Consider the following 71640-nt stretch of genomic DNA (forward strand, 5'->3'; position numbering starts at 1 on the left):
CTATATATTGATTCATTTGTCATCGTCTTCATTGATGACATCTTGATCTACTCACGTAGTAAGGAGGAGCATGAGCAGCATATGAAAGCAGTGCTTCAGACATTGCGAGAATAAAAGCTATATGCCAAGTTCTCTAAATATGAGTTCTGGCTTGATTCTGTAGCATTTTTGGGACATATTGTATCGGGCGAGGGTATTAAAGTTAATCCCAAAAAGATTGAGGCAGTTCAGAATTGGCATTATCCTACTTCGGCGACTGAGATCAGGAGTTTTCTGGGTTTGGCAGGTTATTATCGTCGGTTCATGGAAGGTTTTTCATCTATTGTAGCACCTTTGACCAAATTAACCCAGAAGGGTGCTCCGTTCTGATGGTCCGATGATTGTAAGGTGAGCTTTCAGAAGCTCAAGACAGCATTGACTACGGCACCAGTGTTAGTGTTGCCTTCCGGTTCGGGGATGTATACAGTGTATTGTGACACTTCACGCGTCGGCTTGGGTTGTATATTGATGCAGGAAGGGCAAGTTATTGCATATGCTTTACGTCAGTTGAAGCCCCACAAAAGGAATTATCCGATACATGATTTGGAGTTAGCTGCGATTGTTCACTCTCTTAAGATTTGGAGGCATTATCTTTATGGGGTATCTTGTGAAGTTTACACTGATCATCGCAGTTTGCAGCATTTGTTCAAGCAGAGGGACCTAAATTTGAGGCAGCGCAAATGGCTGGAGTTACTAAAAGATTATGATATTACTATCCTGTATCATCCGGGCAAAGCAAATGTGGTTGCAGATGACTTGAGCAGAAAGGCGGAGAGTATGGGTAGTTTGGCTTTCATTTTAGCAGAGGAAAGGCCATTAGCCTCGAATATTCAGTCCTTGGCTAACAGACTTGTGAGGCTGGATATTTCAGAGCCCAGCCGAGTTCTTGCATGTGTTGTGGCCTAATCTTCACTATTTGAGCAGATTAAGGCTCGCCAGTATGATGACCCACACTTGATGGTTCTTCTTAAAATGGTACTACGAGGTGGTGCCAAGGAAGTTACTATTGGTGCGAATGGTGTTCTGCGACTCCAGGGTCGTCTATGTGTTCCTAATGTGGATGGACTGAGGAAAAAGATCCTAGATGAGGCACACAATTCTCGGTACTCTATTCATCCAGGTGCTATGAAGATGTATCGTGACCTGAGGCAGCATTATTGGTGGCGACGAATGAAAAAGGACATTGTTGAGCATTTATCTAGGTGTCTAAATTGTCAGCAAGTTAAATAAGAGCACCAGAGGCCAGGTGGCCTACTTCAGCAGATGACTATACCAGAGTGGAAATGGGAACACATCACTATGGACTTTGTAGTTGGGTTGCCGCGGACCTTGCGGAAGTTTGATGCAGTTTGGGTCATTGTCGACAGCTTGACCAAGTCAGCACATTTCATTCCGGTTGTGACTACGTATACTTCAGAGAGGTTGGCCTAAATTTATATTCAGGAGATAGTTCGGTTGCACGGTGTTCCAATTTCCATCATATCAGATAGAGGTCCTCAGTTTACTTCATATTTCTAGAGAGCAGTACAGAGTGAGTTGGGGACCCGTGTAGAGCTCAGCACAACTTTTCATTCGCAGACCGACGGGCAGTCAGAGCGGACAATTCAGATTTTGGAGGATATGCTCAGAGCATGTGTGATTGACTTTGGAGGTTAGTGGGATCGTTTCTTGCCTTTGGCCGAGTTTGCTTATAATAACAGTTACCAATCCAGCATCGAGATGGCTCCATTTGAGGCTTTGTATGGTTGACAAAATCGTTCGCCCATCGCGTGGTTTGAGCCCGGTGAGTCTAAGTTATATGGTATTGATTTGGTGAAAGATGCCTTGGAAAAGGTAAAGTTGATTCAGGAGCAACTTCGTACAGCACAATCCAGACAGAAGAGTTACGCGGATAAGAAAGCACGTGATTTATCCTTTATGATGGGTGAAAAGTTCTCTTGAAAGTTTCGCCGATGAAGGGAATCATGAGATTTGGGAAAATTGAGCCCAAGGTTTATAGGCCCATTTGAGGTGTTGAAACGAGTTAGGGAGGTTACTTATAAGCATGCATTGCCTCCCAGCCTATCGGGAGTTCATCCGATTTCCATGTATCTATGCTCCGGAAGTATCATGTCGACCTATCACATGTGTTAGACTTCAGCACAGTTCAGCTAGATAATAGCTTGGGTTATGAAGAGGATCCAGTTGCCATTATTGATAAACAGGTTCGCCAGTTGAGGTCCAAGAGGATTTCTGCAGTTAAAGTCTGGTGGAGGGGCTAACCAGTCGAGGAAGCGACTTGGGAGGCCGAGGAAAACATACGGAGCAGATATCCACACTTATTCAGCACTTCAGTTATAATTCTAAACCCGTTCGAGGACGAACGTTTGTTTTAGAGGTGGAGAATATGATGACCCAAAATGTCATCTTTAAATTTAATAATTAATTATGTATTCTAAGACCTCAAAAAGCACTATTTATCATTCCTCGACTTGCGTGCGCAGTCCGTAAAATTTTTCGAAAAGTTTTTATGTGAAAAATGGATTAAAATATGAATTAGAGCTTTAAAACTCAACAGAGTTGACTTTGGTCAACATTTTAAGCAAATAGACTCAGATCAGTGTTTTATAGTTCCGGTAGGTCCGTATCGTGATTTGGGACTTGGGCGTATGCCCGGAATCAAATTCTGAGGTCCCTAGCCCGAGATATGGAATTTTGAAGAAAAACTAAAAGTTTAAGTTCAAATAGTGACTGGATGTCGAATTATGTACAAACAACCCCGGAATAGAATTTTGATAATTCCAACAGCTCTATATGATGATTTTGGACTTAGAAGCGTGATCGGATCTTTATTTGGAAGTCTGTAATAAAATTAGACTTGAAATGGCTAAAATAGGAATTTAAAGTTTGAAAGTTTGACCGGGAGTTGACTTTTTGATACCGGGGTCGGAATTCAGTTCTGAAAATTTTCACAGCTCCGTTATGTCATTTATGACTTGTGTGCAAAATTTGAGGTCAATCGGACTTGATTTGATAGGTTCCGGCATCGAATGTAGAAGTTGAAAATCCTTAGTTTTATTAAGCTTGAATTGGGGTATGATTCGTGGTTTTTGCGTTGTTTGATGTGATTTAGAGGTTCGACTAAGTTCGTATGATGTTTTAGAACTTGTTGGTATATTTGGTTGAGGTCCCGAAGGTCGCGGGTGAGTTTCAAATGGTTAACGGGTCAAAATTGGACTTAAACAACTGCTGCAATTTTTCTCTTCTGCGGGAAATTCTGGGCTGTGATCGAGCCCAAGATCGAGGCCCAAAATCGAGGCCCAAAATCAAGCTCCCAAGATCGAGCTCCCTGATCGGACTCCCTGATCGAGATCCCTGATCGAGCTGGACAGATCTGTAAGTTATAAAAACAGAGACATTCAACCCATTTGCCATTTTGGACAAACTTGAGCTTGAGCAGAGGCAACTTTTGACAGATTTTTAAGGAAAGATATTTGGGGTAAGTGATTCCAACTCGGATTTGGTCTATATACACAAATATATCATTGTTTTCACCATTTAATTAGTGTTTTGAGATTAAAATTTGAAATTTTTTTAGAAATCTCATAGAAACGAATTTTCGAGATTTCGGTATCGTTTCGGAATCGGACTTGAGTGAAACTGGTATGGTTGGACTCGTAATTGAATGGGTTGTCGGATTTCATAACTTTCGCTGGATTTCGAGATGTGGCCCCTACGGACGAATTTTTATTGAAAATGTAGTATTTCTTATAGAATTGATTCCTATAAATTTTAGTGATTGTATCGAATTATTTATGGTTAGATTCGAGCCAATCAAAGTTGGATAATCGAGGAAAGGGCCTTCTAGTGGATTAAATTGGAGCAAATTGAGGTAAGTCTCTTGTCTAATTTTGTGAGGGGGAAATTTACCCATAGGTGATTAAATTAAATAATTATTGCTAATTGCAGGGGCTACGTACGCATGAGGTGACGAAAGTCCGTACGTAGCTACTATTAATGCTAAAGTCCGGGTAGTTTAGGACTCAAAGCATGAATTACTTTGTAAATTATATTCTTTATTAATTAAAATATTTGATGTATATATTGTGAATTGTTATGAAAGGTAGGGAAAAAAATGAAATTTTCATATGCTTAATTGTTGTTTAGATTAATTAATTGTTGAAATAAATCGTTATCCTCTCGAATAAATTTTACAATAAATACTCGTATTCCGTAGGTACATAAGAAAATGTCCTCCTTTCTTGTGGATCGGGCCGAACGTCTCGGCAGGATAGATGCATCTATAGATCGTGCCGCACGTTCCTCGACAGTGTACACAATATTCTGGATCGGGCCGAACGACCTCGGCAGAAATCGTGCTTAATAATAATAATCACACGATACTTTGATAGTTTATATTAGCTTGTGAAGCTAATTGATAAATTTGAAAATCTTTGGAATTTAAGGATTATTATCCCTGTTAGCTAAGGAATTATTGTTATTCCTGTAAATGAGATTAATTGATGAACTAGAAATTTATTGGAATTGAAGAAATTTAGTTAGTATACTGAGAATTGTTGCATTTGAAGGAATTTAATTATTTCTGCTGGTTAAATAAATTATTGTTATATTCTGTGAATCATGCAGAATTATATATTCTAGTTTTATTTTAATTATTATTATTGACCCATAGTGAGTGTCAAAGTCGGCCATCTCGTCTCTACCACTTCGAGATTAGGCTTGATACTTACTGGGTACACGTTGTTTACGTACTCATACTACACTTGGTGCACTTTTTGTGCAGGACTTGAGGCAAGTACTAGTGGGGACCTACCGTCTTACACCCATGTTATCCAGGGGCATAGTGGCGAGCTACCTTTCTGAGTCGTTCTGCAGCTACCAGTGTCTCTCCTTGTATTTTGTTTCATTCTGTCTATTTTTATTTCAGACAGTATTTGAAGTTTTGTATAATCTACTAGATGCTTATACACTTGTGACACCAGGTCTTGGCACACACATTGGTAGAATTTGGTATTTTATTATTTTTTTGAATTAAAAGTTTAATCAATATACGTTTAATTTATTAGTTGGCTTGCCTAGCTGTAGTGTTGGGCGCCATCACGATCTATAAGTGAAATTGGGTCGTGACATTATGTCATTTGGGAGTTGTTATGCGTGATTTGAGGCCTCGAGTAGGTCCGTATTATATCATGGAACTTGTTGATATATAGTAGGGCAAATGTCCAAATATGCCCTTGTACTATACGAAATTGAGCACATTTGCCCTTCGTTAATACTTTAGCTCAAATATGCCCTTACCATCACATAGTTGGTCCATATATACCCTTAGAGTTACACAGTTGGCTCATATATGCCCTTTTCGAAACGAAATTCACCCAAACTAATTAGCTCTTTCGTTAATTGTATTAAAGTGTATTACAAACACTATTTCCTTGTTATTAGTAATTTTTTTCTAACCTTTCTTTTTTCTTTCTTCTTTTTTCTTTTCTTCTCTTTTTTTTTCCTTTTTCTTTCTCCCTTATCCATTTCCTCCATTACTGATATATTCTTCATTTTCGTCACCAATTTCATTTGACAAAATTCATGAATTTCAATTACTAAGAAAATATTCCCATAAGGTAATCAAGTTTCAATTTCACTGGCCCTCTAAATAAATGAAATTAAATTGTTCCAAAAATTATAGTTTAAACTTTAAAATAATAAAAATATCTCAATTTTTAACAATACTCAAAAGACCAAAATATTTAAATTGTTTCCAGAAAGATAATTTAATGATTAAAAGCCTAGAGTTCAAGTTGTAGTGTTATAAATTTGAGTTGTTAGTCTTTTTTCATCTTTTTTCAGCTGGACATTTTCTATTTTTTTTTATTAACTATGTAAATTAGGGGTGTACATGGAACGAGTTGGTTCGGTTTTTATCAAAACCGAACCAAACCAGCTATATCGGTTTGGATTGTTCGGTTTTGTTGGATTGTTCGGGGGCTTTGTTACATAAATATTATTTCAATCTTACTTTGTTAAAAATTTTAGAACTAAATATATGTTCAGTAAAAATTAAAAAATTGACAAACATATAATCTATAAAAAAATTATTATGGGAGAAATTTCTTAGTAATTGAAATTCATGAGTTTTGTCAAGTGAAATTGGTGACAAAAATGGAGAAGGCATCAGTAATGGAGGAAATCGGATAAGAGAAAAAGAAAAAGGAAAAAAAAAAGAAGAAAAGAAAAAAGAAGAAAAAAGGAGAAAGGTAAAGAAAAAAAGTGCTAATAAAAAGAAAATAGTGTTTGTAATACACTTTAATACAATTAACGAAAGAGCTAATTAGTTTGGGTGGATTTCGTTTCGAAAAGGGCATATATGGACCAACTATGTGACAGTAAGGGCATATTTGAGCTAAAGTATTAACGAAGAGCAAACGTGCTCAATTTCGTATAGTAAAAGGGCATATTTGGACCTTTTCCATATATAGTATAAAAATCTCTTTACAATGTTACTGTATAACTTAAACTCTTGATAAAATACTTGATAATACTATAAAAATAAATTTTTAACATAATTTATAAACAAAATTTATGTAAAATAATTTACTACTACATTATTTACCAATATGCCATTTTGTAAAGTGGCTTCTCAATGTGCCATAATTTCTTCCTTTTTCATAGAAAATTTAAAAAGGGCACATAAGCACGATTATGTATTTTTCGTTTTTTCTAAGGCGTCACGTGCTCTACATGTGACGTCACCGGCGCCACTGCCCGGCGGGAGAATGGAAGACGAGAAAATACAATGAAATGAGTGTTAGAAGCCTCGTATCACTATTATCTCCTCAGTCTCTGCGAAATTCATGAAAAAGAAGGAAATTTCAGAAGCCCCAATTGGTTTCTTCGATAGGTCAGTTACTTCCTCATTTTTCCTGTTTAATTGTGCGAAATGTACATTAAGCTTTGGATTTTGCTTCTTCTTTTCGTCCAGTCTATATGCATTCAACAAACTACACATTATTGCGTTCGGCCCGCTTTATTACACCTGTTTACTCGCATATGTATAAAATTGTTTAAGCGAGGTTTTACTGCAGGTTATTTAGCTAGCATTCAAAGATTAAGGGCTCAACAAAAACTACTACTAGTATATTTTTTAGTTTAAAGTCCTCTATATTCATTCTGTTTTGTATACTCGGATTTCAATCAAAATAAATAATTTGCTTTTAACACAAATTAGAGATTGTTTAAAACTAGAGAATCTCTAGATATTGCAGTTGTGCCTATACTGACATACAAGTCTATGACCAGACAAAAAAGGGCTAAAAGAGTACTCACAAATATTGGAAAGAAGAACAAGCCTTAATTCCGAAGTGGAACATATGCTTGTGATAATTTATCCTGTAATATGGTTACAAGGCATTTGTGCGAAAGTAGTTAAAAAGTGTGAGAAGCAAATCTTTTTGATTCAAATTGGGAATGGAAGTTGATTTGAGAACTCGTGACCAAATTATGGCTAGACATTGCAGAAGAATCTTTAGAGAGCCGGGTTTATATTATTAGATCAATTCATTAAGTTTAATGAGTGGCTGTATATGAAGATGAAAAAACAAGCTGAACTAACTTTGATGTTGGAATATAGAACCTAGAAAAAATGCAGCGAGCAGTCTTCAAGAAAAATGTGTGAAGAAGTTGAACCTTAGAATAAAGAGATAAGCGGCATGATGCTCGTATATCCACTTTGAGATATTCTGTGGGTCTTAGTCAAATATAGCCAAGGGAATAGAATGAATCATCTCCTTCATGCGGTTAACACGGGACCAAAAGGATTGACGCAAGCTCGTACTTTTGCCTAAAATACTTTGGACCACCTAACTCCACGAAGTTCAGCGGGTTTATCTTGTTTGATTCATCAAACAGAAAACGAAATTCTTTCAGCATTTCAGCACGTTTGGTTTGAATGAAGATGATGCAAAAGATATCTCAATAGATGTTGTGTCTCTAGGATTTGAATATCCTGTGGATATGGACGGAGTAGACTTTTCTGATACTGACTAAGAACCCTCCTTGGTCAAGTCAGCTGAATTTTAACATTCCTATCAACTCATCCTGGGCTTGATCTGGCCAAGATGAAAGAAATGAGAATGCTGATGTTTCTGGCGGAAGAATGGAGTAGGAATGATGGAATGCCTTTAGATAGAAAAGGACAATTCGGTAAAGAATCCTTAGGAGCACTTTTGCAGCATAAAATGCAGAAAGCTAACCCTTCCCACCCTCACCACCCTTAATTAGAGAGACTTAGGGTGTTCAAAACCGAATCGTAATCGTTAACCGAATCGAAAAAATGGCTTATTGCCTTATTGGTATCGGTTTATCGGGGTAACGGTTGGTGAACGGATTAAGATTTTATAATTAACGGCTTAACGGTTTGGGGGTGGATTACTCAATTTTTTTATCGGATAAACCGTTAACCCGTTAAAAATTTTTATATTTATACTTTTACCCCTATGTATATAAAGTAAGTAATTTTTGAAACCCTAAGGTACTCTTGGGAACTTGAAAGTACTCTTTCTTGAATTCCCAACTATTGTTTCCCCTTTCTTTTGCAGTCAAAACATGTTATGTTTACAGTATATTGAAAAGCATGTACTCAAATGATGTATGTTAAGAAGTTACGTGCATCTCTTCTTTCTTTTTCTGTTGTTGGTATATATATTCCTTGATTGTACGGTTGTCCTGAAGAGTAAGGGATAAAAGGCACTTTCTTTTAGTGCTTTTTAATATAGCAGTAGTAATGAAATCTGACAACTTACAGGAAAATATTTTTAGCTATGCAACCAAAAGAACTAGGGTTCAAAAAATTTCTATTTTATTTAGCTGATAAACTGCGCGATAATCGTTAATCCGATACCAATCCGCTCGTTGTCTTATTGGATGGTTAGCGGATTACTACATTTATAATCCGATATCCGATAAGCCGAACCGTTAAACGTAATAATCCGTCCAATCCGCCCGATAAGCACCCGAGACAGAGACTCCTTCAGTTTTTATCGGATATGAACATGGTAGTTTCGGCTTAGCCACACACGGGTCCATTTTGATGAACCAAGAGAATAAAAGTCTGCTTATGGAGACAAAAGAAAAGGCTGAAGATTTTGAGCTGGAATCTGGATATCAAGCAACAAATACCTATAAGTGGAAGCCACTCTAGTGAGTAATGCAGCATTGTTCATGGGTAGACTTAGAGTTGGTTGGCTCGCTAATGGCATCCCATACATTCTGGTGTCAGTTGGAGGACTTTGCCAACTAAGTTGCTCTGACACAGGTGTGGATCTAGAGGTCGGATCCTTTGAAATGTAAATTTTAAGATTCGGGGATACGGATCCTAGAATTGATACGGGTGCGGGGATCTGGCTAAAAAAAATTCAAAAAAATAAAAATTTAAAAATATCTCTAAATTATGAGAAATTTTGTGGAATACTTATCTATAACTTGTAAAGCGTGGATTACTTTTTTATTCTCAAGTTGTAGGCGTGATTTCTTGATTTTCTTCCATTCTCGGATTCTCCTACAAGTTACACAAAGTATATTAAAACATAATAGATATCACATAACTACATAAGTAAAAGAGTTAGACATATAAAGATAAAGAAAACATACCTTTTAGGCTTTTACTGGTTTTGTCGAAGAACTTGACATGAACATAGAGAATAAAAGACGTAATTATCATTTAGCATTCCTCTCACAAGTCACAAATTATAAAGAGTTAGCCATTCTCATTAAGTCAATCAAATAAGCATGAGCACCAAAAAGGCCAAAATAAACTACAATTGCAATCACCATTCCCCATACAAAGTTACATTAACATTGAACTATATAAACTAATAAAAAGTAGGAAAGTATAACTATTAAGTTTTAGCATTTGAACAATAATATTTAGCATTCTTCCTCAATATTTTCAAGATCAATTTCTTACACATCTTCAACCTCTTCTTCAAAGATGACTCCTTCTAAGTGAGGCTCATCTATTGATAAGTCAACTAGATCACTGGTGGCTTCATCAACATCAAAACGATCTCCACCTAAAGCAAAATTAAAATAAAAATGATTTAAAATATTAAAAAATATATAAAATCAAGAAAACATAGATTATAGACATACCCACATCCCAATACTTGCTTGGGCCACTTGTATATTTTTTGTTTTTGACGAGAAAGCAAGCGAAGATTGTAGTGCACAAAAACTAGATCTTCGGCTCTTGAAGTCTCTGACTTGTTTCTTTTGATGTTATGGATCAACAAATAGGTGCTCCAATTCCTTTCGCAACAAGAAGAAGAAGCCGATTGTGAAAGCAATTTGTAAGCCAAGCTTTGCAAAAGTGGAGCGTTTACACCATGGTTAGCCCACCAAGATACATGCTCCTCATACATCATAGCCTCAACCACATGAGGCTCACTAAAAGAACCACTCCCACTTGCGAATGCTCCGTACTCCAAAGACGCTTGTTTTAGATCATTTGAATATTTAAAGTATCTTTGGAAGCATTTAACCCTATTTAAAGAAATCTCTTTATCCTCATTGGGAGCAAGCTTTCGAACCCCATTGCCTTTTTTAAGCCATGATTCGTGGTAATTTTTGGTACCAATGAATGTGTCATACAATGTAAAAGAGTGTTACTCTTATTCCACCTAGCAACAAGAATTTCTTGAATTGTATCAAAAAAGTCTGATTGCCCGATAATAAGATCTTCTCCTCCTTCTCAAAGATAATTGCCTTCACATTTTCGATCATTATATCCCACATATTATAAACAAGACGCAACTTTAGAGCATTAAGATTGGCACTTCTAAACATAGACACAATTGATTACGTAAACTTTAAAAAGTACTCAATCTTATCCCACCATCCGTCATACATTACAAAGGATTTTATTTCACGCATTTTAGCTTCAATCACTTTATCTCCCTTATAATTTCTCCGATCATCATCCATCACCATTCTTTCCAATGATGCTTTTACTTGATGAACACGACTAGTCATGACAACATGAGATGCAAATCTCGTTTCGGCAACTTTCAACAAAGACAACGCCGAATGCTTTTGAAAAAGAGCATGAGCCGTATCATAATTCAACACAAAAATTTTCAAGCTACTAACTTCAATAATCAAATCTAAAATCCATTTGCAATTCACAAATTGAGTTGATTTTTTGGAAGTTTGCACATACTTTTTAGTGCAAGGTTCAAACAATGAACAACACATGGTGTCCAAAATATATGTGGAAAAGTTTGCTCAGAACCGGCAAGCTTCATATTACTTGCATTATCGATGATAACTTGAACAACATTACTTGCATCGATTACTTGAACAACATTAAATCAATTGAAGAGGTTGGTGCAAGTAATGATATGGCTCATGCTCTTTTTCAAAAGTATTCGACTTTGTCTTTGTTGAAAGTTGTCGAAACGAGATTTGCATCTCATATTGTCATCACTAGTCGTGTTCATCAAGTGAAAGCATCATTGGAAAGAATGGTGATGGATGATGATTGGAGAAATTATAAGGGAGATAAAGTGATTGAAGCTAAAACGCGCCAAATAAAATCCCTTGTAATGAATGACGGATGGTGGGATAAGATTGCGTACTTTTTAAAGCTTTCGGAACTAATTGTGTCTATGCTTAGAAGTGCCGATCTTGATGCTCCAACGTTGCATCTTGTTTATGATATGTAGGATACAATGATCGAAAAGGTGAAGGCAATTATCTTTGAGCAAGAGGGGAAGGATCATATTATCGGGCAATCAGACCTTTTTGATACAATTCAAGAAATTTTTTTTGCTAGGTGGAATAAGAGTAACATTCCTTTACATTATATGACACATTCATTGGTACCCAAATACTACCACGAATCATGGCTTAAAAAAGGCAATGGGGTTCGAAGGCTTGCTCCCAATGAGGATAGAGAGATTTCCTTAAATAGGGTTAAATGCTTCCAAAGATACTTTAAATAGATCTAAAACAAGCGTTTTTGGAGTATGGAGCATTCGCAAGTGGGAGTGATTTTTTTAGTGAGCCTCATGTGGTTGAGGCTATGATGTATGAGGTGTCTCTATCTTGGTGGGCTAACCATGGTGTAAACGCTCCACTTTTGCAAAGCTTTGCTTTCACAACCGGCTTCTTCTTCTTATTGCGAAACGAATTGGAGAACCTATTTGTCGATCCATAGCATCAAAAGAAACTAGTTAGAGACTTCAAGAGTCGAAGATCTAGTTTTTGTGCACTACAATCTTCGCTTGCTTTCTCGTCAAAAAGAAAAAATATATAAGTGGCCTAAGCAAGTATTGGGATGTCGGTATGTCTATAATCTATGTTTTCTTGATTTTATATTTTAAATCATTTATATTTTAATTTTGCTTTAGGTAAAGATCGTTTTGATGTTGATGAAGCCACCGGTGATCTAGTTGACTTATCAATAGATGAACCTCAACCAGTGTTTTAAAAAGCGACGAAGCAATTGCTTTAATCGAGAAGCGACGCGAAGCAATGGCTGCTCGCTTTTCCATGCCTGAGGCGAATCGACCACACGAAGCGCTCGCTTCAGTCGAAAAAGAGCAAAGCGACCTTGAAGCGCAGAATCGCTCGCTTCTGTTCAGAGGGGTCAGTTTTTTTTTAAAAAAAAAAATTGAGTCTGTTTTTTTATTATACAAAACAGACCCCTAAGACCAAAGTGAAGACCATTTTTCTCTTCTTCCCTATTCAATTGTTGTTGAGTGCTGCTAGGGTTCAAGTCGCCAGAGACCTCCAATCCTCCAGGTAATTTTTCTTCTTTCTTCTTCTTCTCCTTTTTTTTCTTTCTGCTTTCTTCTTCTTGTTCCCGTCCAGGCGTCTGCTCACAGCTAGGGCAGGCGCAATTTTTGTTTTTCCTTTTGTTCTTCTTATTTAGTATTTTAGCCTTTATATATTAATTTGTATGTGTATTTCAATTTATAAAGTTAATTATTTTATATATATATATATATATATATTATTTTCAGTTTATTTGATTAGTATTTTAGCCTTTATTTATTAATTTTTATGTGTATTTCAGTTTATAAAGTTAATTTTTTATATATATATATATATATATATATATATATTTTATTCTTCTTATTTAGTATTTTAGCCTTTATTTATTAATTTGTATGTGTATTTCAATTTATAAAGTTAATTTTATATATATATATTATATTTTCAGTTTATTTGATTATGTTTTTTTCTTATATATAAATTGAACTTTTTGATTATTTATATTGTGTCTTTGCAAGGTTTACATTATGGTTTTTAAGAATTGCGCTTCACTTCAATGAAGCGTGCGCTTCGTTTTTAAAGCGAGGCGAGCCCCTGTCGCTTTTTTGCGCTTCTTGCTCTCAAAAACACTGACCTCAACTAGAAGGAGTCATCTTTGAAGAAGAGGTTGAAGATGTGCAAGAAATTGATTGTGAAAATATTGAGGAAGAATGATGCTAAAACTTAATAGTTATACTTCCCTACTTTTTATTAGTTTACGTAGTTCAATGTAAATGTAACTTTGTATAGGAAATGGTGATTGCAATTGTAGTTTATTTTTTCCTTTTTGGTGCTCATGCTTATTTGATTGACTTAATGAGAATGGCTAATTCTTTATAATTTGTGACTTGTGAGAGGAATGCTAAATGATAATTACTGACTTTTATTCTTTATGTTCATGTCAAGTTCTTCGACAAAACCAGTAAAAGCCTAAAAGGTATGTTTTCTTTATCTTTATATATCTAACTCTTTTACTTATAGAGTTATGTGATATCTATTATCTTTTAATATACTTTGTGTAACTTGTAGGAGAATATGGAAGAAAAACAAAAAATCACGCCTACAACTTAGAATAAAAAAGAAATCCACACTTTACAAGCTATAGGTAAGTATTCTACAAAATTTCTTATAATTTAGAGATATTTTTATTTTTAGGCGGATCCCTGCACCCGTGTCGGTTCTAGGATCCGAATCTTAAAATTTACATCTCAAATGATCCGTACCCATGTCATAGCAACTTATGTGAAGAGTATATTTTGAGAATGTAGAATACATCCTTGTACAAATGCTCTTTTGTGTTTCTGACTTAAGATATGGGAAGCCCATGTTACTGGATGGTAGAAAAACTGAATGGAAATAGAAGCCAGCAGCACTGCTAGGTCAATGTTATCAAGTTGTTAATGTACCATCGGAAGGCAGGATACTGGTAAGTGACATCTTCCATCATATTTGGAACAAAGCCTGTTTAGCTGGATCCCCTATCGGTATGGTTGCTCAACAATGCTGATCAATACTTTTCTTGTCACCTGGGGTTTTGAATATCTTCATATTCTTGCATAGCGCAGAAGTGAATTGGATACCTCTTTGAAATTATTCATTGAAATTGATAAAGCATATTTTTACTGGCAGGAGACTCCTGCAAATATACGATACCATATTTGAGTCAAAAAATGAGGTTTAGCTAAGCTGGTATGATACCATATTTAAGTCAGCTAACCTGCTATGGGTTCTTATTTAAGTTACCGGTCCTTGAACAGGTCAGTGTATGCTATTTGGCGGATGCTCTCTCTTTTTACATTTTCATCTTTCTGTGCTAGTGTCATTGCTCCCTATATATTCATCAAGCTTCATCCATTCTAACTTTTGCACTTGTACATTTAATGAAAATTTGAGTTGATCTAGTCACCTTCTCCAGGGTTTTCTGGTTCATCATCGCCTGTTTATTGTAATTAGAAAACTCCCCCCTCCACGCTCTTCCCTTTGAGTGCTAGTCATTTACTTTTGTTGCTTTTACACTGTTATGCATCCTTTCTTTGTAAATAATTTAGAGCTTGTGATGCTTCTTTATCCTTTCTCAATAGGAAGGAGAAGCAGAGTCATTATTGTTGGACTTTATTCATTTCCATGAATAGCTTTTGTCTTCTTTCTTTTTGGTCATAAAATTCTTATATCATGCGAGAAAAAATGAACATATAGGATAAGAGGGTACGAATGAAACATGAACACGAAAGGTTGGAATTTTTTAATACAGTGATTAGTGATATCTTTTGGTCAATTCACGGTCACCTCTCAGGTATAGTATCAGCCTTTAGGACTAAAAGTTGGTTCATCACGATAAAGATTGGGAGACAAATGTGACGGGTTTGGAAAAAATCAAAAGAAAAAAGTGGTATGATTTGTCCAAAGCTGCTGAATAGCAAATAATGTCCCTCTAAAAGGAAAAGCACATAATATTCCTAGGCTTCGATCTCATACTATAACACTTTTTTTTTTTCTCCAACCCTTTTCAGAGATAAACAGTGACTTCCTACTCTACCCTTGTGACCAGTAACCACATTGCAAAAGCTCCCCTTCATTTCAAGCGTGCCGTGCACTCTCCCCAAGATAATCAAGTGCATAAATGGTTGAGTAGTTAATCAATCAATAATGTCTTAATTCTAAATTAGTTGGATTGGCACTATATGTTGCTATATTTATTCTGCTCAATTCATGTTCAATGTCATAGTTTAACTAATTTTACAATGATCATAATAAGGTTATTATGCTAGTTTTTTGTTGCTGCATAATTTTAGATTTTCACTTTACTCTAAAATTGGGTTAGCTATCTGTTAAACAGCAGTCAGTTTCACTGCACAAAGAAGGTCGATCCCAGTTCATTGAATGCATTCGTGTATACAAAATTTGCAAGGCTTCTCGAGTGGTAGTTAATTACTAGTATTTTGTAGCATCGAGCAAAAGAATCACTGGTGAATCAAATAAAGCACGGCCATTCTGCATCAAGAATTCTAAGATGAATTTGATTCTGATATCAACGAAGATGGAGGTTGCGGTCTTGTAACTTTATTACTTGTGGATTTGGCAACTATAGGAGGAGATTGCGACGACGACGACGTTGAATCTGATATCAATGGCAAAGATGGAGGCAGCGGGCTTTTGCTTTTATTACTTGTGGATTTGGCAATTGGAGGAGATTGCGAAGAAGCTGGAAATGGATTTGAAGTGGGAGTCTGTCTATTCGAGCTGCTCTGAGGTTTCTTGCTGTCCCCTTCACTTGCCTTGTCCTCCATCCGATGGTGCCGAACTTTAGTAGACTTTAAGCTCATTGGAATGATACAATGGCAAAAGAAACCTACACCAACAATTACTAAGTTTATTAAATAAATTTCTCATATCAACTAGTTGGAGAACACAAAATTTCAAACTTAAGAACCATTAACCCGTATAATTAAATGCGGAATATTAGTTCAATGGCTACACAAAATCATGCCCCTGAGTTTGGGCAGCCATTGAACTTGGTGGGAATCTTCCGCAATGGCTGCGAAATGTCATTCTCATTTCTCACCATAACCAAACTTTATTACATCAAGCAAGCATTTTGTATACGGTCGAAATCGGGTATGTCGGATTTCGAAGGTACGAGGAGCTGCCTCGAGAGCGAGCTCGTAATAGACCAGGCTCGGGCTCAATGGCAGAGCATGAGGATCGAAGTGCTCACCGAAGATCGAGACCGAGCATGACTGACTTCGAGTAGGGCATAATTAACGGAATGACGAGATATTAGCAACCGACCGAAGATCTCGGCAGAAATCCTTGAACAGATCGAATCAAGCAGTTATTAACGCCAATCATGGGATTTGTTTCCGTTATTAGAATTGTACCTTGTTTAAGATTCCTCTACTATATAAAGAGGGACCCCATTCATTTGTAAGGAGCATTGATTCACTGATAAAGATATACAAAAACATTGTTCTTTATTTTACTTACTCTCCATTACTGTTCATCATTGTTGATCCTCTGTTCTTTACTGTTCTTCCTGCTCAACCTCGAGACCATCTCGAATCAAGGTCGAAAACGCTGCTAGAACACTGGTTTGATTTATTTTCTTATTTAGATTATCTATTCAATTCCATGTTTGTCAATTGGTATTGGATTAAATCACGTATCCTTAAAACCACTAAATAAGTTTAATTATTGCTCGAATTTTAGGGTAAACACATTTATTTCTAAGAAAGTTCCTGGACAAGTACTTCCTATATCCTCCTACTGTAGGTCCTCAACTTAATTACAATAAGAACAAATATTGAGACTTCTATGAAACTAGCAAGAAACTTCCTGATTCAACTACATGTTGAGAAAACGACAGTAACAAGTTCGACCTAATATCAATTAATTATGTTTTCAATTTAAATTTGAAGGGGAGCCTTGGAGCAACAATAAAGTTATCTCTGGTAGGTATGATTTCGAATCGTGGAAGCAGTTACTAATGTTTGCATTAAGGTAGAGTGATGTCCTATTTTTTCAATTTAAACTATATGAATTCTTTAACTCTGTTCCGCTATATTCATTGTATTCCAATACTCAAAAATTCTTCTAAAACTAGAAGTAGTTTATAAATTCTCAAGCTTACCCTAACAGTAACGTACAATTATTAACTAAATTAAAAAGATTCCTAATATGGTGTACAATAAGTGAAGCAATAAATCCGACTGAAAAAGACAGAAAATCTGAAAATCTTACCAATCCGAGCGAGTCGATTAACCCAACTGGGAATTGGATTGCTGGTGAGTTTAATACAAGCATCATTACAAAAGTGGTTGCAGTTCTTGGTAATAAGGTTGTAAGCAATTCCTTTGTACTTATCAGCAAGCTCTTCCATTACTCCTCTTACTTCCCCAGGTGTTTTCTCTGTCCATCCAATCAAAATGGTCTTTCTAAAAATAAATCCCTCGCACTTTTTTGGCTCCCCTTCAAAAATTCCAGTAGTTGGATACTCATGAGCTCCAAATGCATACTCAACTCCGTGAACTAGCTAACCATAATCCACCATTAACAAATCTTTAGTTACCATATGCTATTGACAAATAATTAAGCTGAGTTAAGTAAAAATATTTCTACTTTAATCATCACTAGTTCATAAAGCATAGGGCAAGTGCACAAATAGCCATATACTATTTAGAGATTAGGCGGTACTTATTTTGTTCTGAAATTTGAAACTAAATATCGTAACTTCAGACAATTCAAGACACTTTTGCCCCGAAAAATTGAATTGAAAAATTAAGATTAAGATGCACAGCAGCCCTTTAGAGCGATTACCTTATATCATTTCTACCTTTTCTTGTTATAAGCCCACTATTATCAAATCTTTTACCATATGTTACTGACAAATAATTGAACTGATTTAAGTAAAAAGATTGTATTTTTACTACAATATATAAAGCAGAAAGGCCCAGGTTTGAAGCACAGATCTAATATAGCTAAATCAGTAGGAAATTATGAAAATATTCAAGAATAAACAAAATGGGTATGGAATTACTGACCTTGAACACCAGAATGGTAAACACCAAGACCAAGCCAATAAGCATAGCCATTGATTGAGGTTAGATCGTATACATTTAAGTACACTGGAACCGATCCACGGCCACATTTGATTGAATTCTTGCAACACGGCATCTTGGACAGTGGAAATTTTAGCTCCACTTTACTCTGTGACCCACATAGCAGAGCAAAAAAGATGCTTAATTTTGATAATTGAATTCAGATATGTTGGTACTTGGTAGGTAAATGAAGGAGAAATGTGGGTTTACTTTTTCTTTTCTTTTTGCTCACTTGGGGTTGGGGGTGGGGGTGGGGTACTACCGGCGGCGATATAGTGCCGTACCGGTTGGTGTAAGAAGGAGAAGGGTAGTTACATATAAATATAAATAAAAGTAGAGATTGGTTGGAGGCTTGGAATCTTTGCTGACAATGCTAAGCTAAAGTGAAGTGTGTACTATAAAGGTGGCTAAGTGTATTATGGAATGATGATCTGTGATTTCTCTTTGTATTTTTATAAACACGTTTCTGTCTTTCCTTCCTGTGGACTGTGGAGTTTGGGACTCTACCGGTCTACCCGATTAAAATTATTCGCTAGCCATTTGGACAATAATTGAATTCCAGTTGGAAAAAGGTATTTGATACCTAAAATAAATAAATAAATAAATAAAAATGAAAGTTACTTTGTATATGAATTTCAATAATTAAAATTTGTAAAAATTGAAGATTTTTTACTTAAAGCCAGTATTTTTAATATCTCCCTAATGTTGAAATTCAGTATTCAATATTTTCTTTTTGGTCCTTAAGAAAGTATTTATAGAAACTACAGGGTCAATTTTCTCATACACTTGTCCAAATAAGTATTGGTCAAACAAACGAGCAACCCTTGTTTAAAGTTCCATAATTCTACAATAATTTATTTCATAGTCTTTGAATAAATTAGTATTCTCTCCAACCCCATATGGTTTATACGTCTAATTTTCTAGGTAAATTTAGACTTGGATTGCCTAAATTTTTATATATTAGGGAAAAACCACAAAATGTACTTTAATCTCATTTTTACAAGTAAAAATTAATATCTAAAACAACGTACTTAAAAAATCTCTTTGATTCACTCTATAATATTAATGCCATATAAATGGGACAAAGAAAGTATAATTTTCTGCATTATTAATTAGTTTAAACTCTATTGCTTTCTTCCAAAAAATTAAGAAGAGAATGCAGCATATTTGTCCCTAGTTAACTTCTTTTACTCTTTCTTTCTATCCCCCCCCCCCCCCCCACATCCTTTATCACGCATAAATTAAAAGAGAAGAAAGCAGAGTATTGAACTTCAAGGTAACTTTTATACCTTTTCATTAAATGGTGAGACTATCTTTCTTGTGGTACTAATTGCAATCTATATAAAAAAAAATAGTTTCCTAAAAGATATCAATTTGATCAGGGGGGTATTAATTGCAATGTGTAAAGTTGAAGGGGATATTGAGTTTAATGCAACTAAAGGGCATTTAGCCTTTGTTTATTCATGCATACGTATGAATATTCTTTAGATGTTTTTGTTATTTGATTTATTTATTCACTTATTTTTAAGAAGCACAATAATCTATATTTATCTATACTATATTAAAAGTACGAAGACCCTTAGCGAAATATCGTTCTCCTTTTTATCCTTTAGAAACATATTTTATATTGGATAGAATTGTAATTTAGGTTATTTTCCTAATATTTAGGATTTTGAAACCAACTAAAATTTGACTTATATCAATTAAAAAGTTACCTTATATAGATCGGAAAAAAAATTATTAACATGATTTTCTTTTTGAATCTAATTAGACTAACTTTGCCTGATTATACACACACAAGTAAACTAACACATTAAATCCGTGAGAATTTATTGAAAGAATAAACTATAATTCTAATTTTACATGAATTTTATATTTTTACTTCTTTTAGGATAGTATTAACGTCTTATGTGAGTTAGATGACGTCATGTTTATGTCTTTTTAGAATGAAAATAAGAATATATAGTTTTTTTTAAATAAAAATAAAATAATTCTAAATCTTCAAAGTTATATGGTCTTGTTGAAAAAAACGATGCATAACTTGTAGAATTAAAGTAATAAAATTATAAAACTGAAATAAATTTTATGTTAAATATATTGACTGTGGTGATTGAGAACTATTGTGAGACAAAACTTATTCTTTTGTTGAGTTAGAAAAATAGAGTCAAGAATCACCAATTTTAGGAACTTATATGTTTTAAAATTTTATTTTATAAATCAAATAAATTATTTAATAATATTTATATAATTTATAATGTTTATTCGCATTGATATAGGGCACGCGCAAATCGCGTATCCTAAGACTAGTTTCTCAATTAGAGTAGACAAGATAGCACAAATAATATTGGGATACTCTTAATTACCAATCTGCCAATAAGAATGTGGTAGATTCATGTTTTGAGAAGAATTTGTCTCACATGTCTTCCTCGTACCTTTTTGTTTACCCGAAAAATAAATAGTGTTGAATTTATACGTGGTTCTAAGGATACGTGGTATAATTTGACACAAATTGTAAAGGTAAGTAGAAATACGTCGAATATTGATTGTAAAGAATGAAATACGAACCGAATTGAATGGAGAATGATTTATGAATAAGCAAGATGAATCAATGCATAAAACTCACAAAAGGATAATCTCTAAGAATATCAGTAATCTCTGAATATGAGAATGTATGAATGCCTTAATCTTCTCTCCCTTCCAAAGATAGTAGCCATCTATCTTATAGTTGAGGGATCCTACTTTAGATGTAATTAAAAATACATAGTGGGGATCCCATGATAGATTAGTTTTTCCCTAATTCCCGCCGAGATTCTCTCCCTTAGTGCGGCTGTAACGGCTTTTGTCTCTTGGCTCGATCTTGATCGAATTTGGTATTGGTCGATTTTCAGATTTAGAGCTCAATATTAACATGAGGATTGGTATCGACTCGAGCTCGATATTGGTCGGTCTCTGGCTCTTAAGCTCGATGACACCGCTTCACATCATATTTGGACTCGAGCTCGGTAATGACTTCGAGCTCGGTATTCGATCGGTCCCAGAAATTTGAGCTCGGTACCCTGGCTTCAGATCTTATCTCGATATTATGAAGATGATATTCGGTCCATTATGTTCTAATCTTAACTAATCATACGAAGGTCGAAACCGATTTTGACCGTATACAGATAGTCCTCTCGTTTCTCGGAAAGAATATGAAAAGAAATGACATGATTTTCCAACGGTATGACTAGATATACACTAATGTTTGCATCGAGCCCGACCATGACGTACGTGATAGATGTCTCGTCGGTTCAGTTACCAAGGCATTAAATGCGTGTCAGACGATGGTCGGTCATTTGTTGATTTTGAACCGTCATTGCCAACCCTATAAATAGCTCATCTTTTTACCATTTTTTACTTTTACATCTTCAATTTCCAAATCTTCTTTCTTTTTCGCATCTTCTGAGTTCTTCATCTGTAAACTGCGATTTTCACTGCAAAATCCCTCTTCAGAATACCAAATCTTGTCATCTTTCTCTATCTTCAAAATCCAAATGGCGAAAACGTCAAAAACCGTTCCTCACAAAGAAAAAGCTTCATCTTCACGGCCCGCCGGCGACAAAACACCGGTGGAGCCACGATCTGAGGAGTGTGTTCCCGAGGTGTGTGTTTTTACTTCTAATTTTAAGATCGACAAAGCTTCGCCAGTTTCCGGTCGATGCGAGCCAGTATCGAGGTACATGTGCTCGATAACCGAGGGACATCTTGAACAATTAAGAAACGATTGCAACTGGGAGAACAAATAAGTGATAATCCCGGCTCCCGAAGAAGATATTAATACTCATATGAAAGGATTTTTAAGTGTTTATACTTACCCTTTTACGTTGGGGCCCCTCGACCCAGTTGTCATTGATTTTTGCTGCCAATACCGAGTAACCCTGGGCCAAATCCATCATTCTTTTGGCAAATCGTTATTCTGATCCGCTTCTTCGTGAACAAAATCGAGGGGATGCCTTTCACCCTCGACCATCTCATCAAATTGTTCAACCCCCGCTTATCGAGGTGGGTTAATAAAACTCCAGCGCCAGGCTAATAAAGTGTTGTTCTCGAGCATATACAAGGACAAGGCCCGAGGCTGGATGGGCAGGTTCGTTCGAGTGAAGACTTTCGACCTAATCTCGACCGAGAAGATACCATTTCTCCAGGAATGAAACATGAAGCGTAAGTATAATTTTACTGTTAGCTCCTTCGTTTCTTTCTCACCGATATCCTTTTCCGTGATGTAGCGGTTGCTTGGATGCCCGGTGTTATTCCTAACCTTAAGAACTGGGTACGGGACTTGGCTTAGACATCCACATACAACGAGCGCTCGTGGCGCGACTTATCAAAGGGCCGATGGGAGGCTAAAACTCATAGTAAGCCTCTTTCCCATGTCTTCGATGATTCGAACAAAATATCTTTTTTATACTTAACCAATTTTCTTATGTGTAGGCTTGGGCAAAGATGCGGTTATGAGGCCCCCATCTACTTTCGAGGATCCAAAAATTAAGACAAGGATGATTTGTAAGCCGAGGAAGAATACCATCCTTTTGACCGAAGAATCAGTTCGGCGTCTAAGGGAAGAAGAAGAAGAAAAAAAAAATGATGGGTCTATATTGGTGGCCCGAGTGAAGAAAACCATCGATGCCCAAAGGCAGTTGGGTCGATGGCGGTTGATAAGGTTCCGTCTCGAACTAAGGGGATATCGGAGAAGGAATCGGGCAAAGTCCCCGAGTCGTTGGAGATCGAGGATGCCTCCCATCAAAGTCAACAAACGGTAGATATATCTAAAGCTCTTCGAACTGAGGAGAACGCCCCAAGCGACTCACTTGGGGCAATAGTAATCGGAGACTCGCCTACTCTCCCTGCTTTTTCTGAAAGGGAGATTCGGGAAGCCCGAGCTTTGGGGACCCTCGAGGTAGACGGGGCCCATGAGGGAGAGGACCCCTTCCATGATTTGTTTACCGGTATCGAGGATGTTGTCGGCCCGAGTAACGCGTCAGGTCTTTTCTTCGAGGTTCAACGAACCCTGAATTGGGTAAGTCTCGATTCCCTTTGTTTATGTCATATTTTTCCATTTTCTGCCTAACTTGTTCTCCTTTTCGTATAGGCTTTAGCTCTTCATCAAGAGGAGTTTTCCAAGTCTTGGGTAGAGCTGAGCCAACGTGAGCCGACTTTCGAGGGCTTTCGGAGGAGAGAAATGCCCTCAAACTTCTTAGTGGGCAAAAAGAGGAATATATCAAAGATTTTCGAGCCGAGTTGGCCAAGGCTCATCAAGATCAGACAGACCTGATCGAGCAGGTAATGAAAATTTTAAAATCTCATAGGCTCAACTCGGAAACGGTGGCTAACATTTCAATCTCAGAGTTGCAACAGAAGATCGAGAGGATCAAGCAATTTCGTGAGGAGGTCGACACGATAAAGGCGGAGTCCTTGGGATGGAAATAAGGTATGGACCGTCTTGCTGCAAAGAAAGAGATTGCTCGAGCTCAATTATCATCGGTCGAAAGTCAACTTCAAGGCATGAAGGAGAAGTGCTCGGCTCAAGCAAGAAAAATATAGTTGCTCGAAACTCGATTGGCTTCCAAATTTGCGAAGGTCAATAAAGCAAATGCCGATGTGGATGCAATCGTGGCCGTCTATCGGGACGATGCTGAAGCCGCTCAAGTAAAAGCGAGAGAGTCAGTTGAGACCGCTCAAACTCTAGCATATTGGGTTGCTGAACTCGCCAAATGCCAATCTCGGAGGAAAATCCTTGAGGAGATCCATGCTTGAGGTTTTGACCTTACCGAAGAGATACTAAATGCTAAAGAACTTGAAGCCGATGCCGGAGCCTTGGCTTCCGATGACGATGATGACGATAGTGAGAGTGGATCTGAGAGTGGGGAGGGGCCTGATGGAGAAGAGACCTCCCCTGGAGATAATCAGGAAACTTAGGGGGTTTTCCATTTTGATCTTTTTGTGTAGGGTCCTGATCGAACCTTGTAAATACTCTTATATATATATATATATATATATATATAAAGATCGTTTTCTTTCCCGACTTATCTTTGTTTAATTCTCTGTCTTGTGAAGATTTTATTTCATTCATGCCTTATAAAAGTTTTCATAAGTTCGAGGTTTTAGGCAATTTGATCGAAGTCGGACCTTGTAGTCTTTATAACCAAGTGAGTGTTTGCTCGTGTTCGAAGTAAGAGTAGCCCTTAGGCTTAATAGTTGAGTGAGTGTTTGCTCGAACTCGAAGTAAGAGTAGTCCTTAGGCTTAATAGTTGAGTGAGTGTTAGCTCGAACTTGAAATAAGAGTAGCCCTTAGGCTTAATAGTCGAGTGAGTGTTAGCTCCAACTCGAAGTAAGAGTATCCCTTAGGCATAATAGTCGAGTGAGTGTTAACTCGAACTCGAAGTAAGAGTAGCCCTTAGGCATAATAGTCGAGTGAGTGATTGCTCGAACTCGAAGTAAGAGTAGCCCTTGGGCATAATAGTCGAGTGAGTGTTAGCTCGAACTCGAAGTAAGAGTAGCCCTTAGGAATAATAGTCGAATGAGTGATTGCTCGAACTCGAAGTAAGAGTAGCCCTTAGGCATAATAGTCGAGTGAGTGATTGCTCGAACTCGAAGTAAGAGTAGCCCTCAGGCATAATAGTCGAGTGAGTGATTGCTCGAACTCGAAGTAAGAGTGGCCCTTAGGCTTAGTAGTCGAGTGAGTGTTAGCTCGAACTTGAAGTAAGAGTAGCCCTTAGGCATAATAGTCTAGTGAGTGTTAGCTCGAACTCGAAGTAAGAGTGGACCTTAGGCTTAATAGTCGAGTGAGTGTTAGCTCGAACTCGAAGTAAGAGTAGCCCTTAGGCATAATAGTCGAGTGAGTGTTAGCTCGAACTCGAAGTAAGAGTAGACCTTAGGCTTAATAGTCGAGTGAGTGATTGCTCGAACTCGAAGTAAGAGTAGCCCTTAGACATAATAGTCGAGTGAGTGATTGCTCAAACTCGAAGTAAGAGTGGCCCTTAGGCTTTTCGGTCGAGTGAGTATTTGATCTAACTCGAGGTAAGAGTGGCCCTTAGGCCTTATGGTCGAGTGAGTGACTTCTCGAACTCGAAATAAGAGTAGCCCTTAGGCTTATGTGGGGATTGATTTCGTTGAGTTTTCGGTAGGCAGTCCCTGATTTATGGGTTAATGGTCGGCCTTAAGCATGTTTGCATAATAGATCACGAAAATAGAGGATGGATTCTGAGATACGAGATATCGGTAAAGAAAAAATTTCTCTTTATGTCATTATACATGTGTTCATGTTTTGTACCAAGGATCGAGCAAACTACACGAGCATGATTCGTTTTGACCATTTGGATCTTATAATTTTTCCTATCGAAACCCTGTTGTCATGAAGTAACTTCCTTGCATCGAACTTTATAGTCAAATTTGATATATTCGAGGGTAATTCCCCCAGTATCCGAGGTTAATTGTAAAGAGGTCTCGGATACTATTGAATTGTTCTAAATTAGCACGATCAATGGTTGCCCCATTAAAAATCTTGCCGAAAAATCCATTTGGAACAAAATCGGTCTAAGGGAAAAAGAGTGCAACTCGTGCTTTGAGGCCTAAAAACTTCGAGTTGAATAATACATCCCTATTTCTGGTCGAACACCTGCAAGTGTTAATTTCGAAATATAAACAAACATAGGAGTGTTGTACCTTAACAGTAGTATCGCTTTAAGTGCGACACGTTCCAACTGCTTGGTAGTTGTTTGCTGTTTATTACACCGAGCTTGTAGGATCCTTTTCCGACGATTTCGAGAACCCGATATGGTCCTTCCTAATTCGGACCCAGTTTTCCTTCATTTGAATTTTGGGTGTTGAGGGTGACTTTCCTTAGCACTAAGTAGCCGATTTTAAAATATCGAAGATTGGTTCTTCGATTATAATACCTTTCGATCTGTTGTTTTTGGGCGGCCAATCGAACGAGAATGGCTTCTCGTATTTCGTCCAACAATTTTAGGCTTGTATTCATGGTCTCGTTATTCGACTCATTTGTTACATATCAAAACCTGATGCTAGGTTCTCCGACCTCAACTGGGATCAGAGCTTCGGTGCCACAAACCAACGAGAATAATGTTGCTCCGGTACTGGATTTTGATTTTGTGCGGTATGCCCATAGGACTTCGGGTAGTATTTCTCTCCATTTTCCTTTGGCGTCGGTCAATCTCTTCTTAAGATTTTGGATGATGGTTTTGTTGGTCGATTCGGCTTGTCCGTTCTTGCTGGGATGATACGGTGTTGATATGATCCTTTTGATTTTATGGTCTTCGAGAAATTTAGTTACTTTGCTTCCGATGAATTGCTTTTCATTATCACATACAATCTCGGATGGCATACCGAACTGACATATGATGTGGTTCCAAATGAAGTATATCACTTCATTTTCTATGACTTTCTCGAAAGTCAGTGCTTCAACCTATTACTAGAGAAATAATAGGTCATAAACAAAATAAACTGAGCCTTACCCGGAGCTGATGGGAGGGGGCCAGCGATGACCATTCCTCATTTCATAAAAGGCCATGGAGATAGGACCACGTGGAGTAGCTCCCTGGGTTGATGAATCATGGGAGCATGCCTTTGGCATTTGTCATATTTTCGAACGAACTCCCTTGCGCCCTTGCCCATATTGGTCCAATAATACCCTGCTCTGATTATTTTGAGGACCAATGAATCGGCACCAGAATGATTTTCGCAAGTACCCTCATGAATCTCACGTAGGATGTAGTCGGCATCTCCCGGTCCCAAGCATATTACTAGTGGATCATTGAACGTTCTTCCAAACAGCGTTCCATCATTGGATAAGGTGAACCGTGCAACTTTTATGCGTAGAGCTCTCGATTCCTTTGGATCCGATGGAAGTTTCCCATCCTTGAAGTACTCTATATATTTGTTTCTCCAATACCAGGTTAGACTTGTGGAGTTTATCTTGGTATGAACTTCTTCGATTACCAATTTCATGAGTTGTACGACAGTCCCCGAGTTGAGTTCATCATCCTCGACCTACGAACCTAAGTTTGCAAGAGCGTAGGGCTCACTGTTCTGTTCTCGAAGTACATGTTGCAAAGTTCATTCCTTAAATAGATGTAGAGTCACTTGTAATTTATCCAAGTACCTCTGCATTCGATCTTCTCAGACTTCAAAAGTTCCGTTGACTTGATTTACCACGAGGAGGGAGTCACATTTAGCCTCCACGACCTCGGCTCCCAAACTTCTAGCTAGTTCGAGACCTACAATCACGGCCTCATACTCGACCTCATTGTTAGTCAATTTTATAGCTTTAATAGACTGCCTAACTACATTACCTGTGGGTGATTTTAGTACGATGCCCAGTCTAGACCCCTTTGCGTTCGAGGCATCATCCGTAAAGAGGGTCCAGACTCCTGAAGAGGTACCCAATTTTATTAGTAATTCTTTTTCAATCTCGGGTACGAAGGTCGGCTTAAAGTCAGTCACGAAGTCCTCTAAGACTTGAGATTTGATAGCGGTTCGAGGTCGATACTCGATGTCGTACCCGTCGATCTCTGTGGCCCATTTGGCCAACCGACCTGAAAGCTCATGTTTGTGTAAAATATTTCGTAGAGGATAAGTTGTTACAACATGTATCAGATGGCACTAGAAATATGGTTTTAGTTTTCTAGAGGCACTTATTAAAGCAAGCGCTAATTTTTCTAAGTGTGGATATCTAGTTTCGGCCTCACCTAAAGTTCGACTAACATAATAAATAGGGAATTACGTACCTCGTTCTTCTTGAATTAGGACTCCACTTACCGCTATCTCCGAGACAGCTAGATACAGATAAAGTTGTTCGTCTGCCTTCGGGGTATGAAGCAACGAAGGGCACGATAAATACCGTTTTAGCTCTTCCAAAGCCTGCTGACATTCCGGAGTCCATGCAAAAATGCTTTTTTTTTTTAAGAAGAGAGAAAAATCGGTGGCTCCTATCCGAGGAACTCAAAATAAATCATCCAGGGCGGTTATCCATCTCGTTAGCCTTTGTACGACCTTTACATTATCGACCACTATGATGTCCTCGATTATTTTAATTTTATCGGGGTTAATCTCGATTCCTCGATTGGACACCATGAAACCGAGAAACTTGCCCGAGCCAACCTTGAAAGCATATTTTTCGGGATTGAGCTTCATATTGTACTTCCTTAGTATGTCAAAATTTTCTGCAAATGCTTTAAATGGTCCTCTGCTCGCAGGGATTTAACTAACATGTCATAAATATAAACCTCTATTGATTTTCCTATTTTGCTTTTCGGACATTCTGTTTACTAGGCGTTGAAAAGTTGCGCCAGCATTTTTTAGGCCGAATGACATTACATTATATCAGTAAGTCACGTACTTAGTGATAAACAAGGTCTTTTCCTGATCCTCCAGGTTCATCTATATCTGGTTGTACCCGGAGTAGGCATCGAGAAAACTGAGAGTCTCGTGGCCGGTCATGGCATCGATCATACGATCGATATTAGGCAAAGAAAAAAAATCCTTACGACATGTTTTATTCAGGTCTTTATAATCTATACACATTCTAAGTTTGTTACCCTTTTTAGGGACTACAACCACATTTGCTAGCCATTCTGGATATCTTACTTCCCGAATGGACCCTATTTTAAGAAGTTCAGTTACCTCGTCTTTGATGAAGGCATGTTTGACCTCGGACTGGGGCCTTCTTTTTTGTTTTATCGGGTGGAAATTTGGGTCCAAGCTTAGCTTATGAGTGGTGATTCCCGGTGGGATCCATGTCATGTCAAGATGGGACCAAGCGAAACAGTCTACGTTAGCTATAAGAAATTGAATAAGCTTTCTCCTAAGCTCGGGATCTAACCCCATACCCAAGTATACCATTCGTTCGGACAGATATTCGATTAGTATGACTTACTCCAGTTCTTCAACCGTTGATTGGGTAGCGTCAGAATCATCGAAAACTACGAAGGATCGAGGGACCCCATGTTCATCATCTTCGTCAGTCTTCTGATTCTCTAATTGGTCGAAGCTGACGTTTGTGATTGCTATTTGGTATTCCGTTCCTTCTTCGAATCCGATCCTTTTGCTGATGATAACGATGATATCGGAATCACTTCATCGACAACAAACATGTCTTTTGCGGTCGGTTGCTCCCCGTAGACCTTTTTGATTCCCTCCGATGTTGGGAACTTCAAAACCTAGTGGAGGGTCGAGGGTACAACCCTCATATTATGTATCTATATTCTTCCGAACAGGGCGATGTATCTCATATCGCCTTCGATCATGTGGAACTTTGTTTCTTGGATGGTCCCAGCCACGTTAACTAGCATGATTATTTCTTCCTTAGTAGTTTCACATGCCATATTGAATCTGTTTAGTACCTAGGTTGCGGGCACGACCTGGTCCTGTAGACCGAGTTGCTCTACGACCCTCAATCGAATGATGTTGGCCGAACTACCTGGATCAATTAACACACGTTTAACTTGAGTTTTATTTATAAGTACAAATATTACCAGTGCATCGTTATGTGGTTGCATGATTCATTCTGTGTCTTCGTTATTAAAGGGCAAGGTTCCTTCAGGGGAGTAATCCTAAGTCCGAGATCACTTTTCTCTTACAATCGACATCTTAGTGCGTTTAAGCACTGGTCCCTGGGGGTATCGATCCCACCAATGATCATGTGGATGATGTGTTTTGGCTCTTCTTGTTCGTTTTGTCTACTGAAATTCCTGTTTTTGAAATGGTTTTTGGCCCTGTCACTTAACAATTCTCGAAGGTTCCCTTTATTGAATAACCGGGCTACCTCCTCTCTCAATTGCCTGCAATCTTCCGTTATGTGGCCATGAGTGCCATGATATTCACATATTTGATTAGAATTCCTCTGGGGCAGGATCGGTCTGCAGAGGCCGAGGCTATTTAGTATCTTTGATGCATCCTATAGCCGACACAATGGCGGATGCATCAATGCTGAAGTTATACTCTGATAACTTTGGTGCTTACTTAGGTCCGGTATGCTTGTCGACCCCATTTATGTTCATCATCCCCCGAGACCCTTGGCCTCGATCACTTCTCCTTTCGCCTCGTACGAAGTTGCGTGAAGGTTCGCTACCCCTACGATCTCCGTTATATGGCCGATATCGATCCTTATTTGACCTTGGTTCTCGGTCGATGTCCCTTTTAATAACGGACCTAGACCCCAACTGGTCGTCTTTAAATCTGATATTCAATTGATATCGATTGTGTACATTGGCCCAAGTAATAGCCGAGTACTCGATCAAATTCTGCTTCAACTGTCGTGAAGCCATCGAGCTCCGCTCGTTCGGTCCTTGAGTGACAGCTTGTACAACCCAATTGTCAGTGACCGATGGTAGATCCATTCGTTCCGTTTGGAAACGAGATACGAACTCTCTCAACATTTCGTTGTCCTTCTGTCTTACCTTGAAAAGGCCCGACTTCCTTGTCTCGACCTTTATGGCTCTGGCGTGTGCTTTTACGAAAGAATCTTCAAGCATAGCAAAAGAATCGATAGAGTTAGACGGAAAATTATGATACCATATCATTGTTCCCTTTGACAGGGTTTCACTGAATTTTTTCAATAATACAGATCCGATCGCATCGTCCTCTAGATTGTTCCATTTAATGGAATATGTGTAAGAGGTGACATGTTCGTTGGAGTCGGTCGTTCCATTATACTTAGGAATTTCGGGCATGCGAAACTTCTTTGGGATTGGTTTAGGAGCCGCGCTCGGGGGAAAAGGCTTTTGTACAATTTTTTTAGAATCTAAGCCCTTCAATATCGGAGGTGCCCCCGGGATCTGATCAACCCTGGAGTTATACGTTTCCATTTTTTTGTCGTTTGTTTCGATCCTCCTTTCTCCTGACTCTATTTGTTTTGTCAGTTCTTCGAACATCTTAACGATCTCGGGATTAGTCCCCGATTCTTGCTCATTTGACCTTACTATGGCTAACCCCGTTTTGTGAATGACTTCTTGGGGTGGACTGGGCCCGAGTCTGGTCGGTGCCTGGGTTTGTCTATGTAATTGGGCTATTGCTACTTGTTGAGCTTGCAACATTTCGAAAATCATACCCAAGCTGATTTTGTTCTCCTCGTTTTGGGTATTTCGAGCTGCACACCGAGTTCCACCATGAATGTTATTTTCAGGGTAGGAACGTTGGTTCGCCTCAATGGCCACATGTGAATTAACGTCTATTGGCTCTTCGACCCGAGCTCCAACGGTATTGACGAGTGTCCTTCCACCCCCCGGGGATTATGTTATTGTTCTCATCTTGAAGGCCAACTTCGTTATCGATAGGTTGGGCCATTAGTTGAGAATTCGTCGTTTTCAACCTGAAATCAAAGATACTTCCAAGAGCAAGCGTAAAATAGTGTGTTTTGTAGAGATTCGTACCAAATAATCACTGTTATCCTTAGCTCCACGGTGGGCGCCATACTATTTACCTAAAAACGGATATAATTAAATTTATACATAGTTCCAAGAATACGTGGTATAATTTGACACAAATTGTAAAGGTAAGTAGAAATACGTCGAATATTGATTATAAAGAATGAAATACGAACCTAATCGAATGGAGAATGATTTATGAACAAGCAAGATGAATCAATGCATAAAGCTCACAAAAGGATAATCTCTGAGAATATTAGTAATCTCTAAATATGAGAATGTATGAATGCCTTAATCTTCTCTCCCCTCCAGAAATAGTAGCCATCCCTCTTATAGTTGAGGGATCCTACTTTAAATATAATTATAAATACATAGTGGGGATCCCATGATAGATTAGTTTTTCCATATTTTCCGCTGATATTCTCTCCCTTAATGCGGCCGTAACAGCTTTTGTATCTTGACTCGATCTTGATCGAATTTGGTATTGGTCGATTTCCAGATTTAGAGCTCGATATTAACACGAGGCTTGGTATCGACTCGAGCTCGATATTGGTCGGTCTCTGGCTCTTAAGCTCGATGACACCGCTTCACATCATAGTTCGATTTGGACTCGAGCTCGGTAATGACTTCGAGTTCGGTATTCGATCGGTCCCAGAAATTTGAGCTTGGTACCCTGGCTTTAGATTTTATCTCGATATTATGAAGATGACATTCGGTCAATTATATTCAAATCTTGACTAATCATACAAATGTCGAAATCGATTTTGATCGTATACACTTTTAAATAATAAAAAAATTAGGGTGATTATTATCCACTTACAACTAAAAACTACAAGAAAAAAACTGAAAATGGATAATTTCTCAGTCTTTTGGTTTAAGCATCTTTGACAGGAGACACGTTAAAAACAAAGAACGTGGGTGGCTTTTCGGGATAACTACCTTTAAATAATTCATGTCCAAATAAATAATTCATTTGTGTATTTGATACGTACCTGCTTTGACTAATTGGTTAATGTGAATCTATGACTAATTGATGATCGTCTAGTTTAACTCGATTCTTACAATTTTGACATGAAATTGAGATATTCAAACATATATGGGACTATTGCTAATGTAACACAGAAATTTTGGTGCATCAGACGATAACATTGTTTTGGTGAGAAATCTAGAGACTTGTAGCAATTTACATGTAGCTATTTTGCTCTTCAAATTGGATTACCACCTTGTCTAAGTCTAAGGGGAGATAGGATGCACTCAATGGACCGGGTCATGTATTTTGAACCAATAAGGCCCAAATACTTATAATTCCCTTTGAATAATTCCAAAGACAAATTTTGAGTTTGAAATGCAAACCCAAGTTGCAGTTGATTAGAGCTCTTATTTTGCATATAATATTTCAATGACAATTGAAAGCGTTTAATTCGAAATCTTTATAATGTGTTTCTCTGTACATCATTTTGCATGTCCTTTGGCCTTTATGGATATTTTTTATTTTGATAAACGTTGATTTTATTCGGGGTAATTAATATAGTAATAGATTTGAATCTCCCACATCTTTTGCCCAAACAAGTCTTCTGTAGTCAGTGGAAGTCCAGTTGTCTTTGTTTGATCGTTTCGAGCTAGATTAGTAGTAGTACTACGAAAATAAGGCTGATTGGTCCCATCAATTGGGGGTTGGGGCCGGGAACGACTATTTCTGTTTTTAAATCATGCAAATCAAGTTTACAAGATTATGAGTTGTGACATGAACAGAGAGAGGATCATTATATTGTTGAGGGAAGGTCATTACTCGTTACAAAATTTCCTTTCCACATGACTCCAGTAACCCTATTGATGAAGACTTCTCAATAGATGATCTATTTCATCTACTGCAGGGTGGATAATTTGAATTTATTTGTGCCATTTGACTATTATCTTCAACTACAAGACTCATGGGCGTATGTAGTATTTTATTTGACACCGAGTATAAATAATTTATGTGTAAAAATTACTAAAATTATAAAAATAGTAGATATGAACCCATGATTTCAAAAATATAAAAAGTTTAATGCTAAAAGCATTAAAAGTTGAACTGATAAGGGTTTAAATACTAGATCCGCATCTCACGAGACTTTAGGGGAACATTCTTTGCCCACCATATGCATAATTGCATACAGATATGGAAGATTAATTAATTATATTGGTCCCTAGTTAATAGGGGTGAGCGTCGGTCGGTTCGGTCGGTTATTATGAAAGTACGGTTCGATTTATCAATTTTCGATTTTGTAATATTAATAACCAAATCAAACCAAAGTATTTATGGTTCGAAGCGATTTTTTCAAAGTTCGGTTCGGTTATTTCCGGTTTATTTTTTCGATTTTAAACGGTTATAGGAACAACAAGTATTTACGGTTTGTAGGAACATCAATAAACAAGGCTGAAATTTATTTGTTGTTCGTCCAACCCAGCAAATTGTCATTCTGACTTTTGAGAAAGACAGCCCAGCAAATTGTCATTTAGTTGTTGTTCGTCCAGCCCAGCAACAGAGAAAGACAGTGGCACACGGCAGTCTAACACAAGTTTTGCTGACAATAACACTCTAATTTGAAATTACACTATAAATAAAACCAAGAATAGACTATAGCGAACAAGCACACAGAGAACAGGGAGGCCTTCAGTGCAAACAGAACACCTAAGTAGCAAAATATCGCACAGTTCAGCAGTGGCAAACTAGTCCAAAACAGTTTAACACAATGGCAAATCTAGCAGCTACCAAAGTCCAAAATAAGTCTAGAAATACCATCACCAAACAACAAAATAGTGGCAAACTAGTCACAACCCACATGCCACAAAGTAAGTCTATAAAATGATATTTAAAGTCTTAAATACGAATCACTGGATGAGGCATGAGACACTTCTTAATATGCTTCACTAAGCCAGCCATAATACTTTGGATGACAATTATAAACTCGACCACAATAAAGGTACTTTGCTTTGCGGGCTTCTTCATTTACTTTAACTAGCTCAAAATATTCCCAAATAGGCGATCTAGCTTCAGGACTACGAGGCATAGTTGAACCTACTAAAAAAAAAAAGTTCATGAGTTAATAAAATATTTTTAATTATAAATAACAAAAGAATATCATAAAACAAGCAAATCTTTAAACTTACCACTCGTTCAAACTATGCATCAACAATGCTAGTATCTCTTTCAACAATACAAGTTTCTCTTCCGTTGCCATATCTAAATATAATTTGATAAAACGTGTCATTTAAACTTACAAAGTAAACTAATTTTCACTAAAATACTCATATAACGCAAAAATCTTACCAAGTTCAATTTGCTCAAGAAACTCCAAATCTTCTTCAACATTAATAGGAGTACCCTCACATAACGCAATATTCATTTCTCTGAAAGTGAAGCTTTTAATGCCATCCATTTTTATAGAGAGTCTTGAGGATGGAATTAAGATATTAAACCTTATAAGCTTCGTCAGTTTTGCAGAAAAGAGTCGAAAGAAACATATTCGTATAAAGTAAAGGTAAAGCTTATCAAATGAGAGAACTTACATAAACGTTTCCTCGATGATAAGATGCTTTGGTATTTGGCATGTTGTCTTTTGATTAACACAACGATAAGTCGCAGCAGTCGCAGGCTCGCAGCAATCGCACAGGAAGAAGGAAGAACCGAAGAACCCTAAATCTAATTCTTTATTTAGGTTTGGGAAATGAAAAATGGGAATTGGGAAGTGACTAAGTGTATTAGTGATTTAGTCAGTGTAACCTATGGGTTTGGGTATTAGACAGACTATCATTAAGTTTGAGTTTGGATAAACTAAATTGGGCTTCAAAGTTCAAATAGGTATTGGGCTTCAGCCTAAAATGGGTAATAACTAATATCCAAAATTTCTTTTTTTCGGTTAAACTGAAAACCGAAACACCAAAACCATAAACCGCACCGAAAAACCAAAAATTAATAATTTTAAAATCGTGCACCGACCGAAAACCGATTAAACCGAAACTGAAAAATCAAAATTCACGGTTCGGTCATTTTTTTCGATTCGGCCGGTATTATGCCCACCCCTACTAGTTAATAATTCATCAAACAGTATGTACGGATATTCAGTGTATTTGCGCATTTGACACGCATTAAAAATCTAAATCTTGTGAAGCATGCATTTCGGCACCCGTCAACTCTATAATTTCACATTTCCATGAGACTTCTTATTAACGGACAAAAAGTTATAATACCCCTATTCCAGAGGCAGAGAACGGCCCATTCCTCTGCCCTTTCTTCGCCATTGTTCTCTCCCTTTTATGTGCATTTTGATGGCCGCCAAGGGCCGATGATGTTGTTCCCTTTAGCTATGAATGTTTGTTGATTAGGAATTGCATACTGTTGATTTTATGCAATTATCAGAAGGTAATCAAATATTGTATTACTAATGCAAGATGTTATGCTAATATTATAATGTCTTATATATACAACCAAATGATTCTTACATCCGTAACATGTTTTTTATTTATTTTTATGTTGCCAAATTAGGATTAAAGAGAACTATAGACATTTATATGTTGTTGTAAGTTATGCTGACATGACGTAGACATCATACACATTAATTTAGTGGGCATAAATGTAAATCAAAGAAACTAAAGGAAGTGAGGTAAGCGTAATATCATAATAAACTATAAAAAATATAAGTGGTATGAAGTCAGCCTAGCGTAGATGAAAGTTTCTGAAATTATCTATTTTGATACACTATAAGTTTCTGAAATTATCCCTTTAATAGAGGAGTATTGGTAGAGAAAATATTTGGGTCTCTCAGGTGCCACTAATCGGTGCGTCCTGAATTTTGATTTTTCAGAAAAAAATGTCCTGAATATCCTAGAGTTAAGATTTTTAGTATAAAATTTAAAGACAAAATAAGTAATGTCTGATATCTAAATAGTATCCAAGAGGATAGCTATATGTGCACTTGGCCCAATAGCTCAACCTTATGGACTCCCATTTCAAAAGCCCAAACAAAATCTATCTCCATCGACCCAAATTGAAATCCAAAAACCCTATTAAACCCTTCGTCAGCTACACTTCTTCCTCCTCTGCATCTCTCCGGTGGACTCCTCGCCGTCAGTTTCTCCGGCGTAATCTATTTGTAAGCTCCCCTTGTTCTTTCAAGATTCCTTTATGCCTCTTTCCCTCGCTCTCCGAATTTTATATCTTTCGTGAGACCGGAACCCGACTTTTCAACTATGATTTTTAATGCTATAATAGGAATTATAAGTTGGCTGTAATTCTTTGTGTCATATTACCCAAAAAAAAAAGCGTAACTTCTGATTTCTCGTTATTGTATGTGAATATTTTCTGTTAATCTGCAGACTAATTTGTTTCCTGTATGATAATGGCTTCAACCAAATTGAAAAAACAAAATAAGGCCGTAAAAGATTAAATATGTCATAGAGCACAAATTAAATGGACCTGACACAGTGGTATGGATATAGAGGATTCAAATAGACGAACCAGACAAGTTTGAGATTAAGGAAAAATTGGATGGTAGAAGGATATGTGATAGAGGCTGAAATTTCAAGATTTGAGCTTTATGGTTCGAAATACATATTTAGTAGATTTCTTAACACATTTATGGGTCTGAGCTAAAGCTATTGGTTTCGGCTGAACCCTTGGCTTATATTGTACATCCATCCCTGAGTTCACTCATCTGTTACGTAGTTAGAGGATAATGTACAATGATGTTATATCTGCCCACTTTTTCGGGAAGGGAGTCCTTTAACATCTTCATCTCTCCAACCCCCAAAACCTGTATTCATGAGATATATTGATTGAAACACACCGTGTAATTGAGTTAATGGGAGTGTCTTAAATGCTTTAATAGATAACACATTTATATCTAACTTTACCAATGCTTCTCACAGAGTCAGAGATATAATAGCTGATTATGGCAGATGAGGTGCCACAGCCTCTGAATTATATACCAGAAGTTATTCTAAAGAAGAGGAAAAATAATGAAGAATGGGCAATTAGAAGGAAACTCCAGCTGGAACAGAAAGTCAGAAAGCTCAAATCTGATAGCTTTGTTATAAAGAAGCCCGAGCAGTTTATTCGAGAGTATAGAGATAAGGTATTTTATATCTGAATATATAGTTTAAATGCATATGTTGGTTAATTCTTTGGAATATATGAATTTCTTCACATTATAGTAACTAATATTAAACTACTACAAGTCCTATTCCTTTTGATGGACACTCATTTATATCTTCAAACAGCTCATTGATTAATGTTTCTTAGAAAAGTTGGTAAGTTGCTATCCGTTGCTGGTATCTTCTTCAACTTTTTTTTTTCCAATTGGCTTCAGCATTTGCTGTCTCTTTTCAGTGAGTATATATTTTCTTTGTTTCTCCTTTCACCATTTGGCTCCCTTTTCTGCCATGGTGCTATAGTTGAATGTCATTGGTAAGTTATCTGGATACATGTAGTAGGTATGATATATACTTTGGGTTAACCTATCCATAATTTGGTGGCTGTTGCGAAGATTAATCTCGATTTGCCTCTCTACTGGACTGCAACTCTTCAGCAAGTTAATACGAGTCTTTGCAGGAAAAAACTTCTCCACCGACAGTAACATTGTATGGCCTCCAAAATCAATAAGACACAACTATCTATGGTCCTAGAAAGGAGAATATTGTCCTTGGTTAGTTATTAAATGACTGAAGCAAAACTGAAAACCTTCTTGGAGTACAGAGTAAGATGCTATAAGCAAAACATAACAGTATTTCAAGTGTTTAAATATTGAGGAGCTTGAGTGAAAGAACCTTTTTATGGGCTACAAACAGAACCTTCCAAAAAACTTTTGCCAGATACTGGTAAAAACGAGTAGAACTGTTGTTGCTGTCAGTCAAACATATTTTCAACCAATTTGTTTTTAATGATAATGTTACAATATGTTGAACACAAAATTTGCGTGTGGTGTCTAAATTTTATTTTTCAAAGGACGACAAAGGTACAGTCATAGTTTATATCTAATCAATTTGACTCTGGCTAAACAAAATAGGACATCCAAAATGACACCAACATTATATTGTTGCATTTTCGATCCTAAATCACCTATTGCTTCCTGCAAGTGTATAAAATCAACCTGGTAGATTGCTTTCTGAACTATTAACTTTTAGCTGTTGTATATTGTACATCACTCCTCTGTATATTGTCTAAGATCTTCTTATCTGCTTTGTTTCATTCAGGAGATGGACCTTGTCCAAATGAAACAAAGGGGAAAGAGAAGAATCAAGCAAGGCTTGATCATGCCAGATTCTAAGCTTCTATTCGTCATACGTGTTGGAGGGTAGGTTCTTACTGTTGTTATCGCAATTATACTCTTTTGGCTGGTGTAGCCTGCCTTTGGGTCCTAATATCTCTGATTTACCTCAGAAAAAGTGATATGCATCCGAGAACAAGGAAGCTTTTATACTCTTTAAGGCTGCGAAAAATCTTCAGTGGGGTGTTTGTAAAGGCAAATGCAAGAATAATGGAAATTCTGCAAAAGGTGGAACCTTATGTCACATATGGGTATGTATAGTTATTTACATTCTTATTGTTGCACTAGCATTCACTCAGTTCATCTCTCTACCGGATATCCTTATTTCCAGATCTTATGCTTGTTCGGAGGGTTGACGTTTTAAATATATTTTCCTTACCTTAGTAACATTTACCACTTGATGATCTGCCTGCAGTGACCAAGTATGGACAAATTACTAAGTCAAATCTAATTCCACAAATATCTTCCTCTATCTAGTTCCCGCTTCTACTCAAATTAGAGCAGCCAAAGGAGCCTTGTTTGGATTTTACTGACTAATTATTCAGCTTTCATATAGCTGTTTATACCCTATTTATCATTTTGCTATAGCAGTTTTCTGTATTAAAAGGTCAAAGTTCTATCTTCAGTTTCTCTCTTTGACAGTCAAAGTTCTCCAAAGGGAAAATCAGATTTAATTTTGTCTCTTTGACCTTTGGCATTTCTAATTGAGAAACACCTCATTTGGAGGTTGGTAATTTACTTCTTGCTCATTTCTGATTCAATGTTCATCTTCCTTTCCTGCTTCTCGAAAGCAATGAGACAAACAGGAATTCTATCATGTATTAGGTGACACCAGGAATAACATTCATCCTCCTTTACAGACACATGGAACTATTTTATTCTTCAGTTAATTTCTTATTTGGTGAGTATATTCAACACTGAATAGAGGAATTAGAAGGAGGAAATACTAATCCATGTGCATAACCTTATTAACAGTTGATGTGCTTCTATCTTATCAAAACAACAATCAATGTGCTTCTTCATTTTTTTGCTTTGAAGATACCCCAATCTGAAGAGCGTGAAGGATCTGATTTACAAGAAAGGTACTGGAAAAATTGAGCAGGAAAGGGTGCCTTTAACTAGCAATGACATTGTGGAACAGGTGCCTTTGTTTCCTTTTCTTCTTCTCATAACTACCATAGCAGTTGATCTTGTCACTCTACGTTTTATGGGCATCCCTGCATTGGTATCATGTGGTAACTCAACTACTTATTCTGGCAGAAACTAGGTCAGCATGGCATCATATGCTTAGAAGATGTCGTGAGCGAGATTGCTAATGTTGGTCCACACTTCAAGGAGGTCACTAGCTTTCTATGCCCCTTTGCTCTCACCAAGCCAGAGAAAGCTTTACAGGGGAAGAAGAGGCGATACAAGGATGGCGGCGATTCAGGAAATCGTGAAGATCACATTAATGAATTGATCTCTAAAATGAATTAGCATAGTCAGGTCCTAGTTTCCGGATCAAATTTTGTTGAGTGTTATCATTGCGGTTTTGGTGTGGGTTATTGTAAGATGGAGCACCTAAATCGCTGCCAACATGGCATAACAGCTGAAGAAATGAAATGAAATGAAATGTTAGGTGAGATTCTTTATCTCGTATAGTTGTTTGTTGCTTTATTTGTGCCTCGAAGCCATTAAAAGAATCTGATCTGCTTTTCATTTCTGGACGGCCGCTAAAAATGTTCTGGACTGTACGAGCAAATGGAGCTTGTAAAATAAACAAAACTGCACTATCATTAAAGGAAAAAGAAAAATTTACAAATCATTGAAGGCTTTACTGCATTGCTAATCATCGGGGAGAAGATGGAGAAAATCAAAGGCAACCAAAAGAAAAACTTCACTTAGCACAGCCCAATAGACATCAATTGAAAGGACCTATCAGTATCAGATTAATAAACCAGAAATAAGCAAGTTCAAGAACATATTGGTCTCACACTTGGGGTAAAAATCAAAGAGGCCATAAACTGCTACCCACAGATTACAAAAGGTTTCCTAACCTTGTCTTTGAACAGCACAAGCCAGCAGTATTGGAATTTGAATGTCACATTATCATAGAAGATAGGCTACGCATTAATAGCAACTCCTGATCGCACGCCTGACAATAGCTACCAGCTAATTTTTCATATACGAAAGAGATGCAGATCTTAGTCTTGAAGTAAAACAAAGATTTAACTATGTTAAAGGCAGGTAACTATATCAGCCTTATTCCTCAGAAAGTTCAAACTAACTTTCCCGTCAAGGCCTTGAGATGAGAACCGTCAGATGTTTTCACTGGTTAAGGGAATATCAGGATATTTTTGTTTGACCAAAAAGTGTGGTATAATTAAATCTATGTATTAAGGGGTTAAACTTAATTAACAATAATATTTCTAGATGCGAGTTATAAAAGCGTGATTAATGTTGAACATATCTGGTAGAAAAATAACAATGATGTGTGACAATCATTCCAAATAACGTGAATAATAAATAAGCATTGAATAGTAATGAACAATAATAAATGACATTTGGGTAAATAAAGAAATGATTCACCCAATAAATGAGAGACTAGATATTATTCCTCCTGACAATGATGAATGGTAGACAAATCCTTGGATATTCGAATTAATCTCGGATCTGGTAGGAAGTATGGAATAATGTGGGCAAGAATATTGATAAAAAGGGTGTTGTTTGTCTCTTGTTAAGATAGCGAGAATCTTTTTATCAAAGTGTGTTCTTACAAATGAAAATCACATGCCCTGCATCATTGTTTCTTTTCCTATATATATGAGACATATCCCAACAAACCCTAATAGTACAAGTGTAGAGAATATCCACTAGAATATTCTCTTTAATATCCTATTTTGAAAACTAGTCGTTACAGCTCTGTTAACGGTACTCGACCTCGACCATTGTTGGCATCTCGACCACGAATCTCGCTGCTTCCTGGTCAACCTCGACTAACCCTTTACTTAGAGCCCGTTTGGACATAAGAAATTTTTTCCTTTTTTCCAAAAAAAATTCACTTTTTTTCGAAATCAACTTTTGTTCATAAAATTTCCAATTTTTTACTTGAAGATGCATTTTGGAAATTTTCGAAAACTTGAAAAACTCAAAAAAGCTGTTTTTCAAAAATTTCACTCAAATCACTCACAAAACTTCAAAATTAAAATTATATTCATGTACAAACACAACTCTAAATTTCAAATACCATTTTCACTTGAAATTTTTTCCCCTCTATTTTAGAATTTTACAATTCTTATGTCCAAACGCCCACTTAGTGTTATCTTGCCCTAAATATTCTAGGTTAGATTTTGACATATACAATTTTACTTGTAAGAAGCCATGAGAGAGACATGTTTCACCTTCCAAGTCTGAGAGCAAAGTAAGGTCATAACAATTTCCAAAGTAAAATTCAACTCCTGATCAGCTGCCAAACCTAGTCAGAACATTACTTACAACAAAAATGAACAGTAACAAACCTCTGACCATCTGCTAAAATGATGAAAAAACCTACCATCGTCAACTTAAAACAGAAATAAACATGTTAAGAGTTCTTTAGTTTTACACTACGGCAGAACTCAAAGGGGAGGCATATCATTTGCACCTCATATAACAGAATTATACTACTATCTCCTAATCACCTGATCTTTTCCTCTTCTTTTTTTTTCTTTTTTTTCTATTGTCTCAGTCTGCTATCCATTTGATCTTTTCCTTTATTTTATTTTTATTTTTAAATTCTCCTAATCACATGATCTGTCATCAAACATAAACCAGCAGCACCTGCGTTGGAGTTTGTATATCCTGCTTCAAACATCATAGAAGATAGGACCTAAGACTCGTGGATTAGAGGTCTAAAGTAATTATCCGACAAATAAATGCCAAACAGCAAGTCTTCCTGGAACAAAAAGAGTAGTTCAAGCAAGAAAAGCAAGGACACAAAATTCTCAAGCATAACTCAAGCGGCCATAAGAGGAAACCTGGTTCTCAAGATGCAACATGCCAAATGATGCTATTACTATATAGATACACAAACCAAAGCTAAAATGCAACCGCATTAAGTACAAGATGCTGAAACATGTAAGAGCAAGACTGGCTAACAGCAAGGCACAAGGGCAATACATGTAGTTTACCACGTTTGGGAAAGGTAAGAGATTCTCTAGATTGAATTTCTTCATCCATTCATTTTTTCTTTTAGTATTAGGGGAAATCTGAAAATGTGCTCCAAACAATTACCTAGACAGAACTATTTATCCAGGTTATATGCAATACAACAAATATGTTCCTTCAGCCTTGTTTAGTCTAGGATTACCATGATATCAGGATAGATTATCTAATGTACATCCCACAGATGAAACCATTGCGCAGCAGTATAGACTAAATCCTAGAGAAAATGAATGACTTAACCATACAGTAAAAGCTTTAATGGGAGCAGCAACTGAAACAAGAAGCACACAAATGTAATATCCCAGAAATAAAGTGACTTGAATTGAGCCAAAAGAAGGGTGATATCATAAATGAAGAGCAAACTTTCTCATTAAAAGTTTACAGAGTAGTGTGGCATCAATAAGCACACACAAATACACTAAACATCTCTCGTTTCTTTTTAAGATTTTTTCACAATTTATTTTTCTTTTTTTTTTTCTTCAATGGACATTCTGTCCATTCTCAACAACACCTAGACCATACAAGACACCGGCATACTTCTCCATTGATCCACTAAAGAAGTTTTCTTTCAACTTCCTAAAAGTACAAGCTGTAAGCAAGCTATCCGAACCGGCCTGATGGCAAACACCAACTCTCTCAACCTCCAAAAGCTCAGCAAGCTTGTTCAATCCACCATGAAGACTATTACAGAACTTCATCAAATGCTTAATATCGAAAACCACAGGAAAATACATGTTGATTAAGTTAAAGAAGCCTGCTTGAGTATCAGGCAAATCCTGACAAGTCAAGATTTTCAACAAGTAGCCAAAATCATAACCACTATGAAATGTAACCCAATATACAGTATCATTTAGCACAATCCCTGAAGACATTAAAAGCTCACCAAATCGCTTCGCATCGATACCCTTTTCGATATTCTTCTTGAAATCAATGCCACTCTGCCTCAACAACTCAATTGAGTCATTAGCATAAACATCCTCATTTGGATTAAAATCACAGAAATTAAACTGCCAAATGTAGTATTTATCAGTACCACACTTTGGTAAATTCCCATTTTCATCAGAGAATGTTAACCCCAACTGAATTAACTTCAACAAATCCACGTTATCCTTTAGGGTTTGGTAATGATAATCGTTGCTGTTCTTGAAATTCCCGACAGGTCGGAGAACAACTCCTGGAAACTCCGTATCCATTGCAATGTACGGATACTCATCGACGATTTCTCGGATTAAATCGAACTCTTGTTCCAGATTGTCACTCCATACTTCTCGAATGTGAATCGAATCGCTTTTGGGTAAAAGCGACATTTCCCAGAAAATTAAGTTCCCAAATAACAAAAAACCAAAAAGGGTCTCTTCGAAATCCTCAAATACAAAATCAGATCTGCAAAAAAATTGGAAAAGTTACAAACTTTACCAACCAAAAGCTCTAAATCTAAGTGAAAATAAAATTTCCACAAAAAATAAAACAGAAACTAAAACAATTGATGTCGAATCTTACCTTGTAATACATAAAGATTTGAACTTTGTAACAATATATGAAGGGAAATGATGTGTGGCGGTGAATACTGAATAGGGATAAGAATCCGAGATTTTTTAATATTCTTTTTTTGGGAGGAATAAGGTTCTTCTAGAGGGAGAAAGAGAGAAGATGGGGTACGTGAGGTGGGGGTGGGGGTGGAGTGGGGTAGGGCTGGCTGTCCACCTCCTTCACAGCTCCAAATCTCTGATTATTATAAAATTAGAGCTTTTTATAATGTTCATTGGTTTTGTTTTCTTTTCCATTTTTTTTCCTGCAAAAACAAAAGCTGATGCAGAAGACGGCGAAGTAAATCCCTTTTAAATTGCAAATATCTGGTTTTTCTCAAATATTTGGATTTTGGAGTGGTTATTGATTAATACAAAAATTAGAAATTGAGGACTGGTTAGTATAATAATAATAATGGGGGACCACCTTTTTTGTTGGGTGGTGTTTAATGAAAAAGTGGGGTTTTCTCAAATGAGAGATTTTTCTTTTTCTTCTTTCGTTTCTTTTCGGGCTGGAGTAGTTTTGTTTTTCTTTTTTGGTTACTTTTTCTATTTTTTTTGTTTTGTTTTTGTTGATGAATGTGAAAAAATGGTTTATATAGGAGAAAGTGGGCAAAATGATTGAAATGTGGGTTTTACTAAAAATAAAGGCACATCCTAATAACCGCAAAATAGACAGACCTTTAAATATAGTGCGAGTCTGTGAGAGCTTTTACAGCTATTTAGTCTAAGCTATAATCATCGATCTCGCTCCGTTCTCTTTTAATTGTCAAGTATTCTAAAAAATAAATTTTTATTTTTATTTATCAATATTTAGAGAAAAATAATTTATTTTTTATATTTTATCCTTAACATTAATTACTATACACTAATTAATATGAATATCATGAAAAATTATACACTTTATTTATTATTTCTTAAGAGGTGTGCAAAATCAATATAGACAAATAAAGAGAACGGCAGGAGTATTTATTATTGAATATAATACATCTTTAGCGACATATAATCGTCGATCTTAAAATCTCATAAATCATTGACCAAAAAAACTTTTGTCTGTTATAAAATAAAACTGTAAAGTAAATAAACTGAAGACAAGTATAGAGAGAGATTGATATATTATTCAAATTTCAAACTTATGTACATAATGAACTGAAAACTCCTCTATTTATAGAAGAAAGAAAGCAGGTGCGAGGCTTTTCAGGAAGCAGCTGCAAGGTTTTTTTTAGCTGCTTGTAAGTTGTCTGCATGAGCTGCTTGCAACCTGCCTGTTTAATAAGAAGCTGCTGCAAATCATTTCATTTAGCTGCTTGCAACCTGCCTGCATCAGCTGCTTGTAGATAAATTTCAACAGATTACTAAATGGATAATCTTCTTCAGGAAGATTATCTATAGCGGAGTAATAAATGGACATCCACAATATAATTATTTTCATAACACTCCCCCTTGGATGTTCATTAAAAGGTATTGTGCCTCGTTAAAACCTTACTAGGAAAACCCCAGTGGAAAAAATTCTAGTGAAGGAAAAAGAGTACACATATTTAGTAATACGCATTTCTAGCTGCCTCATTAAAAACCTTATAAGGAAAACCCTGTGGGAAAAAAATCTTAGTAAGGAAAAAAGAGTACATCGCGTATTTTACTCCCCCTGATGAAAACCTTGTTTCAAATATTTGAGTCTCCGCATTCCAATCTTGTATACCATCTTCTCAAAAGTTGAAGTTGGCAAAGATTTAGTGAATAAATCTGCCGGATTATCACTTGAACGGATTTGTTGCACATCAATGTCACCATTTTTCTAAAGATCATGTGTGTAGAATAATTTTGGTAAAATGTGCTTCGTTCTATCTCCTTTTATAAATCTTTCCTTCAATTGGGCTATGCATGCAGCATTGTCTTCGTATAAAATTGTGGGTCTTTTCTCACATTCCAAACCACATTTTTCTCGAATAAAATAAATTATTGATTTCAACCATACGCATTCCCTACTTGCTTCATGAATAGCTGTTATTTCAGCATGATTTGAAGAAGTAACAACAATAGATTGCTTTGTGGAGCGCCATGATATGATAGTACCTCCACATGTAAATACGTACCCGGTTTGAGATATAGCTTTATGGGGATCAGATAAATAACATGCATCTGCATAACCAACAAGATCAGCACTATTTTTGTTAGCATAAAACAAACCCATATCAAGAGTTCCCTTTAAATATCGTAATATATGCTTAGTCCCGTTCCAATGTCTCCGTGTAGGAGAATAATTATATCTTGCTAGTAAATTAACAGAAAATGCTATGTCAGACCTTGTAGCATTAGCAAGATACATTAGTGCACCAATTGCACTAAGATAGGGTACTTCGGGATCAAGGAGTTCCTTATCCTCTTCTGGAGGTCGGAACAAATCTTTATTCATTTCAAGTGATCGAACAACCATTGGTGTACTCAATGGGTGCGCTTTGTCCATGTAAAAGCGTTTTAAGACCCTTTCTGTATAGGCAGATTAGTGGATAAAGATCACGTCTGTTAAATGTTCAATTTGCAGACCAAGATAAAGTTTTGTCTTTCCAAGATCTTTCATCTCAAATTCTTTCTTAAGATATTCAATTATCTTTTGGAGCTCTTCTGGAGTTCCAAAAAGATTTATTTAATCAACATAAACAACAAGTATAACAAATTTTGAAGCCATTTTCTTTATAAAAATACATGGACAAATAACATCATTTATGTAATCCTCTTTCAGCAAATATTCACTGAGGCGATTATACCACATACGCCCAGATTGCTTTAAACCGTACAAAGATCTTTGTAATCTGATTGAGTACATTTCCCGACATTTTGAATATGCTTCAAGCATTTTAAATCCTTCAGGGATTTTCATGTAAATTTCATTATCAAGTAACCCGTATAGATAAGTTGTAACCACATCCATTAGATGTATTTCAAGCCTGTCACGTAATGCTAAACTGATGAGATATCGAAATATTATGGCATCCATAACGGGTGAATATATTTCTTCATAATCGACTTCAGGTCGTTGTGAGAATCCTTGTGCAACAAGGCGAGCCTTGTATCTTTCAACTTTATTTTTATCATTCCTTTTTCGCACAGAAACCCATTTATGACTAACTGGCTTTATACCAGCAGGTGTTTGGACTACTGGTCCAAAGACCTCTCTTTTAGCAAGTGACTTCAATTCTGATTGAATTGACTCTTGCCATTTTGGCCAATCAGATCTTTGTCGACATTCTTCGACAGATCAGGGTTCAAGATTCTTACTATCTTACATAATGTTAAGTGCAACATTATATGCAAAAATATTATCCACCACTATTTCAGATCGATTTAAATTAATCCCATCACTAGTAGAACTTATTAAAAGTTCCTCACTCACTTGAGTCTCGGGTTCATTGATTTCTTCAAGAATCTCAGAACTAATCAGATCTTGGGTCTCTTTAGGAGATCCCTTCATAATATCATTTTGATCATTTGTTGATTTTCTTTTTCTAGGATTTCGATTCTTAGAACCCAAAGGCCTACCACGCTTCAGGCGTGCTTTAGGTTCACTAGTTCGCATGCTAGTAGACGGTCCTGCTGGGACATCAATTCGGATAGGCACATTCTCTGCAGGGATATGTGACTTAGTTATCCTTTTTAAATCAGTAAATACGTCTGGAATTTGATTTGCTATGTTCTATAAATGGATGATCTTCTGGACCTCCTGATTACATATAGGGGTACGTGGATCAAAGTGAGATAATGATAAAACTTTTTACATAATTTCTCTTTTGATTTCCTTTTTCTCTCCCCCTAATTGTGGAAAATTTATTTCATCAAATCGACAATCTGCAAATCGAGCAGTAAATAAATCTCCCATTAATGGTTCAAGATAGCGAATAATAGAGGGTGATTCAAACCCAACATATATTCCTAACCTTCTCTGCGGGCCCATCTTACTGCGTTGTGGTGGTGCTACTGGCACATATACAACACATCCAAAAATTCATAGATGGGCAATATTTGGTTCATGACCAAAAACTAATTGTGACGAAAAATATTTATTATAATGTGTCGGTCTGAGACGGATAAGTGATGTTGTGTGCAAGATAGCATGGCCCCAAACAGTAATGGGTAATTTTATTTTCATAAGTAGTGGTCTTGCTATCAATTACAGGTGTTTAATAAATGACTTCGCAAGGCCATTTTGAGTATGAACATAAGCTACAGAATGTTCAACTTTTATCCCAACTGATAGACAATAATCATCAAAAGCTTGAGATGAGAATTCTCCAGCATTATCAAGGCGAATAGCCTTTATAGGATAATCTAGGAATTGTGCCCTTAATCGAATTATTTGGGCTAATAACTTTGCAAACGCCAGGTTGCGAGATGATAGTAGGCACACATGAGACCATCTTGAAGATGCATCTATTAGGACCATAAAATATCTGAACAACTCACTTGATGGGTAAATAGGTCCACATATATCCCCATGTATACGCTCTAAAAAGGCAGGGGACTCAATGCCAACATTCATTGGTGATGGTCTAGTAATCATTTTGCCTTGATAACAAGCATCACAAGAAAATTCATCATTTGTAACAATCTTCAGGTTCTTTAATGGATGCCCACTCGAATTTTCAGTAATTCGTCTCATCATTATTGATCCAGAATGGCCCAAATGGCCATGCCAAAGCACAAAAGTATTTGAATTCGCAAACTTCTGATTTATGATAGAGTGTGCTTCAATTATACTAATTTTTGAATAGTATAAGCCAGAAGATAAAGTTGGTAACTTTTCTACAATGCATTTCTGGCCAGAAATATTCTTTGTAATACAAAGATATTCCACGTTCATTTCATCTATTGTCTCAACATGATACCCATTTCGGCGGATATCTATAAAACTCAACAAGTTTCTTCGGGACTTAGAGGAAAACAATGCATTGTCGATAATAAGTTTTGTTCCCTTAGACAGAAATATAATGGCTCTTCTGGAGCCTTCAATCAAACTTATATTACCAGAAATTGTTGAAACATTTGCTTTTTCCTTATGCAAATAAGAAAAGTATTTATGATCCTTGAATATGGCATGAGTTGTTCCACTATCAATTACACAAATATCTTCATGGTTGGTCTTTGATCCAAACATAATTTGAGGATTATCCATATTCTTCAAAATGCATAAATAAAATATATTATAGTAAACATCATTATCAAAGCATAACTTTTATTTGTGTACACCAATTACATAATCATACTATCTACTACAAACAACCAAAATTAAAATATTTACATTTCTACAGATTTACTACCGATCACATGACTTATTTCTCCTTATGGGAGTGCAAAGTAATCAGCTACATCCAAATGCATGAAGTCTAAATTATCTTCAGAAATAAAATTTGCTTCAGCATTTTTCTCAGTCTTCTTCAGGGAGGCTTGATACAGCTCAACCATGTGCTTTGGCATACGACATGTATGTGACCAGTGCCCTTTTCCTCCATATCTATAACATGCATTTGTTGGTTGCACCGCTTCATGCTTTTGTTCCTTTATTTTCCACTGCTTGTGGTGAGGAGGGTTCTTTGGTACATTATTATTACTATAATTAGTGTTTCTTCCCCGACCACGGCCATGACCACGACTGGGGCCACGTCACCTTCTATGCTTAGCTTGGTGGAAGTTCGTCTCATTCACTTCAGGGAATGGACAAGAACCAGTAGGTCAGCTTTCATGATTTTTCATTAATAGCCCATTATATTGCTCGGCTACAAGAAGATGTGAGATAAGTTTAGAATACTTTTTGAATCCCATCTCTCGATATTGCAGCTGCAAAAGCATGTTCGAGGCATGAAAAGTAGTGAAAGTTTTCTCCAACATATCATGATCAGTAATATTATTACCACATAATTTCAATTGGGAAATAATTCTGAATGTAGCAGAATTATACTCACTGATAGATTTAAAATCTTGTAGCCTTAAATGAGTCCAATCATAACGTGCCTGTGGAAGAACGACCATCTTCAGGTGGTCATATCTATCTTTCAAATTATTTCACAGTATGACTGGATCTTTAACAGTAAGATATTCCATTTTCAGGCCCTCATCAAGGTGATGGCGTAGGAATATTATTGCTTTGGCACGGTCTTGGTTTGATACCTGATTTTTGTCCTTGATGGTGTCTGCCAGACCCATCGCATCAAGATGAATTTCGACATCAAGCACCCAAGACATGTAGCTTTTACCCGATATATCCAGGGCTACAAATTCAAGTTTAGAGAGATTTGACATTATTTAGAAAAAGAAAGTTCGTACCTGTGATACTTTCAAAGTATTTACTCGAGATGGCAGAGTCTCGTGCTGATAACGTGTTATAAAATAAAAAATATAAAATAAATAAACTGAAGACAAGTATAGAGAGAGATTGATATATTATTCAAACTTCAAATTTATGTACATAATGAACTGAAAACTCCTCTATTTATAGAAGAAAGGAAGCAGATGCGGCTTTTCAGGCTGCAAGGCTTTTCTTTAGCTGCTTGTAAGCTATCTGCATGAGCTGCTTGCAACCTGCCTGTTTAATAAGAAGCTGCTGCAAATTATTTCATTGAGCTGCTTGCAACCTGCCTGCATCAGCTGCTTGTAGATAAACTTCAACAGAGTACTAAACGGATAATCTTTTTTAGGAATATTATCTATAGCAGAGTAATAAATGGACATCCACAATATAATTATTTTCATAACATTACCATGTTTGTAAAGAACAAGTTTAGATGGCTAAAAATATTGAATAGGTAAGATATAAACATGAAAAGAGTCAGCCTTTTTTGAATATTATTAATTTTATGATTTTAAATACCTATTAACAACAACAACAACAACAACAAACCCAGTATGATCCCAACAGATGGGGTCTGGGGAGGGTAGTCTGTACGCAGACCTTACCCCTACCTAATGCAGGTAGAAAAGTTGTTTCCAATAGACCCTCGACTCAGGAAGGGTAAGAAGAAGAAGAAGAGGAAAGCAAGGAATGAATAAAGAAGGAAGAGAAATGAAAAAGGGATAGATAAAGGATAACTAGTACCAAATAATAGCAACAGGGAATACAATACCTGGGGCGACAAAACCACATAACGTAATAAAAATCTAAGAATATGAAGGGACATGCATCCTACTAAGACTATCGGTGAACAACTAAAAACTACCCACTAACCTTCTACCTTAATCCTCGACCTCCACACCCTCCTATCAAGGGTCATGTCCTCAGTGAGCTGAAGCAGTGCCATGTCCTGTCTAATCACCTCTCCCTAGTACTTCTTAGGCCTACCTCGACCTCTTATCAAACTCTCCATGGCCAACCTCTCACACCTCCTGACAGGAGCATCAATGCTCCTTCTCTTAACATGTCCGAACCATCTTAGCCTCGACTCTCGCATCCTATCCTCCACGGAGGCTACTCTCACTTTGTCCCGGATAACTTTATTCTTAATCCTATCACTCCTGGTACACCCACACATCTATCTCAACATCCTCATCTCCGTTACTTTCATCTTCTGCACCTGAGAGTTCTTGACTGGCCAACACTCAGCCCCATACAGCATAGCCGGTCGAACCACCACTCGATAAAACTTATCCTTAAGTCTTGGCGGCACATTCTTATCACATAAAACACCGGAAGCGAGCCTCCACTTCATCCATCCCGCTCCGATGCGATGTGCCACATCTTCGTCAATCTCTCTGTTACCCTGGATAATAGACCTGTCACTGAATTTGCACTCCAAGTATTCTGTCTTGGTTCTACTCAATTTGAAACCTTTAGACTCCAAGGTTTGTCTCCAAAACTCCAACCTCGCGTTAACTCCGCTACGCGTCTCGTAAATCAACACTATATCATCGGCAAATAGCATGCACCAAGGCACCTCCCCTTGGATGTGTCACGACAGTACATCCATCACCAAGGCAAATAAAAATAGGCTAAGAGCCGATACCTGGTGCAACCCCATCACCACAGGGAAATGCTCCGAGTCACCACCCACAGTCCTCACCCGAGTCTTAGCATCATCATACATATCCTTAATCACCCTAATGTATGCTACTGGAACATCGCTAACCTCCAAACATCTCCACAGGACCTCCCTCGGGACTTTATCGTACACTTTCTCAAGGTCAATAAACACCATATGCAAATCCTTCTTCCCCTCCCTGTACTGCTCCACTAATCTCCTTACTAGATGAATCGCTTCCGTAGTCGAATACCCCGGCATGAATCCAAACTGATTCTCGGAAATAGACATGCACCTCCTCACCGTAGCCTCCACCACCCTCTCCTAAACCTTTATAGTGTGACTCAACAACTTGATACCCATATAATTGTTGCAATTTTGGATATCACCCTTGTTCGTGTAAAGTGGAACCATCGTACTCCACCTTCATTCTTCGGGCATCTTCTTCGTCTTAAAAATAACATTAAACAGCCCGGTGAGCCACTCCAAACCTGCTCGCCCCGCGCTCTTCCAGAATTTCACCGGAATTTCGTCTGGCCCTGTCGCTCTGCCCCTGCACATCTTACGCATCGCCCTTTCCACCTCCTCTACCGTAATCCGCCTACAGTACCCAAAATCTCGCCGACTCTCGGAGTGCTCCAACTCACCCAGCACAATGCGTCAATTTTAAATACCTATCAATGTACTAAAATAAAGAAACACTATTAGTCCAGATTCATATCGCTTATCTCAATTTATTTGATAAAGTGTGGTTATTGTTATATCTACCTATAATATATGTGGTCATTAATATTAATGAGTTCTAACACATTTACAAGAGGAGGGTTAAATCGAGTGGAGTGTTAGGTGTTCCCGTGATTTATACATATCAATTTACAACAATAATAACAACAACAAATTCAATGTAATCTCACAAGTGAAGTTTGAGAAAGGTAGTGTGTATACAGCCTTACCCCTACATTTAAGGTCGAAAAGCTGTTTCCGATAGATTTTCGGCTCAAGGAAAGAAATCTATTTAATTGTCAGAAGATTTTCGCAATAGCTTCTGATTTATAAAAGTAACGTTACTATATTATTTTTAATTAATAGTCTATTTGGCTAAGCTGCAAAAACCAGCTTATTTTGTAAAGTGATTTTCTCAAAAGTACTTTTGGTGAGAAGCAATTTATGTTTGACTAATTAATTTGAAAAGCACTTCTGAGCAGCAATTAATGTTTGGCCAAGCTTTTAAAAACTGCTTCTAAGTGTATTTTTCTAAAAAATATTTTTCAAAAAAGTGTTTTAGGAGAGAAACTACTTTTTTCTGCTTCTCCAAAACTACTTGTGCTCCTACTTAAAAATACATTTTTCTTCTTCTAAAAGCTTGGCTAAACACTTCAACTTTGAAAAATAAATACTTTTTTTTTGAAAAAAATACTTTTGCCTTTGGAGAAACTTGGCCAAACAGGCTATAAAGCCAAAATCTACGCTGTTGTTAAACTTTTATAGGCTTTTTTCGCTTTTAGCTCGCGCCAAAAACTATTTATATTCGGTAGCCGAAAAAATATATAATTTTTGTATATAACATACAAAATATGTATGTGTGTGTATATATATATATATATATATATATATATATATATATATATATATATATATATATATATATATATATATATATATATATATATATATATATATATATATATATATATATTTCCTAACAAAGAATAAGCTAGCGTTTGACCATAGATTCCCAAATTTATTTTGAAAAATCTGATTTGGGTGAAGTTTGGTTTGAAGATGAAAATGTGTTTGGACATCAGTTTTCAAAACATATTTCACTTTCTTTTTTTTGGAAAAAACATGAAACATGTCTTATACCAAACATTCATTATATTTTCGCAAATCATAGTCCTGAACATAAATAAATTTGGTACAAAATTATCATTTTTATAATGAACTATATAATACACTTTCAGATGACTGAGAAGACGAATCAATATTGTTACAAAATAATTTACATTCCTATACACTATTTGAAACTTTATTACCCTCCCTTCTCAAGTTTCAATTTAATTACATAGGCATATATAATTTACCAATTATATATATTTTAGGAATTTAATGAGCATCAATTAACTCCTATAATCTCTCTAACGTACATATCCCACTCCCCCCACACATTTCTCTCTCCATACCCCCACGATTTTGTACTATCTCCCTCCATTAACGCCCTCTTCCACTTTTCTTCAAAAATCTTTTATAATCTCTCTTAATTTTTCTGAATTCTCGCTCTAAATCCTATGAAAATAGTAGTTGCTTGTTCGTCGTGGCATTAGTGCCTGTTCTGAAAACTCTCATAATTACTGTTGTTGGCTTGTTCCTTGTTTTGGAACGTGTCAATCTCCCTGGCTCTGTTGCAAAGCACCGTTTGAATAATATAAGTTTTGATCTCATGTTCTTCATTCTTGAAAGAAAAAAAAAGTTTATATTATGTCCATCGGCCAGCAATTTCTGTGCACAGATATATAAATTCATTCTTCATTCAACCTCACAATTGTTTGCGAGTTGGTAAGAAGTCAGAAATTGGACAAAGAATAAAGAGTACTCAAATGGTGTTTTGAAGGTGTTTGACTCTCCACCATTGACAGCCATTAAAAAGTTTTGAAGCTTTGAATTCGAATTTGGGTTTTCAAAAATTATTATTTGTTTGGATTGGGTGTTGTTGCAAATTATTGGAAATATTGCTTGGAGTTTATACCTCAATTTTGAGGGTGTTTGATGAAGATTAGACTTGACATACAATATACTTACGAAATTATAGTAAAGTTGTAGTATAATTATATGTAATTGTATTTTGTTGTAGTTATATATTTATTTTATTTGAATGTTGTATGAAAGTTGAACAATAGTTGTATAATGTATGAATCGTTGTATAAAATTTATATTTAAGTTATCAATATAACCTTTTTACATAAAGTTATTGATATGTATCGAAATTATATTAAGAGAGTAAGTTTTGATTGGAATTTTTGAGAGGAAGAAGCACACACCACAAACAAAATATATACAAATCAGATACAAAATATATACAAAGACATATTGTATAAACTTTGTATAAAAATTATATTCAAGTTGTATGATATTGTAGTTGTATATAGCTGGGTAGAAATAATGTATGAAAGTTGTAGATAAGTTGTAAATAAGTTGTATAATATATAATTAGTTGTATGAAATTTATTTTTACTATGTATAAATTAGATACAAAATATACAAAAGACATATTGTATAAAATTTGTATAAAAATTACATTTAAGTTGTATGATATTGTAGTTGTATTTAACTGTATAAAAATAATGTATGAAAATTATAGATAAGTTGTATAATATATAATTACTATGTATAAATCAAATAAAAAATATACAAAAGAAATTTACTTGTCTCACAATTGCTTTATAAAATTGTAGTAATAGGTATCTCTTTAGTGGAAATTATATTTATATCACTCCTTGATTTTAGTCATTATATTTTAACGGAGAATGACAACAATATGCAACTCTAAGGAGCAATTAATATTCATTTAGCCGATAACTGGCAGTGGCACCTATAGTCCAAAAAAAAAAGGCAAAATGTAACTTCTTTAACTTTGTCACTCTTTCTTCACATCTTTTCTCAACCGCATCCTAGATCTCTTCTCAACAAGCTCTCAATAACCTATAAATTCCATTAAATTTTTTAGCTAGTCCTATGTCAACGAAAAAAATAGCAGGTCGGCGTAAATTTCCAGTTCGGACATGTCTCGAGTGCATTCACATGGTAAAAGGACCCGTGTAAAAATGGAGGTGAGAGAAAGAGAAGAGAGATAGAAGATGACATATGGGGAGAAAGAGAGGGTGAGGGTACTCGAGATCTGATGGATTAGATTAGCTTGCTGAATACTTCTCCTCTCTAAATCCCTAAATATAAGTTCGATCCAGAGAGGAGAGAGGAGAGAAAAAAGGAAAAGAGTATAACTAAATCCATTGATTGAAGGCACTAATAATGGATTGGGAGCCTTTTAAGGTGAATTGTATATATTTTGTAGCTAAAACGTGTTTAGGTCGGGTAAATACAAAAATTTAGACATTTTTCGTAATAAGATTTCAAATAGTGTATAAGAACAAAAAAAGAACAAACATGTATTTGCCGGAAAAACCCAAATATATTTTGGCAAAATCTAAGGCCAAACGGGCCTAAAAGCCCAAAGGAGAAATTTTGAAGAGGTTTTATGAGGCGCGCCAGTACATTGACCAGATAGTGGTTACTTTTCCAATATTAGACCTACTCCTACAACCATGATAACACGAGTCCGGAACCAAAATAATGCATTTTTAGACTCAAGACATAAAAATAGGTGAAAAAAAAGTTAGTGACCAAAATACATATAGCGCCCTTTTAAATGGTGCTATATTTGAATATGAAAAGACGACCAGTTATAGCGTCGTTTATTAAGGTGCTATACATATTTTGTGGGTCCACCAATAATTATTATGCGCTTAACTGACATAACAATAATTCAAATGGATATAGCGCCCTTATTTAAGGCGCTATACCTCAAAAAATTCGACCCCCCGGATTGGGCATTGCCTTGTTTAAAGACGTTAAGGATTTTTGTAAAAATTCATTCAGAAAAATTCTCAAGTCTTGTTAAATTTTTCTTCGTTAAGTTGTTTTGTATTTTGTCATAATGTTTGATGAGCGAAGAATTAAGGTTTCATTATATTGGGAGGGGGGTGTGGTAGCGAATAACTCAGTAAGCTATAATTTATCTCCACAATGTCATGTTAAGTTGCCACTTACAATGGAGTATGATAGTTTGGTATCATTGTTATGTAAAAAAATGAGTGTGAGCAAACGTTCGGTGAACCTTAAAGTAACCGGAAGATGTCCGTATTTTGTCACTCCGCATGGGGTTGCTTGTTATACTGAGTTTAACATCGAGGATGATGAAACTCTAAGTGATTTTTTGAGGACTCTAGATGAATACTGGGAATTGTTTTGATAAAAATGTTGGAAATGTACGTCAAGGCTGAAGACGTTCGCAATAATGAGATTGCGAAAACAAGGATTTACGTGCATGGCAGGAACCGTATGCCTACTACCGTTACTGTGTGAGGCACCTGAAGGCCAATTTTCAGAAGGCATATCCCAACAAGGATTTGCATGATTTAATGTGGATGGCTGCAATAAATCACCAAGAGTGTAAATTCAGGAGGCGCATGAAATCTATCGGGCAGGAATATGAGGGAGCCTATCGTTGGTTGATGCGACATGAGCTTGACAAGTTGACTTTGCATGCGGATGGTGGTAGAAGATGGGAAATTCTGACTACAAATGTGTCAGAGTCTTTTAACGGGTTATTGAAGTCTGCACGAGGATTGCATGTCACTGCCATGGTGCGGATGTCATTCTAGCTGATGGCGGAGAGGTTTGTTGAAAGGGCTACATGTGCATCGTCATTGATGGAAATGGGTGTTGAATTTATGCCAATACCAATGAAAAAATTTGAGAAATACAGGAAGCAAGTACATTGGCATTCATTTTTGCAGTACCGTAACGAGCGAAATATTTTTGAAGTTCGCACCGCTATCCATCACAACCGGGGGAATATTACACATACCGTAAATGAATCCAGAAGGTTATGCTCTGTGGAAAATGGTCCATATACCACATGCCGTGCTCACATTCCATCAAGTGCTTTCAACATATAGGTTTAGGGCCAACCAACTACGTTGATAAAAAAATATAGTGTTGCTGCATACTTAAACACCTATAGTGGGCAGTTGCAGCAGTGGGTTCTGAGTATTATTGGCCGCCAGAACTATTTAAAATAGTGTGTAACAAGGAGTTTTTGCGTCAGCGAAAAGTGCAAAAAAGAACGTGTATACTGAACCAAATGGATGTTGGTGATACCGTTTATGCACGCAAACGTGACATATGCTCGCAAACAGGATACGACCATTGTAAATGTCCTTCAGCTGGTTTGAGTGGCGGTGGTAATCCAGCTCCTGGTGGAAGTTCATCTAATGTTCCCAACTATCAAGGATACACATAGTATTTTGTTTCCGTAATGTGATTGTAATAAGTGTATGTACTTGTTTATCTTGCAGAGTGCATGAAATAAACTTATGTTTCTATTGCTGTTAAATCTTATTGATATTTAACAATAATACTTCAGTACAACAATCTAACATAAACCCATTTTTTTAATAAAATAATTGTCTTGTCGACATGAAAAAGTTGCTCGCCTGCAAAAGCTATCTTCTGGAAAAGTTGTATTGTACCCGAAAGAATCTTTAACACGCGAAGCATAGCGCGGTTAAATACTACGTTATGTATGTTGTCTTGTCGATCTGAAAAGTTGCTCGCCTACAAAAGTTATCTTCTGGAAAAGCTATATTGTACCTGAAAGAATCTTTAACACGCAAAACATAGCGTGGTTAAATACTACATTATGTGTGTTGTCTTGTCGATCTGAAAAGTTGCTTGCCTGCAAAAGCTATCTTCTAGAAAAGCTGTATTGTACCCGAAAGAATCTTTAACACGCGAAGTATAGCGCGGTGAAATACTACGTTATGTGGGTTGTCTTGCCTATAAATAACTAGCGCATTTTAGTTATTATCTGCGCTTAACCAAAACAAATAGCAAAACTTTTCGTACATTTTTCATATTTCTTGCATTAACAAATGTCTGGACGCAATGACCAACCAAGGTGCTATTGTGGCAAACGTGCAATTATGAAGGCATGTTGGTCCGATAGTAATGTTGGGCGCAGATACTAGATGTATCTATACAGGTTTTAACGCAATGACGGAAATTATTGTATGTTTGAGGAATGGTATGATGAACCCATTAACCAGGAATACTATAAATCATATTTGCAGTATGTTTGAAATATGAGCAGCGAATACTAACACCAGATCTCTAAAATGCAACGAGAAATGCGGCATTGCAGGAGAAACTAAAAGAGGCGGAAGAAGAAAAAAATAAAATGAAAGATAAATTTAAGTGGTTGGAGCAGAGAATAATAGGTGGTAGTGACTAAACAAACACATGTATGTGTTGAGTATAGTATTTTATCTTTATATTTTCCGTGTCATGTATTTTTATTAGTTATACTGAATTTAAATTATGTTAAGTTAATATATTTGTGTTTGTATTGTAGTATTAAAATAACGAAGAACCGGAGAAACAAAAACATAATGCGCATATAATGTAAACAATAAAAATTGTTGCAATTATTTACTGAATGTCATATGTACATAAAATACAAAAAAAATCAATGTGTCCCACATTGTATGCTTTAATGCAGTTGTTGGCCTGAGGCGCATCCCATCCCGCCCGGCTACGCTATCAGGATCATCCTCATGACGTCGCCTCTTTATCGGAGGATGCGTTGCATGATCGTCAGTAGGGCTGTCAGGCTTGGTAGAAGGGGTTGTCTGTCCAGCAGTAACCTACATAATAATAAGATATTTCAGTATATGAAAATATATATTTGTAATGTACGTGTTAAGTCACAAAAATTTAAATTGTCTTACCATGGTCTCGTCGGGCTCCTGAATATAATCATCCGGCGCAGCCAGCTCAGTATCGCACAAAGTGGCCTCCGTGACGGGCAAGGATGAATCCTTAATAAAAAAAACATAAAGATATTTATGGCTGATCAATGAGATAAAAATAAATTTAAATGTAATAGTAATACAAACATACCTGCGCCTGTGAAAGATCCCCAACATCCCTCGATGATGAGCCATAACTCAACCTGCGCCCACTATCCACATCTCGTGTCGGCCGATCATCAGTAATGGTCGATGGGCCTGGAAGATCAACAAAAATACTGATCCCAATCCTCTCGCGTAATGCCCGTGATCAACAATGGAGCTGACGGGGTCACCTGTGAAGTCCTTGGAGTGAGCTGAAGCTGAAGGCTGAATAACGGTATGCTGCTGTGAGAGTGGTCTGGCTCATGGAGGTCACCCGACTGATCAACTCCAACATCCTCAATATGTGCCTCAACGCCCCCTCGCTGGGGACCACCTCCACGCCCACTCCCACGACCTCGTGGGACACCCTACCTCGTGGGACATGCCTGCCACATCGACTACGTTCCGGCCCCACTGGTGGCCCATGATGGTACTGCTCTGGTGCCACATACTCATCCTCGTATCCTAATCGCTCATCATCTCGGGCTCGCCTCAATGTCCGGGAATCCAGATCGGTAACCTGCCGGCCATACTCCTGCAAAACAACTGCTCTCTCGCCGGTATGCTGCTCATCTGCAGTCCCAACTGGTGGAATAGATGCATGCCAATAGCCTGCACAACATGTAAAATATAAATTACGGAACGCTAGGTTAACGTTATAAGTAAGTATACCAAATAACATACCAGTGCCTCATGCCTCCCGGAGCATGGAACGTACCGACCGCCAGCGCGATAAATGGGATTCCCGATGAAAAGTCGGGTAACGCTGCGGTACCAGCCCATATAATCATGCTCATTCTCCGCCTGGTCAGGTGGAGGAGGGGGGAGGGGGAATCAGGTTATGTCGCTGGTCCCAAGTATCGATCTGTGCCTCTAGCCATGCCATATATGTCCGGTCCACCCTGGAACGATCATCCTACTAGTAATGTGTGATATGCCAGGCGGGCGGTAGCGGTACAAGCTGCGGGCGGCCAAACTAGCGAAGTACTCGCTCGGTGGCATGATGCTCCACAATATCAAGGCACATCAACGGGACGGAAGAGCTCAACATAATTCGGTCAGCCGAGCAATAATCGGGCAAACCGGCTATTAGCTCGTCGCTCTATGGCCTCCAAATGAACTATTAAGTAACAACAGAAAACGTGAGTATACGCAACACATATGAAGCCAGGCCAAGTAAACTTAGGTATACATTTACCTGTGCGCCCTCCAGCAAATCCAAGAAATCCCTGCACAAGGGGAGATTGTGTCGAGCCTTGTACTCTCGTCCATATCCCCGCCTATCAACCCACCTCCTAGCTAGAGGGATAAACGGAGGTGGTGCACTCGGAGCTAATGGTGGTAGAGGTGGCTGCAACTGCAGGAACAGCTCCCAGTCCCAAACCTAACATACAAAGTGAACGTAAAATTTAAGGTATATTTTTACTGGGTATGTTATAATGAATAGAGTATTCGAATATGTTTTCACCTGTAGCAGCGGCAAAAATCCAGCAACGTCACGCTGGGTGCCCATGCTCGCCCGGCACATCTGCCTGTACAAATAGCCGAGAACACCAACACCCCAGCTGTACTGGGGTAAATCATCTAGCCGCTCAAGATGATGAAGAAATCTTAAATTGACTAGGTTCCCCGAAGTGTTCGGGAACAAAACCCCTCCAAACATAAGGAGTAGCAGCAACCTCGTATACCGGTGAATATGAAGCTCCGGTGTATCGTCTGTGATGTCAGGGTGCAACGCCTCCGAAATGTTGTCGGACAGTCGTCAATTGCAGACGACTGTCCCTAACCAGTGCAGTCTCCTCCAGTGGCTGTAAATCGGTGAGCCGCTGCAGTATGTCCAGGTACTGCAAACTTGTCTGCTCTCTCATGGCATGCGGCAGAGCAACAGGGTGTCCATCAACGGGCAACCCATATATGACCTCCACATCCTGCAGCGAGATGGTGGCCTCGCCAATGGGCAAATGGAATGTGTGCGTCTCCAGTCGCCACTGCTCTATCAGGGCCGTGATCAACGATCAATTGAGCTGCAGCCGGCCGATCTCCACAATCCTATAAAAAACCCGTATCCTAGAGGCGTCTGACTATACGCGGATGGAGAGAGTGGTCCCTGAGAAAGCCTCACATGTCGTCTACTCTCCTGGCGCGGAACGTCTAGGCCAGTAACTGTCCCTCCCATATGTGGGACGACCTATGATCGCTCTGTAACAACAGTAGCTCCAGGATGGCAGGTCCGGGATGCAAATGCGGAACCTCCATGTCGTCTACTCTAAATTAAACAAGATTAATTACATTATTTTACTTTAATATGTTAGTTTATTATTTACATGTTAGTTTTATTATTTTATATGTTTGTTTGTAAATTAAATAATTAATTTTCATAATTATACAAGATTTAATTATTAAATATTCACATATAGGTTCCGGGCTCGATATTTGAGGCCCAGTAGCACCAAGATATCCTAAATTCTTGTGTTCATGATGAGAAAAGTTTTTCGATTTATCACTCAACATGTCTGCTATTTTAAATATTAGTTTATTATTTATATGTTAGTTTAATATTGTATATGTTAGTTTTATTAATTTATATGTTAGTTTAATATTGTATATGTTAGTTTTATTAATTTATATGTTAGTTTTATTATTATATATTTTTGTTATGACTCACTTATTTTTGACTATAATAAAATTAAATAATTAATTTTCATAATTATACAAGATTTAACTATTAAATATTCACATATGGATTTCGGGCTCTATATTTGAGGCCCAGTAGCACCAAGGTATCCTGAATTCTTGTGTTCATGATGAAATTTTTTTCTCGATTTATCACTCAACATGTCTGTTATTTTAAATGTTAGTTTATTATTTATATGTTAGTTTTATTAATTTATATGTTAGTTTTATTATTCTATATTTTTGTTTATGACTCACTTATTTTTGACTATAATAAAATTAAATAATTAATTTTCATAATTATACAAGATTTAATTATTAAATATTTACATATGGGTTCCGGGCTCGATATTTGAGGCCCAGTAGCACCAAGGTATCCGAGCAATATTGTTGTTTTCTCATATTATTTTCTTAGGATCGTTGACTAGAATTGGACAGAGTTTGTGTTTGAACTATTAGCTATTTTGACGTATTTTTGGGTATAATAGATACTTAAATGATTAATTTCAATAACTACAAGGATACTACGCTAAAGGTCACTACATTTTACTACGCTAAAGGGCACTATATTACAAATACATGTACTACATTAGGCCACAAGATACCACTAGAGGGAACTAAAATAACAATTTATCTATTTTACTAGTCTTTAAGCAAATAAATAATCAAAATCGGATAAAAATAATAAATAAATTTAATCACAAAACATACACGAAAATACATATACCACAGTAAAAAGTAACTAATTAATATTTTTTTAACAACTAATAATAATTTCTCTATTTTTACTATTTTTTAGCACACTAATATCATTATCCGGATAAAAATAACAAATTAGTTAAATCGCAAAACAATCACAAAACAACATAGAACACATTAAAAATAACTAATATGCATTTTTATACGAGTTTTAACAAAAACTAAGTTGGAATACCTCGATTTAAGATTTTTGGAAAGTTGAAGATTTGGTGATTTGGAGCCGAAACGAGCAACCTACAACGAAAGAATACCTTAGCTAGGATGAGGGACCGAGAATCTTTACTTTTTTGGGACGGGTGGGATCCACTCGAGATTTTTTGGTCGTTAATTGAGGGGAGGGGGGGGACCACTGTTCCTTAGTTTTTTTAAGGGAGGAGTTCTGTTTGGTGGGGGAAGGGAAGGGAAGGGAACGGGTTTAATATGTAGGTATATCGTCGTTTATTAAGGCGTTATACTATAGCGCCTTAATAAACGGTACTATACCTGGCCGTCTTTTCATATTCAAATATAGCGCCCTTTTAAAGGGCGCTATATGTATTTTGGTCACAATTTTTTTTTCCCCACCTATTTTTGTGTTTTGAGTCCAAAAATGTATTATTTTGGTTCCGGACTCCACGCATGATAACACTACCCCACCCAAGTACTCATGTTCCTAAAAATAGAGCCTAGAACCTAAATGTGGTCATTTTAGACTCAAATAACCGAAATGAGTGAAAAAAACAATGTGACCAAACTATATATAGCGCCCTTTAAAAGGGCGCTATACATATCCTTGATTAGGTATAGCGCCTTTATAAACGACGCTATACATATTTTGTGGGCCCACAAATAACTCTTCTGCGCTTAACTGACATAACAATAATTCAAATGGGTATACCTCAAAAAATTCGACCTCCCGGATTGGGCATTGCCTTATTTAAAGGCGTTAAGGATTTTGCAAAAATCTATTCAGAAATATTCTCAACTCCTGTTAAATTTTTCTTCTTGTTAAATTCTCAAGCATTTTGTCATAATATCCGAAAGAGCGAAAAGTAAGAGTTTCATTATATTGGGGGTGGGGAGGGGGGGGAGGGGGGTGAGGTTGTGGTGGCGAATAACTCAGTGAGCTATAGTTTATCTCCACAGTATCATGTTAAGTTGCCACTTATAATGGAGTACGATAAACTGGTATCGTTGTTGTGTAACAAAATGAGTGTGAGCAAACATTCGGTGAACCTTAAAGTAACCGGAAGATATCCGTATTCTGTCACTCAGCAAGGGGTTGCTTGTTACGCTGAGTTTAACATCGAGGATGATGAAACTTTGGGTGATTTTTTGAGGACTCCGGATGAATATCGAGAATTTCTTTTGATAAAAATGTTGGAAATGTACGTGAAGGTTGAAGACATTCGCAATAATGAGGTGGCGCAAAGTAGGGATAACCCTCAGTCATCGGGTGGTTATTTTGGAATAGTTTTTACCGAACAGGTTCCGGCTGAAAGAGTTTGGCCTGATTTAAACTTATCTCCACGGGCGAATGAGGAGCGAGGAAATAATTTCTCTCCTACTTTACATAATCCACAAGACGAGTGATAAACTTCAATTTTTCTTTGTGTTACGATGTTTATTTTTGATGTATTGAATTTGTATTAACACTCATATATTCCACATGGGGTACCGGCCAAATATGAATTTTACAAGTTATGAACCCACGCCCAGTTGAAATATGCGTAGTTCTGGTGTGTTGGATCATGGTGGTCCATCAGGGAGTCATCACCAATAGGATAATATCCATCATGGGATGTCAACACATTACGACTTGTAAGTGAAGTGATATAGCTATATGTAAAGTGTTTGACAATTTAAGTAGCTCATTATTTTGTTGTTTATGCAGTGAAAATGAGCAAGTTGAACCTCCTGTCCTGACTCAATTGCCCAAAGACTATATATTTAATCGGGATCTGACAGATGCACAGAGTCAGAAAGAGAACAGTGATTATGACAACAATTCTGGTGAGTCCGGAGATGACACACCCTTCCCTGATGAGGGTGGTGACGAGGAGGAAGAGAATGCTGGACCTGATTTGATGAGGGAGCATGCTCCACCCCCCGTTAGACCAAGAGTGTACGAGTCCCAAGTGCCGTTTTATTCAAGGGATATTCCCTACCTTGATCATTTGCCAAGTATGCTGGATGTGGATGCCCTCACAAGGGATACTCACGAAATTCGGACAACAATGTGGACGAGTCTAGACCAATGGTGCTGGCAAAGGGCATGTTTTTTCCAGATAAAACGCGCCTAAGCAGGCGGCGAAAATGTACAGCGTAAAAGAGTGTCGTGAGATGACGGTATGGGAGTCAACTCCGGATGTATACAAAGTTATTTGTCGTAGATGGTTTACGGGTTGTCATTGGATGCTGCGTGCGAGCAAGAAGAAACAAGTATGTGAAAAGTGGGTAAATACATTGGCATCCACACTTGTGAAATGGACACATTCAATGGGAATCACTTCAACTTGGATATTGACTTGATTTCTCTTGTCCTTATTCCACACATTGAAGCGTCCGTAAGGTACAAGATCAAAAAGTGTATTACATCCGTCCACCAGGAATATGGCTGTACCATTACCAAAAGAAAGGCATTTCTGGGGAGCAAACGTGCGTTTGAAGTTATTTATGGTAACTGGGATAAGTCATTTGCAACTCTACCCAAGTACATGGCCGCATTGCAATACTTTAACCCCGGGACCGTTGTTGAATGGAAACTTGGGCGGAGTCCGGAAATACCAGAATATATATTCAAATACGTGTTCTGGGCATTTAAACCAGCAATTGATGGTTTTCTGTATTGCCGGTCGGTAATATCCATAGACGACACTCATGTCTATAGAAAGTATGATATTAAGTTGTTGATCGCCGTTGCAGTAGATGCTAATGGAAGTATAATTCCTTTAGCTTTTGCTATTTGTGCCAATGAAAGGCAAAAAGGCAGGAGACACGGACACTATTTTTGAACCACTTGAAATATCACGTTGTCAAACAGCGTTCAGGTATTTGTCTAATATTTGATCGACATGGTGGTATTATATGTTCTGTAGAGAATTTGCCTGCATGGCAAGAACCGTATGCCTACCACCGTTACTGTGTGAGGCACCTGAAGGCCAATTTCCAGAAGGCACATCCCTATAAGGATTTGCATGATTTAATGTGGATGACTGCAACAGATCACCGAGAGCATAAATTCCGGAGGCACATGGAATCTATCAGGCATGAAGACGAGGCAGCCTATCATTGGTTGATGCGGCATAAGCCTGAAAAGTGGACTTTGCATGCAGATGGTGGTAGAAGATGGGGAATTCTGACTACAAATGTGTCAGAGTCTTTCAACGGGTTATTGAAGTCTGCACGAGGATTGCCTATCAGTGCCATGGTGCGAATGTTATTCAAGCAGATGGCGGAGAGGTTTGTTGAAAGTGCTGTAGCTGCAACGTCATTGATGGGAAGAGGTGTTGAATTTATGCCACAACCAATGAAAAGATTTGAGAAATACAGGCGGCGAGCATATTGGCATTTATTTTTACAGTATGATCACGACCGAAATATTTTTGAAGTTCGCACCGCTATCCATCAAAACCGGGGGAATAGTGTACATACCATAAATGAATCTAGAAGGTTATGCTCTTGTGGGAAATGATTCATCTACCACATGCCGTGCTCACATGCCATCAAGTGCTTTCAACATACAGGTTTAGGGCCAACCAACTACGTTGATAAACAATATAGTATTGCTGCATACTTAAACACCTATAGTAGGCAGTTGCAGCCAGTGAGTGCTGAGCATTATTGGCCACCGGAACTATTTAAAATGGTGTGTAACAAGAAGTTTTTGTGTCAGGGACAAGTGCAAAAAAGAACGCGTATACAGAGCCAAATGGATGTCGGTGATACCGTTTATGCGTGCAAATGTGGCATATGCTCGCAAACAGGACACGACCATCGTAAATGTCCTTCAGCTGGTTTGGGTGGCGGTGGTAATCCAACTCCTATGGAAGTTCATCTAAAGTGCCCAACTATCAAGGATACACGTAGTGTTTTATTTCCGTATTGTGGTTGTAATAAGTGTATGTACTTGTTTATGTTGCAAAATGTATCAAATAAAATTATGTTTTCATTGTTGTTAAATCTTATTGATATTTAACATTATCAGTGGAGTAAATTAATGAATTTCTCCCTCCCGTTCATGCTATCAAAAATAGTATTGGATTAAAAAGCCAAACTTATTACGTTGACTTTTGAATTTCAATCTAAATTTATTGGAAAGTTGAAGATTTGAATCCGAAACGAGCAACCCACAACGAGAGAAGACTTAGCTAGGATGTGAGACCAATAATCTTTACTTTTTGTGGGACGGGTGGGGTCCACTCGAGTTTTTTTGAGTCGTTAATGGGGGATTGCTGATTTGATTTTAAAAATGAGGGGGGAGGGGGGGGATTATTTTGGTTCTGTAACGCGGGGGAAAGGGAAGGGACGGATATTTGAAGGGGTATAACGCAGTTTATTAAGACTCTATAGTTTATTAAGGCGCTATATATATATCGCCTCAATAAACTGCGCTATATCTGTCCGTCTAATAAAAAATATGTATAATGCCCTTTTAAAGGGCATGCCCTTCTGAAGGGCGCTATATATAGTTTGATCGCATTGTGTTTATTCACTCATTTGGATAATTTGAGTCTAAAAAGACCACGTTTAAGTTCCCAACTTCCAAAAACATCTAAAGGATAAATATGTCAATTCTTCTCATCATAAATATACAGTAGCTTTGTGACTCAGTGATCTCTCACTTCAACTGTTCAACAGCAAAGTTGAAACTCCCAATTTGCATTGCCACGTTGAGTTCCAACAAAATTACATTGAACTAAGCACAGGGAAAAAAGTACTAGAAGTTAAAAAATCACGGATTTCAACCCCAAATTAGGCAAAAAACACAAAAAACCAAGAAAGAATCCGGTAGAAATTACCCTCTGCATGCCTGACATTTTCCACTTCACTCTCTTCTTACATCACCAGCACTGAAGTTATAATCTTTCAATTTGCTAAACTATTTTCAATTTCATTGGAGTGTTCTTTTGGGTTCTTGATTCTTGAGATTGAGTCTGCTGCTGGGAATGGCAGCTTCTTGTTCCTGTACTGCTTCCCAGAAAGAGGTGGAAGACAAGCTCACAGCTTATGGGATGAAGCTAATGAATCCTCCCTCTTCCATTGATGACCTCCGCAACTTTCTCCATGTAAAGATCAAATCTTTATTTGTTTTTATGCCCCCTATACATTAAAAGGGACCTTTCTTTCTGTGTGATATTAAAAGGGACCTTTCTTTCTGTGTGATATATTGCTGTTTGCAGTGATAGCTTATCAATTTTGTTCTGTTTTGTTAATGGAAAGGCTTTTTAGAGGCAATGGTTGCCTGTCAATTTGATAGATTTTTAATCCTTAGTTTCATTTCTGTTATTTGTTCAGTGCTGTTACACTATCTAGCTGGATAGTTCTTTAGCTCTAAATGGATATTTTCTGCTTTTTAATATTGAATTAGATGGAATTGAATCAGAAATGAGGTGGAAATGGGAATTGCTGTTTTAGTGTAATAAATTTGGAATTAAAAATGGAAGTTATCTATTTATTACTATATACATACAGCAACAACAACAACATACCCAGTTTAGTCCCACAAGTGGGGTATGAGTAGTGTAGGGTGGACTCTGCCTTTTTTCGGTAGAACCTCGGTTCAAGATATTTATTGCTATATTTTGATATTGGATATATATATTTGCAATTTATGGTTTACTGGGTATAAACTACAACTGTAATTGACAGCTTAATGTGTGTATTATTTTCTGGAAGTTGGTTTTGCTCATATTTTAATATGTTAAGGCATTGCAAGCTAACTCCTCCATTTTCCTTTTTTTTTTTGGGGGCTCAGAGAGTTGAATCCTTACTGAAAATGGTAGGTCAATGCCCTTCTGATTCAATGAAAAGTGCACTTCAACCTGTAATGAATGCACTAATCGAGAAAGAGCTTTTGAGGCATAACACCGAAGATGTCAAAGTTTTAGTTATTTGTTGTATTACTGAGCTTTTCAGAATAACTGCCCCACGTCACCCTTATGATGATGATAGACAAATGGAGGTACAAATATACCATTCTAGTTTGTCCTCTATTTTCTACAGTATGTTCACTTTTAACCTGATCAATTTGTTTGTCTCAAACTTATACATCCATTTACATTTTCTTTGCACATGCATGTATTCGCAATTCTCAGGAAATTCTTCAGCGTACTGTAATGGCATTGAAAAAGTTATCTGATGTTTCTGGCTGCATTTACTATAAGGTGGTCCAAATTCTTGAAATTGTTGCTAAAGTAAGGGCCTTTGTGATGTTGTTGGACTTTGAATGTGACACCTTAGTTATTGAGATATTCAAACTTTTCCTCGGGATTATCAGGTATTCTGTCAAAATTCTCTTTCTCATGGCTATTATCACCATTGCTTTCAGCCGCTCTCTCATTCTTCAATGTTACGTAGAGTGCTCATTCATTTCTTTCTGGCACGAAATCAACCAACTTTAGATTAAGTTTGTGTGAACTATAAATTTCATTAGGATTTTGCAGTGTGCTTTGAATTTTTAACTGCTTATCCATTAAGATGGAACATATATCGATCGATCCTTCTCAATTTATTGTCATGATTGTGGTATCTCTTGTATATATAATATATATAAGCCAAGTAGTAATTTGGCACTAACTAGCTCAAAAAGGTGGTAAGCTGAAATATACTTATACCTTGAAACGGTGCTCAACTGTATGTGCTATTCAGTATCTTGCATATACTCCATTCGCACTAAGCATGTAGGAGATGTTGACATTGTAAATCATACCATAGTGGATGAGCGTAAGGTTATTCTGGAGATAATATTTCTCTGATGGATGCTTACTAAGATAATATTTATGTTATATTTTCTATCAAGGCCCTACCATCCTCATAATGTATTCACTAAGATGGAAGAAATCATGACTCAGCTCATAGAAGACAGTGATGAACTCTCAGTAGAGCTTCTACGGCCAATTCTTGATAGTGTCAAAAAGGAAAATCAGGCAATAAACCTTTTCCTGTGAACCTTTTGTTTAAAATATTTCTTCGGAACTTTTTTTAACCCAATATTTTTTTTATCCAGATTGCTTCACCTGTTTCATCAAAATTGGGGGAGAAAGTCCTGGAAAAGTGTGCTGCCATTGTTAAACCTTATCTTGCAGAAGCCCTAAAGTCAATGAGTTTAAATCCTGATGACTGTGCTGAAATTGTTGCCTCAATATGCAATGAAATGCCAAAAGGAGAACAAATGGTACTTTGTATTCATAATTATCTCGTCTACACCTCAAACAAAGGTTTCTTGCTGCTTCTTTTTTTTGAAATAGAAAAAAAAATGCTTGCTTTTCTTGAAAGAAATGCTTATTGACATGATGCTTTGTTTAATGTTGATTCTTCACTTTCACTGTGTATATGTCCAAGCATTCATTTATACATATAGTGGAGAAAATACATTGTGATTAAAAATGTAGACTTTTCCTTCTTTCTTGT

The 71640-nt window shown here is 37.0% G+C and overlaps 5 protein-coding genes and 2 long non-coding RNA genes across 20 annotated transcripts in view; 3 read left to right on the top strand and 4 right to left on the bottom strand.

Annotated features, from left to right (window-relative positions):
• Nucleotides 1-6696: 6696 nt before the first annotated feature.
• On the top strand, nucleotides 6697-16825 carry LOC104091091 (uncharacterized). 8 transcript variants are annotated; one of them, XR_011408865.1, is made up of 6 exons: nucleotides 6697-6934; nucleotides 12441-12834; nucleotides 13753-13783; nucleotides 13876-13951; nucleotides 14158-14603; nucleotides 15683-16825. It is a non-coding gene; the product is annotated as an uncharacterized lncRNA (long non-coding RNA). The 8 variants fall into 8 exon arrangements; XR_011408863.1 differs by lacking the exon at nucleotides 12441-12834 and having other exon boundaries at nucleotides 14158-14330; nucleotides 14476-14603; XR_011408867.1 differs by lacking the exon at nucleotides 12441-12834 and having other exon boundaries at nucleotides 14158-14272; nucleotides 14476-14603.
• On the bottom strand, nucleotides 15690-18860 carry LOC104091092 (deSI-like protein At4g17486). 2 transcript variants are annotated; one of them, XM_009596349.4, is made up of 3 exons: nucleotides 18384-18860; nucleotides 17584-17871; nucleotides 15690-16195 (listed from the first exon to the last, which is right to left on the bottom strand). In XM_009596349.4, exons 1-3 carry the CDS (start codon nucleotides 18514-18516, stop codon nucleotides 15852-15854), a joined length of 765 nt encoding a protein of 254 aa, XP_009594644.1. In that variant the 5' UTR covers nucleotides 18517-18860; the 3' UTR covers nucleotides 15690-15851. The 2 variants fall into 2 exon arrangements, with proteins under 2 accessions (XP_009594644.1, XP_009594645.1); XM_009596350.4 differs by having other exon boundaries at nucleotides 17584-17875; nucleotides 18384-18858.
• A 15637-nt stretch (nucleotides 18861-34497) lies between these two features.
• Nucleotides 34498-35894, bottom strand: LOC138895011 (uncharacterized). Of its 2 annotated transcripts, none has more exons than XR_011409203.1 (4): nucleotides 35405-35894; nucleotides 35166-35287; nucleotides 35006-35078; nucleotides 34498-34913 (listed from the first exon to the last, which is right to left on the bottom strand). It is a non-coding gene; the product is annotated as an uncharacterized lncRNA (long non-coding RNA). The 2 variants fall into 2 exon arrangements; XR_011409202.1 differs by having other exon boundaries at nucleotides 34498-34916.
• Nucleotides 35895-36850: 956 nt separating this feature from the next.
• LOC104091090 (large ribosomal subunit protein uL30y-like) lies at nucleotides 36851-40790 on the top strand. Its single transcript, XM_009596348.4, has 6 exons — nucleotides 36851-36987; nucleotides 37763-37968; nucleotides 39086-39186; nucleotides 39273-39410; nucleotides 40198-40300; nucleotides 40420-40790. Exons 2-6 carry the CDS (start codon nucleotides 37786-37788, stop codon nucleotides 40633-40635), a joined length of 741 nt encoding a protein of 246 aa, XP_009594643.1. The 5' UTR covers nucleotides 36851-36987; nucleotides 37763-37785; the 3' UTR covers nucleotides 40636-40790.
• A 2873-nt stretch (nucleotides 40791-43663) lies between these two features.
• On the bottom strand, nucleotides 43664-45206 carry LOC104091089 (probable CCR4-associated factor 1 homolog 7). The gene is made up of 2 exons (XM_009596346.4): nucleotides 44842-45206; nucleotides 43664-44724 (listed from the first exon to the last, which is right to left on the bottom strand). The coding sequence occupies exon 2, from the start codon at nucleotides 44646-44648 to the stop codon at nucleotides 43821-43823; it is 828 nt and encodes a 275-aa protein (XP_009594641.1). The 5' UTR covers nucleotides 44649-44724; nucleotides 44842-45206; the 3' UTR covers nucleotides 43664-43820.
• Nucleotides 45082-47331, bottom strand: LOC138894797 (secreted RxLR effector protein 161-like). The gene is made up of 2 exons (XM_070179527.1): nucleotides 46961-47331; nucleotides 45082-45133 (listed from the first exon to the last, which is right to left on the bottom strand). The coding sequence occupies exons 1-2, from the start codon at nucleotides 47329-47331 to the stop codon at nucleotides 45082-45084; spliced, it is 423 nt and encodes a 140-aa protein (XP_070035628.1).
• Nucleotides 47332-68794: 21463 nt separating this feature from the next.
• LOC104088058 (sister chromatid cohesion protein PDS5 homolog D-like) overlaps nucleotides 68795-71640 on the top strand; it is a 12854-nt gene continuing 10008 nt past the window's right edge. For 3 of the 5 annotated variants that reach the window (XM_070177840.1, XM_070177841.1, XM_070177842.1), the window contains exons 1-5: nucleotides 68796-69296; nucleotides 69986-70192; nucleotides 70326-70507; nucleotides 71030-71156; nucleotides 71237-71404. In XM_070177840.1, coding sequence (XP_070033941.1) covers nucleotides 69177-69296; nucleotides 69986-70192; nucleotides 70326-70507; nucleotides 71030-71156; nucleotides 71237-71404 — 804 coding nt within the window. In that variant the 5' untranslated portion in view covers nucleotides 68796-69176. Of the gene's footprint in view, nucleotides 69297-69985; nucleotides 70193-70325; nucleotides 70508-71029; nucleotides 71157-71236; nucleotides 71405-71640 lie in introns of all 5 variants that reach the window. The other 2 variants (XM_070177843.1, XM_070177839.1) reach the window with 2 other exon arrangements.

Source organism: Nicotiana tomentosiformis, chromosome 6 (genome assembly GCF_000390325.3).
Source record: "Nicotiana tomentosiformis chromosome 6, ASM39032v3, whole genome shotgun sequence".
Taxonomy (NCBI): domain Eukaryota; kingdom Viridiplantae; phylum Streptophyta; class Magnoliopsida; order Solanales; family Solanaceae; genus Nicotiana; species Nicotiana tomentosiformis.

Excerpts from the sequence above, each read along its gene's own strand:
- LOC104091092 (XM_009596349.4), bottom strand. The coding sequence starts at position 18,516 with ATGCCGTGTTGCAAGAATTCAATCAAATGTGGCCGTGGATCGGTTCCA. Across the intron at positions 17,872-18,383 it reads TTACCATTCTGGTGTTCAAG|TTCACGGAGTTGAGTATGCA; the intron begins GTCAGTAATTCC and ends ATGGTTAGCTAG. Across the intron at positions 16,196-17,583 it reads TAATCGACTCGCTCGGATTG|GTTTCTTTTGCCATTGTATC; the intron begins GTAAGATTTTCA and ends TTGTTGGTGTAG.
- LOC104091090 (XM_009596348.4), top strand. The coding sequence starts at position 37,786 with ATGGCAGATGAGGTGCCACAGCCTCTGAATTATATACCAGAAGTTATT. Across the intron at positions 39,411-40,197 it reads GAACCTTATGTCACATATGG|ATACCCCAATCTGAAGAGCG; the intron begins GTATGTATAGTT and ends TTTGCTTTGAAG. Across the intron at positions 40,301-40,419 it reads GCAATGACATTGTGGAACAG|AAACTAGGTCAGCATGGCAT; the intron begins GTGCCTTTGTTT and ends TTATTCTGGCAG.
- LOC104091089 (XM_009596346.4), bottom strand. The coding sequence starts at position 44,648 with ATGTCGCTTTTACCCAAAAGCGATTCGATTCACATTCGAGAAGTATGG.
- LOC138894797 (XM_070179527.1), bottom strand. The coding sequence starts at position 47,331 with ATGGACAAAGCGCACCCATTGAGTACACCAATGGTTGTTCGATCACTT. Across the intron at positions 45,134-46,960 it reads AAAGCTATATCTCAAACCGG|GAAAAAAAATGGAAAAGAAA; the intron begins GTACGTATTTAC and ends TTGTTTTTGCAG.